This window comes from Chiloscyllium punctatum, chromosome 3 (assembly GCF_047496795.1).
Source record: "Chiloscyllium punctatum isolate Juve2018m chromosome 3, sChiPun1.3, whole genome shotgun sequence".
NCBI classification, from domain to species: domain Eukaryota; kingdom Metazoa; phylum Chordata; class Chondrichthyes; order Orectolobiformes; family Hemiscylliidae; genus Chiloscyllium; species Chiloscyllium punctatum.
Window position 1 is genome coordinate 99,362,895 of NC_092741.1, and position 72,089 is coordinate 99,434,983.

Consider the following 72,089-nt stretch of genomic DNA (forward strand, 5'->3'; position numbering starts at 1 on the left):
CTATATCATAAATTTTGAATAACTTCAAGGAAAATAAACTATAAATTTCATAAATTTGAATTGGAGTTTATACAGTTAGATTAAAATTTGCTAATGTAGTAGTGTGATATGGAAGTGACAACATGTGTGAGCATTAAGAATAACCAAACACAGCAAAAGCATGGTTATGTGCATGTTCCAGTGCTGTGGTTCTAACCATTGTTAATTAAATGATGTATCATTTCATGTGGTTCATGTCTCTAACAAATACAAATACTGGAGAAACTCAGCAGATTGTGAAGAGATAATACTGGATTTGAAACTTTAACTTTGTTTCTTTTACAACAGATGTTGACAGATCTGCTAAGCTTCTCCAGCATTTTCTGTGTTTGTTTCAGATTTACAGTACTGTGTTGCTTTTACTAAAGTGTTTGACTATCTACTTGATAGATATGAACTAACATTGTGGTTTACAAAAAATTTCAAAATATCTCATGGAAATATTCTCACTGAGGTGTGTGTGTGTATATGTATTTTCATAGATAAGATACATCTTCCCACTGGGAATACAGGATAAATAAAATTGCCTCAAGATCTGTTACAACATTGCTTATTTAAATAGGCTAGGAGAAAGTGAGGACTGTAAATGCTGGAGATCAAAGTCAAAACATGTGGTGCTGGAACAGCACAGCTGGTCAGGCGGCATCCGAGGAGCAGGAAAATCAATGTTTCGAACTGAGCTTATGCTCGAAACGTCAATTCTCCTGCTCCTCGGATGCTGCCTGACCACTGTGCTTTTCCAGCATGACATTTTTTGACTTCTTTAAATATACAAACAGTTTCTTCAGAGAATCAGTGATTCAATGATTCAGCTTTTTAAATAATAAAGTGTGGAATAGAAGTTTGAAGTTTTCTTTCAAAATAAAGTCATTTACTCCTCAATTTTTCTGAATGCTGTATTCTTAGTGAGATGTTTTATAATATTCATAATCTTGCATACAGCCCATGTAATTTGGTTCAATTTTTAACCACTACTTCATTGATTGAAAAGGAAATCAATGTGTTCTAAAGGATGGTAGGTGTGTGAAAATATTACAAAATATTGATGTTCTAATACGTTGATTAGCACTATAAAACTATAAATCAGTAAACCAAATACGGTGAATGAACTCAATGCATACATAGAAAATAGTGTGGCTAATTAAATCTTTGTTCAATGTATTTTTGATTTGAAATATATGAGTAAGAGAAAGAAAATGTTTCAGTGCAAAATTATTTGCTAATTTTTAAAATAAGTTTGGAGAAATTCTATCATGCTAAAATGCTTCGAATTTAGAAGGGCCTATGATGTGAATGTGTTTTTGTACATATTTAAATATGAAATGAAATATCCTGTAAAGTCTGAAAGAAATTTGTTTTGTAGATAGTTTCCTTAAATTAGATTATGTCCATTGAGTTGTATTAAAAAGAAAGTAGCATATGTCCAAGTATATATGCAATACTTTTGCTGCACAATAAATAACATTGTGATAATATTTGACATTGCTTCATACTAGTAAAATCTCAATCCACATTATCCAAGGAAGCCTTTAATCTCCTAAGCCAAAGCTATCTGGGAATCTCTGCACCAGAATACACCTGAGCTGCATAAGGAAGTCATAAGAGTCACCCTATTCCAGAAGTTTGCATGCTCGTTCCTCATGCAAAGGCCTGATTAGGCACACAAGGGTTAAAAGAAAGCTAGGTGTTGGAGGCTGTAAATTGGCTTATTGAATCTCACCATATGGCTTTGGCCAGAGTATTTTGGCCTATCCGTTTATGGCAGACAGCTGTTATGGATTTAACATTATAAAAACCTGTTATATAATTCTGCGGCTCATGTGATTGTAAGCAATTAATCAGGTATATTCAGGTAAAGAAAAACTCCAGTTTTTTTTTCCCATGCTGCAAGTTATAAAATTGATAAATTTTCTGCAACTATTTAAATTAAAAAAGCACTCTGTAAATTACAAAACCAAACAGCAATATTTCAGTTAAAAAAGAAAAACTATATGTCAAAGATCTGATGCGCTGTACTTGACATATGGTTGCACCTTAAATGGTAATAACAGATTGTTATTACTTGAATAAAAAGCTCACGTACACAAAGAAACATATAGTATTTACTTAGAAACATGACTTTTTTGCCAAGGATGGGATTGTGGAACTGAAAAAACCCCACAAGCTCACAAAACCCTGAAAGGGATTTAAAATTGCACCACTTATAAATTTTCTTATTAATTGATGTTGTATGATTTGCTTTTTCAGTCCCACCTACCGTCAGTCCTTAAATGTTCTGCATACAGGTAAATGGAGTGTATGTAAATGTATTACTTATGCTGTATCTGTGTCTGTACGTGTGCATGTATGCACTGGTATTTGTGACTTTTTAAGTAACTGTTGGAAATTCCTAATGAAGACTTTTATCATTAAATATACAGTATAAATACTGTATTTTTGCCACGTAAAAAGATTTTTTTCACTTTTTTTGTTACTTACAAAACATATATAATATCTTTATATACAGACAGCTACCAGGAAAAGGAAAACATATCTGTGAGCTTTGTGTTTTGGGAGTTGTATGAGAGTGTCTGAGTGCCTGACGTAAACATAATTACTTCTTTGTCAGTATCAATGGGTGAAGCTTTAAAGTGAAGATTCATACTGTAGCAGCTCATATACAAGTGGCCCATCTCTATACCTAATACCTACAGATGTGGGAGTTACATACTGTAATATATTAACTGTTCTCCTCAGCCTTCTGTCTACAAAGTGGGCATCCCAGGCAGGATATCTTTTCCTTGGCATGTCAATCTTGATGATTGGTCCCTCCGGTAGGTAGGGTCGGCCTGATGGTGTAAGTGGCACTGTGGGTCGCACTTGGAATACAGGCAGGCAGGTCTCTGCTGCATCCTCCTCCTCTTGATCACCTGCCACTCTGGTTGGTGTAGTCTGGGATCCTCTAGGTGCTGCTGGCGTTGTTGCCATGGCCTCCAGCTCTGGAGGCAGAGGGATTCCCCAGAGGAGTTCAGCACAGCAAGAACTGGTAAGGATCCTTGTCCGTGGTCCCATGGGATGAAGTAAACCATAATACAGGAACATGAATGCTGCCCCGGCAACAAAACTAATAAAAACTGTACACAGTGCAGTTATGGCATAAAAGTCAGTGGTTGTGGGATCTCTGTAAAGATACCAAAGAAAAGTCAAGGCAGCATTTTCTGTCAAGATTACAGTATAATAGGCAAACATTCGATATCGTGTCCGGCCTTCTTTGACATTAAACCAGCAGAATATGTATACGATTCCTATCACCATATTGAACAGAATTTCCTCCCACTTGGACATGCAGAAATCTGTTCCTCCATGAATGATCCAGAATGCCATTGCACACCAGTGCACAACTACAAATATTCCAAAATATAACTGAAAAATAGAAGCAAACAATGCAAAAGAAATGACTCTGGATGATATGGTAAACAAACGCCAAAAGATGTGGATTAGGGCACCTCTGTAGCTCATGCTTTTTTTGTCATCCCTGGAGTCCCGCAGCAATTTGTGGTATGAAGCTAGCACCCAGGCAAGGGACATCAGGGAGGCCATAGAGGACAAACCTGGCATGACAGAGAGAAAACATGGTTATAATTACAGCACTAAATTCTCTGGTTCCAGTATATCTAGTGAAAAAAGTGGAATCAGGATGAAAATTTGTGCACAATTTACATAAATAACCGTAATGTGCCTGATATAACTGATACACTGTTTCAATTTTCTCAATCTAAATGAAGAATTAAAATCATTATTAATAGAAACATAGATTCTTTCACAACTTTTTTCAATTTTATCTTCTAGGTTTTGTGAACAAATCCAGTAATGTGGTAATTTGCGATGATGCAACTAAAACCAAGTGACAGTGTAACTGGATTGTGCAGATCTTTATGAGCAAACAACAAAATTTAAGTCTTCTATTACATAGACTGCAAAATCAGAATTTGTAAAATATTTGAATTAACTTTTTATTAATTATTAACTTTACTGGAGTTTCAATAAAACAAACTCAAACTTGTAAAATAAACCTTTGAAGTTGTATTTTAAATGTTAAAGTTGCATTCTAAAGTACAGGGGAAATTTGATTATTCGAACGAGATGGGTGGGCACTATTTCGGTCGGATAATCGATTATTCGGTTAATTTATTAAATGTCTTTCCTCTGGTGCTCGGAATTTTTAAAGTCTGCTCCTGTTCAGGGGACAGCAGCAGCTTACAGCGTGCGAGCCCCTGCCCCCCAGCACTGCTCTCCGTCCAACCTCTCCATCCAACACTGCCCCCCACTCCCCAATCCGGGCCAAAATCGCCCCACCCCGCTCCCCAATCCTGTCCAACACTGCCCCGCCTCCAAACCCCGTCTACAAGTCTCTAAATAGCGTGCTCACAAACACACACCCTTTTACTGCAACTTTTCGAGAGGTTCCATGTTTGGCCTGTACAAGACAATGTTAGAGAGATTATCTGGGGAAGGAGGGTTTAGGGTACACCCCTCTGTAGAACACCAGGGAAAGTGTGGGGAGAGAGAGGGCGGGAGGTCAGTTATTTAGAGACTATGCCTATTTAATCACTATAAACAAAAGATGCAATCACTGTTGGAAACACATCTTTGATGTAATGTTTCTATCGGGACCTCGAGATCTCCTTCGCATATTGGTATTCGGATAATCGAGGTTCCTCTGCATTGAAAAAGTCTGGTACTCCCAGCATAGTTATTTTGACTTGAAGAAATCAAAACACAACCTCTGGAGAATGCTGTAAAATATGATATTTATACTATACATCGAAATTACAGGTTATTTATCAAGAAATAATCCCATTAAGCTAAAGTATGAAGATCACAAACATTATGGATATAGTATTGTATTATAAATAACAAACTTGATAACTTGTGCTGTATTAAAACAAACTAATACAAATTAACTAAAAATATGAAGTAGTTTGTCTCATTAGCATACAAGAAAGTAATTTGAAGACAAAATGCAAAATCTAAACAACATAGCTGAACCATACAGGTGCAATCGTTTAATTCAGGATTTCATTTGAATCTTTAGAGTAGATTAAAATACCTAATTCCATTCAATGACACTTATTCTTTATATATTTAGTTCTCAGAAAAGGAACCTGTCTCGGTTGAAGTTGGAAGGCCCAGAGCTTCCTAGCAGAACTGATGGTGGTCAGATTGCTGCAACACTCAATAACTCCCAACTTGATTAAAAATCACAACACCAGGTTATAGGCCAACAGGTTTATTTGGAAGCACGAGCTTTTTGAGCGCTGGTCCTTCATCAGGTGGTTGTGGAGTATAAGATGATAAGACACAGGCTTTACGGCAAAAGTTTACAGTGTGATGTAACTGAAATTATATATTGAGAAAGACCTGGATTGTTTGTTAAATTTCTCATCTTTTAGAATGAATATGTTGGTTTCAGTTCTTTCACATGTAAATCATAGAACTTTTGTGCGTTATTGTGCGTGAATGTATGGGTCTGTAAGTGTGTGTCTGTGTGTGTGTAGTGCAGTGGGGTCACCTGTAGTGTGGCATGAACCCAAGGTCCCGGTTGAGGCCATCCCCAAGGGCACTGAATTCATGGGTCCCCATGGGGATGGCCTCAACTGGGGCCTTGGGTTCATGTCACACTACAGGTGACCCCACTGCACTACACACACACACAGACACATACACACACACACTCCGACAGACCTATACACCTCTGCAGATCCTCTCTAATACACAAGCTTTCTCTCATTTGCTCACACATACACTCCCACACTTGAATGCACACACACACCTTCTCACAGACTTATTCTCCTTTACACTCACACTCATGCACATACACACACTCTCTCACAGACGCTCATAACCTCCGCACCACCCCCCCCCCCCCCCCCCCCAACATGCGCACACACATATAAGTTTGAGGGGTGAATTTGTACTTGCAGAATTACATTTTATTTTGTTCAAAAAATGCACAAATCCATGTAAGATTCTATAAATCCCTCTTGTAGATTTACAGACCCATACACTCATGCAGACCCTCTCTCATACACAAGCTCTCTCTCATACGCTCACACATATACTCCCATACTCACATGTACCCTCTCAGACTTATACCCTTTTACACTCACACACATTCACATGCTCTCTCACAGACACTCATAAAACCACTCCCCCAGATACACCCACATGCACACACACATATAAGTTTATGGCGTGAATTTGTACTTGCAGAATTACATTTTATTTTACTCAAAAACTGCATAAATCCATGTAAGGATCTGTAAATCCAATTTTTTTAAAGATTAGAATCAGTCTGAACATTGTGGCACAGTCTCACACAAACACCTCACACCCTCAGTGCATCAACTGGGCCGACATGACACCAATTGTTAAAGTTCACTTGAGAATGTAACTTTAAAAAAGTTCTGTGATTTACATATGAAAGAACTGAAACCAACATGTCATTCTAAAAGATGAAAGACTTAACAAACAATCCGGGTCTTTTTCAATATATAATATCAACTTTGGCTATAAAGCCTGTATCTTATGATCTTATACTCCCCTGATGAAGGAGCAGTGCTCCCAAAGCTAGTACTTCCAAATAAACCTGTTGGCCTATAACCTGGTGTTGTGTGATTTTTAACTTTGTACACCCCAGTCCAACACCAGCACCTCCAAATCATCCCAATTTAAATGTTATTGTGCATTTATTTTGGGATCTTCTGCCTCAATTTGTCACAGGTAAGCACTATACAGGGTCCTTTGGAGAACTTTGTTGGAGCAAAGTAAAGTTGAGAGAAAGAACACATTCGCTAGTTATGGCAAGAAGTCTAAAAGTTCAGTTGCAATACTAATGAATGGATCATTGAGTCAGTGAATTGGTTGAGTAAGTGAGTAGGTAAGATGGCTAAGTGGGTGAAGTAGTATGTAGGGAAGTTTCAAAGAGGGGTACAAAATAATAGGGTAAGTGGTTATGTGGGTGAAGTGGTTAGTAAGTGAGTTGGATATGTGGATTAGTAGATAGGTTAGGGTGGATGAGGTGGTTGGTGGGTGAGATAGTTCAGGGTATAGACATGTCAGATTGAGTAAAGGATTAATCAGATATTTAAGAGGTAGCTGGGTTGAGTCAGGTTAGCAGTGTGGTGTTTGGGAGGATTTGGGATTGTTCGTGATTGAGCAGTGTGGCCAGGGTGTTGTCCGGTCAGGTTGTTGATGCAGGGATCAGTTCTTGGTTACACAGGTGTTATATGAGGTTTAGATCAGTCTAATATTTCCTGATGACTGGATAGCTAAATCCTGAGGATTATTCCCAAAACAAATTCTAAATTAAAGTCAGGAACATTCACGGAGGTTGCTAGGTGGCAGGGAAATTGTCCATAGGAAATTGAACTTGACGATCACAGGGTACCAATACTCATCTTCAGATTTGTCTTTAGGGATTTGGAGACCAGATGATCTGGCTGCATAACATTTTCAAATTAATGTCGCTTCATTATATTAATACAAAATTATGCTTTGGTAACTATATAGGTTTTACCTTTGATCCACTAAAATTAAAATTGCATGGGATATTATCAAATAGACATTTTTCTAAGATTTGTCTTTTTTAACGAATATATATATTTGAATTTATAAAATAATAATGATGAGGATGAATGTCAACAGTGGTTGTAAAATAAAATGGCACGTTAAATTCTTCACTTCAATGCACCAAATTCTAAAATTTGTGTGATTTTAACAGATTAGTTTGGAAAATATTAAAACCGCAAAGCATATACTAAATGTGTTCCTTGCATCTAATCCAGATTAACACTTAATTTGTAATCATTAAAAATAATCTGAGAAATGACCGAAGTGAAAACCACAATCAACAAATCTCAAACATACAAAACCATTTATGATGATCCAGAAAATGTTGCAGATTTTTACGTTTCTTTAGATTAGTTTCCAACATGTATTTCTAAAGGTAGATTTCTATGAGTTCCCCAGTGGCATTGAGATCACAGAACAGTAAACATCCATTCATTCTTTTTTTTCCCCCGGGACCTAACATCACAATGCTTAAACATTTTAGAACATAGAACAATAGCACAGGAATAGGTCCTGTGGCCCTGATGCTGTGCCGAACATTATGCCTTCTGCCTGCCATATCATTCCATAGAGACAGTGAGTACTGCAGATGCTGGAGAGCTAGAGTGGATAAAGAATTGAGTTGGGAAAAGCACAGCAGGTCAAGCAGCATCAAAGGAGATGGAGAATCAACATTTCTGGTCAGAAACTTTTATCAGCTGTCCCGATTAAAGGTTCCGACCTGAAGAGTAGAGGCCCCTTCTCTTCTGATGCTGCTTTGACCTTCTTTATCCTCTCCCATATTCCTCCATTCCTTGCATATTCATCTATCTCTGTATCTCATAATCTATCAAGAGAAAACAACCTCAGTTTTTCTAGCCTCTTCTTATAGATCATAACCTTTAACCCAGGCAGCATCCTGGTAAATCATTTCTGCATCCTATCCAAAGCCTCTATATCCTTCCTGTGATGTGGCAACCAGAAAAGAACGCAATACTCTAAATGTGGCCTAACCAATGTCTTCTAAGGCTGCAACTGACATCCTGACTCTTGTACTCAATTCCCTGACCAATAAAAACAGGCATCCTATCGAAGCTACTTGCATGGTCACTTTCAGGGAGCTATGGACTTGAACCCCAAGATCCCTCTGTACATCAATGCTGTTCAGGGTTCTGCCATTAAATGCATACTATTCTTTAACATTTGATCTCCCAAAGTGCAGCGCCTCACACTTATACAGATTAAACTCCATGTGCCATTTCTGTAACTGATCTATATCCCCCTGAATGCACTGTCAATCTTCTATACTATCCATAATTCCACTGATCTCTGTATCATCTATAAACTTACTAACCCATCCATCTACATTTTCATTCAAGTCAATTATCATAAACAGCAGAGATCTCAGTTCCGATCCCTGTGGAACACCACTTGTCACAATTTCCAGCCTGAAAAACACCCTTCCACCAAATACTCTCTGCGATCTATGGGCAAGCCAATTTTGAATCCACGCGGCCAAGTCACCATGGATCCCACGTATCTCAATCATCTGGATGAGCCTACTATGAGGGACCTTGTCGTAAGCCTGACTAAAATCTATGTAGACAACATCCACTACTCTATCCTCATCAATCACTTTTGTCACCTTCTCGAAAAATTCAATCAAGTTAGTAAGATATGACCCAACCTGCACACAGCCATGCTAACTGTCCCTAATTAGGCCATACTTTTTCAGATACATCCCAGAGAATTCTCTGTAATAGCTTCCCAGCCATCGATGTGAGATCCACCGGTCCAGTTTTCTGGATCATCCTTATTCCCTTCTTGAACAGAGTCACAACATTAGCTACTCACATGTCCTATAGGACCTCACCAGTGGCTAGTGAAGATACAAAGATCTTGGTCATGGCCCCGGCAATCTCCTCTCTTGCCTCTCTGAATAACCTGGGGCAGATACCATTGGGCCCTAAGGACTTATCCATCTTGTAATGGCTAAGTCCATTACAGTACAGCAAGAATGACCGACAACAACCCCAAGAAACTTTGCATTACATGTTTAACAGAAATTACAAAATGTGAGCAGCATTGTCCTCAGCAGAGGACAATGTTTCCTCAGTAAGATTGAATGTGCAACATTTTTTGCTACCCTAACAATAAGAACATTTCATAAGTTATTTCATTTAAGGTTTTTCTAATCAATCAGTTATAATACCACAAGTAGACTTTAATTAAGATTCTTCAAGAAAATCACAGATATAGTTTCCTAATAAATGATAAACTTAATACATACATAAATATTTATATATATATAAATCACTAAACAAAATATTAGAAAGAAAGGTTTAAGAACTAATTACAAGTAACAGATAATAGAGAAAGGACTTTCTATCGCTTATCAAGGAGAGAGGTTGAGAGAGTTGGAATGATGGGAAATCTCATAGAAGACTCTGTTACAGTCCTGAACAAAACAACTGACACAGACGTCATAGTTGAGAGATAAAAATTCATAAGTGACCATTAGTTTCCCGCATATCAAAAGCTGCCCATTCAGATAACAGCAACAAGTCTACTATTAGAGTGTTATAGTCGAAACCCATAGGTGAACAACCCAGCACTAACTAACCAATAGTGTACAGGGGGAGGGAGTATGTGCTGCCATGTTAATGTTACAAGAAAACTGTATGAAGACATTTTACTTATATTTGAAATTAAAGTGTCATTGACTTATCTTCCAAACTGATTAAGAGGGTAATTGAATCCTCATGTCAAGGCCAGATTTGAGGGACGTCTTTGGCCTCTTCCTATATTGTATCAGTAGAATGCATGAATTAATTACTATGTGCCTTGAGCTCTGCTGTCTCTTGCAAATTTATGATCTTCATAAAATTCATTCCAGCAGTCTTGAAACACTCTACTGCAAATAGGGTGTTCTGCCCGACACCTACGTGCTAGGAACAGCAGAGTTGGTGAGTATTTTAATTTACCACTCTCTAGACAGATGGCACTCAGTGTGTAAATGTGCTTATAAGTCAGAACACAGTTGGAGCAAATACAGAGAGAGCAGTGTTAAAGGGTGTGGTAATTTAAGGGGCGCATGTAAAAATACTGGGGTGACAAAACCACTGGAGCGCTAAGGGCTACACAAAAAAAAAGAAATATCGGGGTGAAGAAACCATCGAGGTGTGAAAGAATACACAAAAAAAATCGAGGAGTTGGGCGGCACTGTGGCACAGTGGTTAGCACAGCGCCGGAGATCCGGGTTCAATTCCCGCCTCAGGCGACTGACTGTGTGGAGTTTGCACGTTCTCCCCATGTCTGCGTGGGTTTCCTCCAGGTGCTCCGGTTTCCTCCCACAGTCCAAAGATGTGCAGGTCAGGTGAATTGGCCATGCTAAATTGCCCGTGGTTAGGTAAGGGGTAAACGTAGGGGTATGGGTGGGTTGCGCTTCGGCGGGTCGGTATGGACTTGTTGGGCCGAAGGGCCTGTTTCCACACTGTAATGTAATCTAATCTAGTTAGTCTTGAGAGACAAACAGTATAGAGCTGTTGGAAAAACTGTGAGCAAAAGGAAGAGTGACTGGTTTCTGAGTACACTGTTAACTCTTTGTGGTCTGGTTTGAATGCACCTTTGGTTGTTAGTTGCTTTACATTGTCTTGTATAACTCATATTGTTTTGTTGTCTGGAGCTCAAAATCTGGAGATACTTTGTATTTTGGGAATGTATGATGATTTGAAATTGCAGTGCGTATATCTATATTAAGTTTGGAACATGCATGATTAAAATGACATCACTTTAAGGGAACGAGTCACGGTTGTGAAAAAAAAACTAGTATAAATTGTTGATTTGGAATTTGTGTCTTAAAGCATGGTAAAAATTTCTTAGAATTGGTCACAGTTGATTGAAAAGGAATTGAAAATCAAAAAAGACATAACTTATCTCCTACTCCTTAAATGTCTCAAAAGCAAAAACCTGCACCAATAAATACACACAGGACAGACAACAGAACTGTCTCAAACATAAACAGGAGGAAAGAAGCTTGGGTAAATTTTAATCTCAGAAATCTAGTGTTTAGATTATCATGTTTGGAATTTCATTTTCAGGCCAGAATGAACTTCAAAACATTGTTTTAACACACAGTTCTGGATTATAAGATTTACTCATTGCAAATGTACTTTGGTGTAAAAATATCCAAATTGAAAATTCCAATTCTCTCTGGGCAATGTGTTTTTAAAATGGGGAGAATTTAACAAAGGAGGTGGGCTTTTCCATTGCTAGAAATATAACATATTCATTTCCTTGCAGGTGGAGGAGAGAGGGATGATGTAATTATATGCAGGAATTTATGCCCCATCTCCTTTTTAATCTGTATTGGATCAATACTAATTCATCCATTCTGCTTGATGTGGAATGGATGGATACTATTTATTTTTCAGAAGTTTTTAGTCCATGTATGATGTTATTTTACTGCTACTGACTGAAGTAATCTGTAGAAATAGAACTGGAGGATAAAAAACAAACACATATTAAGGAACCTGAACCTGAAAAATATTGAATCTTAAAGCAAATTATGTAAATAGATTAACTAAAGAAGAAATGCATATACATGATATTCAGGTCGCCTCAGTTTGGTTACCTTACTGGGTGTGGACAGATGCAGAGTAATCTCCAGCCGGTCACCAATGGCAACAGGAATGAACAGGCTGACAATTAACTGCAGACGAATTTCAGAACCTAATCAGGGACCAATGACTATTAGCGTCCCTCACAGAAAGGGAATGGGATAACCTGATATATATTGATGCACTATTAGGGGGCTGGTAGTGCAGCATGTTAATAGATACCAGAGCCTATATCTCTACTGCAGATCCGCATTTATCTTTAACAAATAAAACTGTGAAAGTACAGGGTGTAAGTGGTGGGACTCAAATGGCCACTCTGAGCCAACTGATTGATATGAGAATTGATGATTATATAATTAATGCTCAAATTTATATGTGCAAAAATAATGAAGGTAGTATTGGGGATAGATTTATTGAAACAATTTGGAGCCATAATGTGCAAGAAGCAGAAATTAAATGGACTCACCAGTTTGGATTTCGGAAGTTAAGGATTGCATGCCTCCTTAACAATATCAGTGCTACCTGGGCACTAAAAATATCCTCTCTCTTGACACAACTGGGGAAGGTGATATTACATTCCCCACACAGTATAGTCTAGCTATTGGAAGCTGGCAGACTGAGAGGTGTTACAGACAGGTTGGTGAGCCAAATGGGAAGCTGCACCATTGCCAGGAGATAAGCATGTTGAGGTGGCTAAAAACAATAGAGAGAACCCAGCAAGCTATGTGCATCAGGAAGGAGAGACACATGATTGTATCCCTCTCAAGGAGCAGGAAGAAGAGAGACAGGGTCGAGTTAAGGAAGAGCCATGAGAGGGGCCGAACGTGAAATACATGCTTGTAGATGGGGCACAGAAGTATAATGACTGTGAGGTCTGGATGGTGCGGGCTGTGGTTAGTTTAAAAGGGAACCTTTGCAGGAGAAAGGATAGATGGATGTCACTTCACACAGGTAGCTGAACTAAAAGCATTTAATGCTGTCCTCCATCTAGGAAAAGAGTAAAGGGTTAACATCCACACAGATATAGATACCTCTTTCGTGTGGTCCACGACCACATGATGGCATCAGCAGGGTGAGGCTATATTACCTCAAGTGGAAGTACAATTCAATATGAGACTCTAGTGGAAGCAGCTATTGAATCAAAAGAGGCACAGTAATTAAAATTAAAGCACTCAGAAAGATCCAAAGGCCAGAACAGATAGGAAACAAATACGCAGACAGTGCAGCAAAAGCAATGTTAGAACAGGAATTGATAACAGTAGCAAATGCGAAAAAAACAAGAAACTAAAGATGACGAATAGAGTATTTTAAGTTTGCAAGGAGCAGCTAGTTTACAAGGGAAAAACAGAATGGATTAAAGATGGGGCAGTGTTAGCACCAGTTGATGTTTGGAAGAAGGAAGGTAAGTTCCGCATTCTGTCAACGGACCCTAGGCAATGTTTATCATGGACTAGCGCACATAGGGAGGAATAAAATGATACAACTAACACCCAATTGCTTGTGATGGAAAGGAATGGGAAAGCATGTTGCTAAATTTTGTCAGTGATATACTGCATGTGCACAAGCAGGACCAGGACAATCAATTAAAATTAAAAAGAGCCACCAGCCCCATCCAGAGGAACCATGGAAACACATCCAAATGGACTTTATAGGTCATTCCCACAAAGTTAGAATAAAAAATTCTGCATGGTTGACCAGGTCATAGATGGGTTGAAGCCTTCCTCACAAGGGATTTTATAGCAACCACAGTAGCAAGAATACTTGTCACGGAAACAATACGAAGATGGGGAGTTCCCCTACAATTGGATTCAGACCAAGGCACCCACTTTACAGACAAATGTCTGAAAGAAGCATCCAAATTCTTAGGAATAACACAGAATTATCATAGCCCCTACCACCCAAATGCTCAAGTATGGTAAAGGGAATGAATAGAACTCTGAGAAATGCCCTGACTGAGGCAAAGGTAGGAGAACGGGTTAAATGGACCCCATCCTGACCAGCCATTTTAATGGCCCAGAGAGCAATACCCTTGAGAGCCACTGGACTAACACCCTTTGAACCCATAGCAGGAATGGCAAAAAACACTCCCCTAGGACCTGATTACTGGGGGACCAGAACTCACTAACAGGAAGGAACAAGTAAGAAGCATGAAATCCCTCTGTCAGCATTTACACATACTTATGGACAAGCACAAGATCTGCAGCTTGTCCAAGACTGGGAATCTCAAGAGACACCCAGAACAAACAGGAATTCCAGCCCTAGGAGCAAAGATCCTGGTAAAAATAATCTCAAGCAAGAGAGCCATTTGCCCCTGATGCGATGGACCTTATGAAGTAATGTATGGTGCTTGTTAATGAAAATGGAATTGGTAAATAGAAACATCCTGTACAGTTAAAGGCATATAGAAACTAATAGCCATCAGCAAATCTGGTATTTTCTTTTTCTTTCTCTCTGTCAAATCACAGCATGCCCTTTAGCAACATCATTTCAGAACTTCACGAACAATCAATATTACCCCGAAGATCTCGAAAAACAGATTGTGACATGGTTGCACTGTGGTAATTGTATTAAAGAATAATACTAATTAGCATGAAAATGCTACTCTTCTGTAAGGCTTCTCTTGACTTTGATCCCACTGAGAACAGGTGGGCACGTGGTAAAGAAAGAATGTTAATATATACCTCTATATGACATATGCTTATGCGAATCGTACTAATGTCTCCAGTTGTTGGGTTTGTTCAGACATTCCCATACATTCAAAGGGCAGTATCTTTCTGAGACCAATTCCTTTCCTCGCATCTGAAGTGGCAGAATGGATCATTCACCAAAATGAATCCCCAATGGCTGGGGTTTGCATGGCTGACAAATCTTCTGCAGAGATCAGGGTGGACATTAATAGTACATGAGAAGAATGGTTATCAGCAGTTTGCAGCTTTCCTGCTTTTGAAGGCTGGTATCTCCCATACCTCAACAGTTGTCACCATTACGGACACAACAAGGGTAGAAAAACTGGTTGCTTCTATTTGCCTTATTAGATTCAAGCTGGAGATGGCCTGCAGGTCAGAGTAGTCGTATTCAATATTTTAATGTTACTTTGCCGACATCTAAATTTACTTTTACCAACCTCATGTCAGCAGGAACCTTAAAACATGACTGATTTTTTGAATATATAACTCATTTTATCACGTACAATGGCACTTATTTTGTGTGTGAATGCAAATTATATGCATGGCTACCGCCATCTTGGGCAATGTCGTTTACCTCGGTTACATTGTGCCATTTGTACGGCAGGAGAGATCACTGAGGCAGCCATTAGAGAAACAAAAATGTTCTTTGCCTTTGTGTTTGCCTGGTATGGGTATGGCAAAGCTAGCTAGAGAATCTATCAATATGGCAGCTATCTTAGAACAGATAGCAAATTACACGTCTCAGGACCTCGATTCGGTTAATGCTGAAATGGTTGCCATCCAAACCACAGTACCAAGAACAGGATAGACCTTGATTCGTTACTAACAGAAAAAGGGGTGCTAACAAACCCCAGTCTCAAGCCAATGAAGTTGGCCCATGGGATAGCTAAAATCCCTGGGGACACCTTTGGTCCAGGGAATCATAATCATCATTATTATAATTGTTATTTCTGTTTATAATATTATAAATTTGTCCAAGTATTGTTTACAGACGCTCAAAACCATCTCCACATCCTTATATTTAATGAAGGATGAGTAACAATGTTATGGATCAAGCCAGACCCCCTCAAAATCAAGGCCATTGGCCTTGATTTTTGTGTCCTCTTTGTCTACAGGAGTAGTGCCAGAGGACTGGAGGCTAGCAAACGTGGTTCCCTTGTTCAAGAAGGGGAGTAGGGATAATCCTAGTAACTATAGGCCAGTGAGTCTCACTTCTGTTGTGGGCAAAGTCTTAGAGAGAATTGTAAGGGATAGGATTTATGCACATCTGGATAAGAATAATGTGATCAAGGATAGTCAGCATGGTTTTGTGAAGGGCAGGTCGTGCCTCACAAACCTTATTGAATTCTTTGAGAAGGTGACTAAGGAGGTAGATGAGGGGAAAGCGGTAGATGTGGTATATATGGATTTTAGTAAGGCGTTTGATAAGGTCCCCCATGGTAGGCTACTGCAGAAAATACAGAGATATGGCATTGAGGGTGAGTTGGAGGTTTGGATTAGGAATTGGCTGGCTGGAAGAAGACAGAGGGTAGTAGTTGATGGCAAAGGTTCATCTTGGAGTGCCGTCACTCGCGGTGTTCCGCAAGGATCTGTTTTGGGACCATTGCTGTTTGTCATTTTTATAAATGACCTGGAGGAAGGGTTAGAAGGTTGGGTGAGCAAGTTTGCGGATGATACGAAAGTCGGAGGAGTTGTAGACAGTGAGGAAGGATGTGGCAGGTTACAGCGAGATATAGAGAAGCTGCAGAGCTGGACAGAAAGGTGGCAAATGGAGTTCAATGTAGCTAAGTGTGAGGTGATTCAATTTGGTAAGAGTAACAAAAAGATGGGGTACTGGGCTAATGGTCGGATACTTGGTAGTGTGGAAGAGCAGAGGGATCTTGGTGTCCATGTACACAGATCTCTGAAAGTTGCCACCCAGATAAATAGTGCAGTGAAGAAGGCATATGGCGTACTGACTTTTATTGGTAGAGGAATTGAGTTCCGGAGTCCTGAGGTCATGCTGCAGTTGTATAAGACTCTGGTGCGGTCGCATCTGGAATATTGTGTGCAGTTTTGGTCGCCATACTATAGGAAGGATGTGGAGGCACTGGAACGGATGCAGAGGAAGTTTACCAGGATGTTGCCTGGTATGGTAGGAAGATCCTATGAGGAAAGGCTGAGGCACTTGGGGTTGTTTTCATTGGAGAAAAGAAGGTTTAGGGGTGACTTGATAGAGGTGTACAAGATGATTAGGGGTTTAGATAGGGTTGACAGTGAGAACCTTTTTCCACGTATGGAGTCAGCTATTACAAGGGGGCATAGCTTTAAATTAAGGGTGGGGTAGATATAGGACTGATGTTAGGGGTAGGTTCTTCACTCAGTGAGTCGTAAGTTCATGGAATGCCCTGCCAGTAGCAGTGGTGGACTCTCCCTCTTTATGGGTATTTAAGCGGGCATTGGATAGGTATATGGAGGATAGTGGGTTAGTGTAGGTTAGGTGGGCTTTGGTCGGCGCAACATTGAGGGCTGAAGGGCCTGTACTGCGCTGTATTCTTCTATGTTCTATGTTCTATGTTCTAAAACATTTTAAGAAGGTAGCCCAGACCCTAACTTTTCTAGTTGTTTTAGGCAGATGTAAGGTGGATATCCCAGGAGTGATGCAGTTGGTCAAACCATTTGGTTTCAAGTAAAACAGAAATTATTTACATACCACCGAACGAAATGCAAACCAAATAATACAAAATTTAGAACAACAACAATTTGAAAACCTGATCAAAACAATATCCCCCACAACTTAAAAAGGAGCTGTTCCGATTTCCTGCAACATCTCTATAAACAGACCCATTGACAAAAAGTAAATTCAAACACGGGTTCTCACGAGAGAGAGAGAGATAGCAGACAGGATCAGCTCGAGATCATTTGCTGAAGCATGCAACCTCTTTTCACTCCAGCAGCTTCTCTGGGTCCCCAGCTAAAACTAAACAAAATGAGAAGAATCCCTGAACTGGGAGAAGTGGCCACTTCCCTTTCATTGTACAAGTGTTTAAACAAAACCTAAAAGCCCTTTTCCCTGATTGTTGCCTTAGGCACTATCTGTTAGCCATAATCAAAATGGCCTAAACCCAGACAAACTGGAACCTCTTTCTTTTACGACCCCTAATAGAGTGTTGTACTAGAAATCCAATAATAGTTGAATAACCTAGCACTAATTAACCAGTAGTATACAGGGGGAGGGAGTATGTGCCATCATGTTAATGTAACAAGGTAAATGTATAGACAACACTTTATTTGTTTTTGAAATTAGAGCGTCATTGACATTTCTTCTGATCTGTGCTGATTAATAGGGTAATTGAACCCTTGCGGTGAGACCAGATTTGAGGGCCTCCTTATATTGTACCAGAATGGATAAATAAATTACCACGTGCCAAGAGCTCTGCTGTCTCCTGAAACTTTATTATCTCCGTAAAAGTCATTCCAACACACCTTAATGCTCTTTAAGAGACACAACACTACTTCAAAATGCTGTAGCATATTAGCATCCTCCACACAAATGTCACTATCTTCCGTATCCTTCTGCTGGGTGAATACCAACACAAAGTACTCATTTAGGATTTCACCCACATCCTCTGTTTCCAAGCAGAAGTTCAGTCCTTTATCCTTGAGTGGTCCTACCTTCTTCATAGTTATCCTGTTGTTATTGATGTATGTATAGAATGCCTTGGGATTCTGTTTAGCTCCCACCTATTGGAAGGATGTTGTGAAACTTGAAAGGGTTCAGAAAAGATTTACAAAGATGTTGCCAGTGTTGGAGGATTTGAGCTATAGGGAGAGGTTGAATAGGCTGGGGCTGTTTGCCCTGGAGCATCGGAGGCTGCGGGGTGACCTTACAGAGGTTTATAAAATCATAGGGGCATGGATAGGATAAATAGACAAGGTCTTATTTCTAAGGTGGGGGAATCCAGAACTAAAGGGCATAGGTTTAAGGTGAGAGGGGAAAAATTTAAAAGAGACCTAAGGGGCAACTTTTTCACATACAGGTGGTGCGTGTATAGAATGAGCTGCCAGAGGAAGTGGTGGAGGCTGATACAATTACAATATTTTAAAGGAATCTGGATGGGTATATGAATAGGAAGATTTTAGAAGGATATGGGCCAAGTTGCTGGCTAATGGGACGAGATTATGTTAGGATATCTGGTCGGCATGGACGAGTTGGACTGAATGGTCTGTTTTCCATGCTGTACATCTCTATGACTATAACTTGCCAAGGTCATTTCATGATCCCTTCTTGCTCTCCTAATTCCCTGCTTGAGTTCCTTTCTGCTTTCTTTATATTCCTCATGGGCCCTGTCTGATTTTAGAATCATAAACTTTACATATGCTTCTTTTTTCTTTTTGGTTAAATTCACAACCTCCCTAATTATGCAAGGGTCCCTTACCTTGTCATTTTTGTCCCTTCTCCTTACTGGGACATGCTGGTCCTGAACTCTCCTCAGCAGGTCTTTAAATAATTCTAACATGTCAAGTGCAGACTTGCTTGATAACAGTTTCTCCCAATTAACACTCCCTAGCTCCTGTCTAGATCAGAGTGGTGCTGGAAAAGCACAGCAGGTCAGGCAGCATCTGAGGAGCAGGAAAATCGACGTTTCGGGCAAAAGCCCTTCACTCCCTAGCTCCTACCTAAAACTGATGTAATTTGCCCTTCTCCAATTTTGTATCTTGCTGCAATGTCCTGACTTATCCTTATTCATAGCTATCTCAAAACTTAAGGAGTTGTGATCACTGTTTCCAAAATACTTTCCCACTGAAAGATCAGTCACCTGGCTAGGTGACGTTATTTTCTTGTTGAATTATTTTCTTGTTGAATAGCACATCATGAATTTGTCTGTGATGTGCCTATTTTTTAACACTACTTCTTGCAAGTCCACAAATGATCAGGAATCTATACTTTAGTCTTTAAAATAAATGGAGACTGTAGGCTGTTTGCCAATCCTAGAGCTTCTTCGAGAAATTGGATCAGAATTTAAATGGATCAACGGAGAAAATGGCAAAGCCTAGAGGGAATATTTTTTAAGTATACATTTTGGATTCCTTTGAAGTCTTGGAGAGACTCAACTGTAATTTTAACTGGTATCTTGGTAGGAAGCTAAATTGAGTTTGCCATCAGGCCAATCTAGTAGGTAGTAAGAATCAGGCAGAAAAGAAGTATCTTTCTCGGCTTACATGAAACTGTTAGCATTCCTCACTCTCTGCTGCTGTTTTCAATCATTTCAGTCCTTAGGATGATCCTAGCAGTGAATCCCATCACTTAACAAGATGTGGTGAGAAATCTCAGAATTGTGAAGGGTTCTTGCCGTGAAGTCAGGCTGGGAAATTTAAAATATACAGTCATTATTTCTCTAACTATTGGGGAGTAAACTGAGTGAAACAGTGTGTTTGCAGACAGCAGTCTGAAATTGTTTGTGTATCAACCCACCAGGAAGACAATGATTAAAAACTTGCTACGTTTGGAAGTAGTTGAGGCAAATCATATATATGCACTTAAGGGAAGGCCATGTTAGCATGTGAAGGTGAAGTGATCGGGGTGATGCTAACTGAGTTGGATAAGCAGGGAGGGGAGGAGACTTAATTGGATTTTAAATGCTGACAATAGGATGCTTGACCATTTTTTGTGGTTTTTAATATAACAAAATGTTACCTTTTGTAATAGGTAAACAAAAGATAAACTAAAAATAGTCCGAGCACAAGACAAGACAGGAGATCCATGGAGTGAAGATTTTGAGTACAAACTAATCATTCACAATGCAAATTTTAAAGGTTTTAAAAATCATTCTGATAGCCTTACTAGTGAGCTAATATTCAACTTCTTATTTTGCTAATGCTTCAAATTTGATACTATTATATGCCTTCTTAGTGGAGGAAACTTTTTCTATTTTGATTAGTTTTATCCTTATTTATATATAATTTTTCCCAAAATGTTTCTGTACTCTTTTCTTTACAAAAGTAACATTATAACAGTAACCTTCTCTTTTATCCAATGTCAGATAGTTCCAAGTGTCTATTTAAGAGATGGTCTCTAATTTTCTGAACACTGTCTCTGCAATTTTCTAACATTAAACTGAAATTAGACAAGTTCTCTTGTGTATTGTATCAGCAACCAATATTCAACAACATTAGATAATTTATGTAATATGCAACAGAGTTTAGGCAACTTCCTGTAAATTAGAAACATATATTTTGTTATGCATTTTATCTTAAGAAATTGAATGATGTAAGAATACCATGAAACTAGAAGTAACTATGTCAGAATTTAATCTTTTGTAACATTGACTCTGGTATTTGTTAAGAATGCAAAGAGATGGAAAAAAATTATCTCAGAATTATGAAAAAGTTAATATCAATATGCAACAGCAACAAGAAGTAACCCTTTTTCACAGATAAAGAATTCCAAAAATCTCAAAATGATCTGACTAAATGTTTTATTGAAGCACAATTCTTTTGAAGGGATTTGTTTAGTAACTTATACACAAACTACTTCATTGTGTGAAATCTTCTAGGCTGACAGAAGTTGAGGAAGAAGGCAAGAGGCCTTGAAAATGAGGGAGTTGTCATTAATACCGATTCCAGTCACTGCCTCCATGCAATTCAGTTCCAGGCAAGAATACCCATGAGCAACTTTCTCATCTAATGTCCATTTAAGACTCTGGTCAATTAGCAACCACTTACTAACCTCTTCTTGCCTCAGCTGCCACTTTTATGTCATGCAGACCTACAAGACTAGTGAAACTGTACTGCTGCATATCGACTGGACAATATGGATTTACTTGTGCCTAAGTGAGACATGAACATGAGGATAGAGACTTGCCACTAAGAGACAACATCTTGCCTGCTCTTGCTTCCAAATTCCAGGGCCTCACACTTCCTCTCAACTTCACATAATCTCTGCTCCCCAACAATACTTACTTTTGCTCTGAGATTCCAGGTATACTTTGTCAACATAGCAACAGCCACAGCCTTTTGCATTGTGCTAAAGTTGCCAGCTTCTGAGTGATTAGAAGCTCTAAGTAGATGCAGTATCCTCAATCAGGAGGAATGCCCAGTATCAGTGTCCTGCAGGGACAAAATCTGGCATGCTTTCCTTCTAAGTGTGAGCCTTTGTGTTCCATTGCTTTTTTATGCAAAGCATCTGCCAAATATATAATATTTGTCCAATAAAACAATTACAGATACTGTGCAAGCTTTTCTGGTACGAATACTTTTCTTTCCAGATTTTTGATATTAATTCAAGTTCCCTGGCTTATTCTTATGTTTCAGTTGCTTTTGGGTTTTCTTGCTCAAAAATGTTAGTTTCCTTTATTTTGAACTTCTAAATGCTCCTTTCTCTATTTCTCACATGGGCTGATGGTTGGCAAATAACATTCAAAGCATACAAGTGCCAGGTAATGACCATCTCCAACAAGAGGGAATCTAACCATCACCCCTTGACATTCATCGGCATTACCATCACTGAATTCCAACAGAATCAACTTCCTGGGGTTTACCATTGATCAGAAACTGAATGGACTAGCCATATAAACACCACAGCAACAAGAGTAGGCTAGGGATCCTGCAGCGAGTAACTAACTTCCTGACTCCCAAGTGCTTGTTCACCATCCATATGGCTCAAGTCAGGAGAGTGATGGAATACTTCCCACTTACCTGGACAAAGCTTCCAGGACAAAACTTCCTTTATTTCTGACATTACAACAATGTTTTCACCTTATGTTATATATTCATTTTAAAATTAATTTATTACTACTCAATCTCTCATAATACTTCGACTTTTCAAATTCAGATGTTCTGAAGGTTTCATTCTTCTTTAATATGTTCACTTTAGGCTTGAAAGAATGGTAGCATGGTGTATAGAAGATAGTTGTCTTGGACTGTCTTCCTAATGGTTTGAGTTCTGGGGCTCTCTACGGGAGGGCCTTTAGTGTCTTGATTTTTTTCATGAAGCATGTGGGCTCTACTACAGTCGGCACTTTTTCCTTGTGCAATGGACGTTCAAAAGCAAGTGCTAAAAGTGAGGGGATGGCTGGGGCAACAGAACAGACTCTCACTGGAAAAAAAGGGCATCATTTGAGTAAGTTGGGCTGACATGCAGGCAGGCAAGTGGGAGGCTGGAAGAACACAGCAAGCCAGACAGCAGCAGGAGGTGGAGAAGTCAACATTTCAGTTGCAACCCTTCTTCAGGACATGCAATCAGAACAGACAAAAGAATTCACAGAACATAGAATATTACAGCACACTACAGGTTCAGCCCTCGATGTTGCGCCGACCTGTGAAACCAATCTGAAGCCTTTCTCTCCTACACTATTCCATTTTCATCCATAAACTTGGTGAGTCTACTACTGTTACAGGCAGTGTATTCCATGCCCCTTCTACTGTGAGTAAAGAAACTATCTCTGGCATCTGCCCTATATCACCTCTCAATTTAAAGCTATGTTCCCTCATGCTAGCCATCACCATCCAAGGAAAGAGGCTCTCTTTGTTCACTCTATCTAACCTTCTGATTATCTTATATGTCTCAATTGAGTCACCTCTAACCTTTCTTCTCTTTAATGAAAACAGCCTCAAGTCCCTCAGCCTTTCCTCATAAGACCTTCCCTCCATACCAGATAACATCTGAGTAAATCGCCTCTGAAGCCTTTCCAAAGCTTCCACATCCTTTTTATAATGCGGTGACCAGAACTGTATGCAATACCCGAAGTGCTGCCGCACCAGAGTTTTGTACAGCTGCAGCATGACCTATGGCTCCAAAACTCAGTCCCACTACTAATAAAAGCTAACACATTGTGTTCTTTCTTAACAACTCTATCAACCTGGGTGGCAACTTTCAGGGATCTATGTACATGGACACTGAGATCTCTCTGCTCCATTTGCTACCTCTCAGCCCAGCTCTGCAGCTTATCTATGTCTCTCTGTAACCTGCAACATCCTTTAGCACGATCCACAACTCCACCAACCTTAGTGTCATCCACAAATTTACTAATCCATCTTTCTACACCATCATCCAGGTCATTTATAAAAATGACAAACAACAGTGGAACAAAACAGATCCTTGCAGTACACTAGTAACTGAACTCCAGGATGAACATTCCCCATCAACCACCACCTTCTTTCAACTAGCCAATTTCTGATCCAAACTGCCAAATCACTCTCAATTCCATGCCGATGTATTTTGTGCAATAAGCTACCATGGGGAACCTTATCAAACACCTTACTGAAATCCATTCACACCACATCAACTACTATACCCTCATCGACCTGTTTGGTCATCATCTAAAAGAACTCAACAAGTTTTGTGAGGCATGACCTACCATTCACAAGACTGTGTTGACTATCCCTAATCAACTTATTCCTCGCTAGATGATTATAAATCCTATTTCTGAGAATCTTTTCCACCGCTTTACCCACAACCAAAGTAAGGCTCACTGGTTTATAATTACCAGGGTTGCTTCTACTCCCCTTCTTGAACAAAGTTAAAAATCACACAATGCCAAGTTATAGTCCAAAAGGTTTAATAGGAAGCACTAGCTTTCGGAGCACCGTTCCTTCAGGTGGTTGTGAGTTGTACACCCCAGTCCAACACCGGCATTTACAAACCATGCCTTCTTGAACAAGGGGATAACATTTGCTACCCCCGTCTTCTAGCACTAATCCTGTAGAAAATGAATAAATAAAGATCAAAGCTAAAGGCTCTGCAATCTCCTTCCTGGCTTCCCAGATAATTTACGATAAATCCAATTTTCACACTTTCCAGAACTGCTAACACCTCCACCTTGTGAAACTCAATCCCATCTAGTCGAGTAGCCTGCATCTCAATATTCTCCTCGACATTGTCTTTTTCCAGTGTGAATACTGATGAAAAATATTGACTTTGTGTTTCACTTACCTCCTCAGACTCCATGCATAACTTCCTACTACTATCCTTGATTGGCCCCTAATCTTTCTCTAGTCATTCTTTTATTCCTGATATACCTATAGAAAGCTTTAGGGTTTTCCTTGATCCTATACACCAATGATTTCTCATGTCCCCTCCTGGCTCTTCTTAGCTCTCTTTCAGTCTTTCCTGGCTAACATGTAACTCTCAAGCACCCTAACTGAGCCTTCATACCTCATCCTAATATCAGCCTTCTTCTTCCTCTTGACAAGAGATTTAACTTCTTTAGAAAACCATGGCTCCCTCGCTTGACCACTTCCTCCCTGCCTGGTAGGTACATACTTATGAAGGACAATGTAGTAGCTGTTCCTTGAATAAGCTCCACATCTCAATTATGCCCATCTCGTGCAGTTTCCCTCCCCATCCTATGCATCCTAAATCTTGCCTAATCACATTATAATTACCTTTCCCCCAGCAATAACTCTTGTCCTGTGTTATATACCTATGCCTTTGCATCTCTGCAGTAAACATAACCGAATTGTATTCACTATCACCAAAGTGCTCATCTACCTCCAAATCTAACATCCAGTACCAAATCCACTGTGGCCTTGCCTCTTGTTGGCTTGCCTACATACTGAGTTAGGAAACTATCTTGCACACTTTGGACAAAAATTGACCCATCTAAAGTACTTGAACTATAGTATTTCCAGTCCATATTTGGAAAATTAAAGTCCCCCATAACAACTACCTTTTACTCTTGCTCCTATTGAGAATTAACTTTGCTATCCTTTCCTTTACATGTCTGGAACTATTGGAGGTCTATTGAAAATTCCCTCTCCTTTCCTGTTTCTAACCTCAGTGCATACTACCTCAGTAGACAAGTCCTCAAATGTCCTTTCTGCCACCATAATACTGTTCTTGACTAACAATGCCACACCACCCCCTCTTTTACCATCTTCTTTGTTCTTACTGAAACATCTGAATTCCAGAACCTGCAACAATCCAATCTTGCTCTATTCATGTCTTGGAAATGGCCACAACATCAAAGTCCCGGGTCAAAACTGATGCTGCAAGTTAACCACCTTATTCCGGATGCTCCTCACGTTGAAGTAGACACACGTCAAATCACCTTTCCTGCTTGCCGATGAACTCTTGCAACCTTGAAACCTCATTTCAGTGTGAAGTAGACACACTTCAAATCTCACTACTCTCAACCTCCTGAACACTAGAACTACAATTTAGGTCCCCATCCCCTTGCTGAACCTTCCCAAAGTTAAAACTTTCCCAAAGAGCATTAGCGAATTTCCCCACCAGGATATTGATATCCCTCTGGTTCAGCTGTAGCCCATCCTGTTTGCAGAGGCCCCATCTAGTCCAGAATGAGCCCCAATTATCCAGATATCCAAACCCCTCCCTCCTGCACCATCCCTGTAGCCACGTGTTCAACTCCTCTCTCTCTCTCTATTCCTCACTTTGCCAGCACATGACACAGGCAACAAACCAGAGATAACAACTCTGTTTGTTCTAGGTCTAATCTTCCACCATAGCTCCCTGAATTTCTGCCTTAAATCCACATCCCTTTTCCTACCTATGTCAGTAGTACCTATGTGGACCATAACTTGGGGCTGCTACCCTTCCCCAATTCCTCAGCCCAATGTAACTAATGTAAATATTGTAACTAGTTGCTCATTTATCCTTAATTTATCTTCATGTTTGTGAAGGCCTAATGTCACTGAAATAAAAAAACCTTTGTTTTACCACCATTGGGCTGGTCATGTGTTCAAATCTCATTTTAGATCTGCAATATCTTGAATCTTTAGACATTACTTATGGAGCAATAGCATGGGAAAGTGTGTGGAAACACTAACTGCACCTTCTAGTTTTCCATATTTAACTGCTCGCTGCAGATGTTGCTGTCTGTTTCATATCAGCAATGACAGCAAACTCTGTCAGTTAATACAGTCTTAACAACTGTAAAATCCAGGTTGTTGTAAGATAAAGGTCTGAGACACTCTCTATACAGGATTAAACAAGGCTGCATTTATTGTTTCAAAATCCTTTAATCATTAAGGTTTGCATCATCAATCAGGGTTCAGTTATCAATCCAAAAGGATAACTTAGCTATTTGCTCAAAGTACTATGTCAGTCACAATACTCTCACATTCTATGTCATTTCAGATGGGCAGGTGTAAAAAGACACTTGTCAACAGATTCATACCAGTAAGTTAGCAAATTATACAAATGCACAAGCATGTTCTCATGGTTCCTTGATCAGCTTTGTGCTTTCAATGCGAGTATAGTATGTATCTTACTTCCAAGTTTGCATATTTTTCATTGTTTTCATCATTGATACCCAACCCAAGTATAAACTGGCACGTTAGTAAAAGTTTCATTTCTATTTCATGGATCTTACCAAATAGGTGGCCCAACATTATGATCTATTTCAATTTTTTTACAGTTTTTTAAATGCTGCATCTGCAAAGCACTCAGAACAAGATGGACACCGTTTTGTATATTATTCAGATAATATGCTCAACAGACCTACAAGAAATCATATGTCTAAAACATCTCTCTACATGCTGGTTGGCAGATTTCATAGGCTGCTGTCATTTCATGTAACTTCCAGAGTTCTTTTTAAAATTAGTTTGTTGTGTCAATAACAAACCTTGTGCATTTAAGATATGTCTCTTCACTCATGTTAAAATATAACATATTTTAGACAATGGGTACTTTTAGCTGAGTTGTCTTTTTTTTAACAAAAAATCATAAATTCATGAAGAGAAGTCTCTAGGAAAAGTGCCTTCAATGAAACCAGGTTCCAAGTTCTTTCCAGTACTAACCTCCCTTCCAGAGTAAGAAGAGAAACTGGACGTCCAGATAAAAAACTGAAACCTTTGTAACTATTTCATATCATGATAGACGAGTTTACTGGAGGTCATGTGCTTGTCAATGGCACCCTTATTCCGTTTATTAAAACTCTACAACTGAAATTACTCATGCATGATAATAATCTTATATCTCAGATGGCACAGAAAGCTAGTAAATATCAGGATTAAAGTTCAGAATTGATTTCATACCTTCTTCAAAGACTAAATTCTAATTTATTCTTCCCAGTTTTAACATTTGCACAGCTCAATTGGATCTAGCAGAAACTTGACCTCACAGTAAAAGAATGGTGTTTTTATTCCTTCAAAGGTCGGCCATCTGTTTGCAAACCCAAGGATAGTGTCTGAAAATTTAACCTCAGTAGGAGGTACCTCTCACATGTTATAATAAAAGATAAATTGAACTTTTAGCATTTTTTCTGTTCACCTGTAGAGACAGGAGAAGACAATTTAACTTATTGAACCTGTTCAGCCATTCAATAAGATCATGGTTGATCTGTGACCCAACTCTACTGATTCTGCCTTTGTTCCACATCCCCCAATAGTTTAGAATTCTATATTATCTAATTGTGCATTCACTCAGTGCAACAATGCTACTTCAAACTCTTTAGGATGGATCAGCAACCATATTTGTGTAGGGGCATACAAAATATGTGTGTGTGTGTGCGTGTATGTGTGTGCGCTTAACTCATGGTCTTGCAGCCCAACCTGGCCTGATCTCAATAGTACAGGGCGGTGGGTAAGGTGCCTATTGAGCTGCTCAACCTTAGGCCTATAACTGGCCAATTATTGCTCACTAATGCTAATAATCTGGAGACAAAGGAATGAATTTTATGCTCAACTGTGGGGCAAGTTCAATGGGAAGATAAATGCAGAGCCCACTCGCTCTGTCCTCTGCAGTTAGATTACATTTAATCAAGCAGTGGCCAACCAATGGGCGTTGTACAGAAGGGATTATGGTAAATCAAATCATTAGGATTGGAATTTGGATTTAAAGAGATTAAGCTGTGAACCAGAAGTCAGTCCCATACACCAAGTCAAAGGCATGCTGCCCACTGGCTCTCTCTCCTTGTTTGGTATGTTATCCCATAAGACCAGAACAAATCAATTATACGAACAGCTAAACATTGTCATCTTCAGTGGTAGACATCTATACTAATCCCTTAAGGTATTGGGACAAATCGATTGAGTGGTAAGGAACGTATATGGTATACTTGCCTTTATTAGTCAAGGCATGAATTTTATGATCAGGAATATTATGCTGAAACTGTATAAAATATTGGGTAGGCCACAGCTATGAATATTGTGTGCATTTCTGGAGAATCCACATTATCAGAGGAATGTGATAGCACTGAAGAAGGTGCAGAGGAGATTTACCAGGATATTGCCTGGGCTGGAGAATTTCAATCATGAAGAGAATCATAGAGATTGGATCAAAGACAGAAATTTTTGCAGAAACTCAGTAGGTTTGGCAGCATCTGTGGAAAGAAAGTAGAGTTAACATTTCAGATCCAGTGACCCTTCTTCAGAACTTGACAGACTGGGTTTGTTTTCCTTGGAGCAGAGGAGATTGAGAGAGGCCATCATTCTGATTTATAGAATGATGAGGGGCACTGAGAAAGTAGACAGGAAGATACTTTTTACATTGATGGAGAACTCAATGACCAGATGGCATAGAACATAGAACATAACAGTGCAGTACAGGCCCTTCAGCCCTCAATGTTTCGCTGAGTTGTAAAACCAATCTGAAGCCCATCTGAAACACTACACTATTCCATTTTAATCCATATGTTTACCAAATGTCCATTTAAATGCTTTTAAAGTTGTCAAGTCCACTACTGTTGCAGGCAGGGCATTCCGTGCCCCTACTGCTCTCTGAGTAAAGAAACTACCTCTGACATCTGTCCTATATCTATCACCCCTCAATTTAAAACTATGTCCCCTCATGCTAGCCATCACCATCTGAGGAAAAAGGCTCTCACTGTCCACCCTTTCTAACCATCTTATATGTCTCAACTAAGTCACCTCCCAACCTTCTCTTTAATGAAAACAGTCTCAAGTCCCTCAGCCTTTTCTCATAAGACTAAATGTGGAATAAAATACTACTGCCATTATTAATAAAATTGTCATAAAGAACTAACATCCTTCAGAGAGGAAATGTTCAGTCTCTATGTGACTGCATATTCATGGTTATATAGTTGTCGTTTGAAATAGCTAAGCTAGCCATTCAATTGAAACAAACTCACAAACAAACAAACCAGGATATGTACTAAATGCAGGGTTTGTATTAATGCTCATGTCCCAAAACAAAATCCAATAAAAGTCTAAAAGATGATATAACTTCAAGGCTGGTAATCTGAACAGATAACGATGTGGAGGTACCGGTGTTGGACAAAGTTAAAAATTACATGAGATACCAGATTATAGTCTAACAGGTTTATTTGAAAGTACAGCTTTGGGAGCACTGCTCCCTCATCAGGTAGCTAGTGGGATAGGGTACATAGGACTCAGAATTTATAGTAAAAGATACAAGTGTGAGATGTGATGTATTAGACAAATCTAAGTCTTTAAACATTTAGAATGGGAATGCTGGATTCGATTGATTAATATGTAAATCCCAGAATTTCTTTCAAGTCACAGTCCTGAGATAAATTAAGATTCTATCAGCACATTAAAAAAAGACGACATCTCAGCTCAGACAATGCATTAAAAGTGTAAGGTTAGAGTCTGTCTGTATTCCAACCTCGAGTCAGATTGGTTTTATTTCTAAAGTAAGAATTTATAAAATGTCACATGGACTGACTGCCTACAGATTGTGTGCTTTTTGAACAAAATAGAATGCATCTGCAAATACAAATCTGCAAACGCAAATTCACCCCATAGACGTATCTGTATGTGCGCGTTAATGGATAATGAACTACAGTACTAAAAATGTTTGCTGCAATACAAAAGGAATCCACAATGTCATTTTTTTTGTACAAATACTGAGATTTTTTTAACTAGATTGGAAAGGAATGGATTATATACAGTTCTATCAGAACCCCAGGACACTCCAAATCACTTCACAGCTAATAAAGTACTTTTGAAGTATTGTCATTGTTAGGAAATGAGTCAGCCAATTTACACAAAGCAAACAATCTTAAACAGCACTAATATTAGTTAGATAATCTGGCTCTTTTACCCAAAACTACAAATTGGTTAGGTTTATGATTTTCTCTGAAAACTTTCTTTCCATCAATGTCCAACAGATTCTGGACATTCATTTTCTGCTATAGTATACTTTTATTACTCAGTTTGCTTTGTTTTACACATTGTTAATTTATACAATTCAGGGACTACAGATAATTAAATCCTTGTCCAATCCCATGAAACACATCATTTTAGAGGAAATCCAATCAGAGTTCAATGAATTGGGATAAGTATGTCATTTGTTAGCCCTCGGGTACCTTGAGGACATAACTGAATCCAAAGAAGAAAGGGTAAAGTTCATCGTAGAGGAACAATAGGAACCATGATGGAGAACCAGGAAAGTACTTAAATTCCAGAATTGTAACATGCTTCATGTGGCAAAGTTCCTTTCATGGAAAACTGCTATTGTGTCTGCTGCAAGGGTAGTGAGCTTTCTGACTTAGTCACTGAATATCCCTACCTCATCTGTTATGAGGACAGAGCAGTGCTTAGTCCACATCCAAACATTTGTGCCCAGAGTTCTGTCTGAATTCCAAGTGATGCATGAAATCACCATTCCATCTTCCCTTCTCGACATACGTCTGAAATGGAATGCAGTTTGAAATCATGTGGATATGAGGACAGTTCTCTGTTACTATGTAGAAAAAGCTGAAATTGTCAGAATATCTACAGCTACTTTCTGTGAAGGTAAACCTGTCACTAAACAAAGAACTGCTCTATTAGTAGTAGAATGTATTCCATATCATACCCAGAGAGTGCTCCATCTGGCTGGACTAAGCCATTCTGAAGATAACGTGTCAGTATGTTAATAATTTTCAGCATATTTCTTAAAAAAGGCAACCAAGTGAATAATATTCCCACTATAACCAAATATCATTGTTAGAATTGGCCTGAAATAATGCATGTGAAATTTGTTGGAGCTGAATTATCTTGGCTTTAACCCCTTAACCAAACAAGCCACATCTCTGAAAGTGATATGGCATTGGGAGAATTGATGATTTCACCTTGAGAAATATTAATAAAGAGACACAAATTACACACCTTCACAGTATTCCTAACTGCCATCTTCAATTACCAAATTTACTAACTTTAATCTATAAATTTATTCTAAGCTTTGATATCTATATTGTGCTAAATAGTTAAGTGTTTGAAATTAGGAATTCTCCTTCTCAGCCTCTCCCCTCTCCTGCGGTGTGCTGACCCTCAGATTAAGTCACTGTCAGTCATCTCTCAGTTCATGGTCTGATAAGGTTGTGGTGAGTTTACCTTGTACTGTAGCCATGATGTGGAAGTATTGGTGTTGGATTTAGTGGACAAAGTTAAAAATCACACAACACCAGGTTATAGTTTCACAGGTTTGGGGCAACACGGTGGCTCAGTGGTTAGCACTGTTGCCTTACAGCACCAGGGACTTGGATTTGATTCCAACTTTGGGCAACTGTCTATGTGGAGTTTGCACATTCTCCCTGTGTCTGATGCTCCAGTTTCCTCCCACAATCCAAAGATGTGCTGTTTAGGTGAATTGGCCACGCTAAATTGCCCAGTGTGTTTGGGGATGTGTAGGTTAGGTGCATTCATCGGGGGTAGATGTAGAGTTATGGGGTGGGGGAGTGGGTCTGGTTGGGTTACTCTTCAGAGGATCGGTGTGGAATTGTTGGGCTGAAGGGTCTAGGCCCACACTTTAGGGGTTCTAACGGTTTATTTCCTGTTGGACTATAACCTGTTGTTGTGTGATTTTTAACTTTAGAAGTTAACTTAAGCATTTAAGAATTCTTTTTTTCTACAGACAAAAGTTGATAACGTCCGTTACTGAGCTACATTATACATTTGTAAACCAATTAAAATAGGAAAAGTAAAGGGTACCAGTGTCAAGTTTATAATATTAATTCAGATGGTATGTTGTGTACTTACTGCGGGTGGACGTAAGGAAATTGCATCCCTGTTTTCCACAAAATTATTCTGTATATAATTAAAACTTGATTTGCCTAATCTTTGGCATGTTGAAAGTTTGAATATCGGTTAAAAATCTACATGGAATCCCTACAGTGTGGAAGCAGGCCATTCAGCCCATACAGTCCACACTGACTGTCTGAAGAGCAGCCCACCCAGATCCAACCCTCTACTCTATAACTCTGTATTTCCTATGCGTAATCCACCTAACTTGCACACTATGGGCAATTTGGTATGGCAATCCATCTAACCATCTTTATTGTGGAGGAAACCAGAGCACCCAGAGGAAACCCATGCAGACATAGGGAGAATGTGCAACTCCATACAGATGGTGCAATTGAACCTGGGTACCTGATGCTTGAGACAGCAGTACTAACCACTGAACCACTTGCACAGTATATTTTTATGTCCATAAAATAGCATAATGTGACATACTATATATATTGTGCAGATAATATGTTCAAAAAAGTTTCTCTAAAAATTAGCATTGACACAATGTAATAATCTAATTTCTCTGGCAAGATTAGTAGTTTAAAGATTTTACAATAAAACTAGATACTCCACAGTATACATTCAAAAGGGAATATGCACAAAATAAAATGTGCCATGCATTTTTAATAAAATGTTATCAAATGGCTAAGGCAACTTTCACCAAGCTAAATTATTGCAGAAGTTACATGAAATTTTGAGGCAGGTGCGATACTTTATGTATAGTTTGCTTGCTTTGTAACACTGTAGCATGAAGAATTCCATTATCCCCAAATATTTTCAACATGCCAACTTGTGGATCAGGAAAATTAATGCTGAAGTAACCAGAACCACTGCATATCACTTCTCTGTTCTGTACATATCTCTTACAAAATTAATTATGTCTATAATATTAGACATAAACAATCACTGTGCAAATGAATATAAAACTAGTTAAAATAAATATTGTGGCAGTCAGGATTTAATTTATAGATATATTTATATCTACTATCTTTAGTTACTTCACATGTAAATCATTGTATGTCATATGTAACTTGTTTGGTGATGTAGCAAAGAGATACTTCCATATAAGTGATTTGATTTGTGCTGTATTTAATCTTAACAAACCTATGGTAGGGAAAAGAGCTTTGTTTTCTTTGTTGTGGAACAGATTAACTGTTGACACGATGTGTTTTGTCAAAATAAGTTTTATATTGGACTTCTGCTAGAAAGAACTAAATTTCAACATGGCTGAGATTTTCAGAGGAAGTACTTGAGAAGAGAAATGAAAATCTCTTAGATCTCAGATACATTTTAATTTGACCCATCAGATTACATAATTTTATCCAGGATTGGCAAAGGATAATCCAATCCAAACAGTAAAGGGGACTACTTCTGAAGGAGTAATTAACATTGGATTAATTTAATCATGAATTTATGAAAAGTAATTTGAATGTATTTCAATCAGCACACACAAACATCAAAACCATCTCCCAAACAAGATTTAATAAATGATATGGGCTTTAAGAGTTTTGTACCTCACAACAAATATTTAAGCTTCCACAGTCCACACCAGCTACAAGATCTTGCATTTTTATCTGTTTTTAAATGGCAGGAACAGAGGCATCAGGTTAATAATAACAAAGCACTAAATACTCCAACCTAGAATGAAAATAAAGGTGGAGGAGGATCAAAACCTTAATGTGGAGATTGAAATGCATTCATCATGGAAAGAAGAGCGAGTTTTGAGAAGATTTGTAGCTCAGGTTGAGGTTCTGGATGTTGGCTTGCTCACTGAGCTAGAAGGTTCATTTTTCAGACGTTTCTTTACCATAATAGGTAACATCTGCTGATGTTTCCTGCTTTCTATCTATATGTTTGGTTTTCTTTGGGTTGCTGATGCTGTTTCCTGTGATGATGTAATTTCCTACGGTGATGTCATTTCCTGTTCATTTTCTCAGGGGGTGGTAAATGGGATCCAAGTCAATGTGTTTGTTGATAGACTTTAGGTTGGAATGCCATGCTTCTAGGAGTTCTCGTGCTCTGTTTGGCTTGTCCTAGGATAGATGTGTTGTCCCAGTCGAAGTGGTGTCCTTTGTTATCTGTATGTAAGGATACTAGTGAGACAGGGACATATTGTTTTGTGGCTAGTTGGTGTTCATGTATCCCGGTGGCTAGTTTTCTGCCTGTTTGTCCAAAACAGTGTTTATTACAGTTCTTGCACAATATTTTGTAAATGAAATTAGTTTTGCTTGTTATCTGTATAAGGTCTTTCAAGTTCATTAGCTGCTGTTTTAGTGTGTTGGTGGGTTTATGGGCTACCATGATGCCAAGGGGTCTGAGTAGTCTGGCGGTCATTTTTGAGATATCTTTGATGTAGGGGAGAGTGGCTAGGGTTTCTGGACATGTTTTGTCTGCTTGTTTGGGCTTATTGCTGAGAAATCAATGGACTGTTCATTGGGTACCCATTCTTTTTGAATACACTGTATAGTTGATTTTCCTCTGCTCAGTGTAGTTCCTCTGTGCTGCAGTGTGTGTTGGCTCATTGAAATAATGTTCTGATGCAGCTTCATTTGTGGATGTTGTGACGATTGCTTCTGTAGTTCAATATTTGGTCTGTATGTGTTGTTTTCCTGTAGATGCTGGTTTGAAGTGTTCGCTCTACTGTGACATTTAGGAATGGCAGTTTGTTGATGTTTTTTCTCCTCTTTAGTGAATTTTATGGCAGTAAGGGTATAATTGATGGTCTTGAAGGTTTCCTCAAATTTGTTTTGTTTGGCAATGACAAAGGTGTCATCCACATAGCAGACCCAAAGTTTGGGTTGGATGGTTGGCAGAGCTGTTTGTTCGAGTCTCTGTATTATTGTCTCTGCTAAGAACCCTGATATCAGAGATCCTGTGCAAGATACAAAATACCATGCAAGAAACACTATATTGGACAAACAGGCAGGAAACTAGCCACCAGGATACATGAACACCAACTAGCCACAAAACAATATGTCCCTGTCTCACTAGTATCCTTACATACAGATAACGAAGGACACCACTTCGACTGGGACAACACATCCATCCTAGGACAAGTCAAACAGAGACATGCAAGAGAATTCCTAGAAGCATGGCATTCCAACCGGAACTCTATCAACAAACACATTGACATGGACCCCATTTACCACTCCCTGAGAAAAAGAACAGGAAATTACATCACCACAGGAAATAACATCACGGATCCAAATAAACCCAAGCATATAAATAGAAAGCAGGAAATATCAGCAGTGCTTCGTCTGGAGGCTCATTGAAGATGTTACCTAGTATGGTGACAAAACGTCTGAAAATGAACCTTCGAGCTTAGCAAGCAAACCTACGTCCAGTGGAAGGAAGAATTTATTTCAGTATAAATAAAGGACATTCACGCATTGGACATCAACGTGAAAGTGAACTACACAATTTAACAAGATAGCAATCAAGATGTCATATTTCTAATAATGTAACACATAAAAGTTGCTAGAGTGCTTGTTGTCATATCATATCAAGTATCCTTTTGAGAAATGAAGCATGTGGTGTCAGGTAATATTTTAGCAACACAATTTCCTGAAAAAAATATAAATTGGAAGCAACTTTAGGGTAAAACTATGGATATCATATTTGTTTCCAAGTGGCCTATGGAGCATCAACCTCTGGAGTTTGAAGTTCATTTTCTGTGTGAGCAATAGAAATAAACATAATAGCTTTCAAAGACAGAAATTCATAATTACACAAACCACAAATTCAACTGAATTAATTAATTCCTTAAGTGTTTTCCATAAACAGAGCACACGCACCAAAGTCTACCTTATACTGCCTAATTCCTCAGTAAATGTGGCAAGACCCAAGGTTAAACAAATAGTTCTTGTCACTGTATTCTGACTTAATAAAATATATTTAGAAAAAGACTGAAGATGCTTGGGCTCCTTTCAGCTTCAAAAAAATGGTCTCACATACTCAGACAGTGGAGGTAATTTCCTGCGTTCATACAAGGAAGGTAGCCCAAGATTTCCTCTCAATTGAAGAATGTCAGGGCTGGGGAAGACCAAAGCCTTCTTACGTAGCTCAGTGGAGTAGTCCTGTTCACGAAGAGATCTAAGACAGAGATGTTTTGACAGTCACTTGGACCTCTTCTGTTATGTTTGCTTGTTGCTGCTGCCAGGCAGTTGAAAGCATGGACTTCCCCCAAGTGAAAGGTAAAATTAGTTCCTTGTACTGCTGAGCTCAAAAACCTGTGATTTTATATTTCAAACAGACCTCCTCCATTCAATGAGAGCTTTGTCCAAGGTGGTTAGTGGTTTGTTGAGGCAACCTTAATTTTTAGGATTATAGTTCTGAATCCAACACTTCCAAAACTATTGAGGGGTGGTTTTAAAATTGCACCCATAATATTAAATTCATATCCCGTTTTATGTACTGACTTTTCCCCATTATAAATGATTTGGATGTGAACATAAGAGGTATAGTTAGTAAGTTTGCAAATGACACCAAAATTGGAGGTGTAGTGGACAGCGAAGAAGGTTACCTCAGATTAAAACTGGATGGGCCAAATGGCTGAGGAGTGGCAGATGGAGTTTAATTTAGATAAATGTGAGGTGCTGCATTTTGGGAAAGCAAATCTTAGCAGGACTTATACACTTAATGGTAAGGTCCTAAGGACCTTGGAGTGCAGATTCATAGCTCCTTGAAAGTAGAGTCGCAGGTAGATAGGATAGTAAAGAAGGCATTTGGTATGCTTTCCTTTATTGTTCAGAGTTTTGAGTACAGGAGTTGGGAGGTTATGTTGCAGCTGTACAGTACATTGGTAAGGCCACTTTTGGAATATTGCATGCAATTCTGGTCTCCTTCATATCGGAAAGATGTTGTGAAACTTAAAGGGGTTCAGAAAAGATTTACAAGGATGTTGCCAGGGTTGGAGGATTTGAGCTATAGGGAGAGGTTGAACAGGCTGGGGCTGTTTTCCATGAAATGTCAGAGGCTGAGGGGTGACCTTATAGAGGTTTAAAAAATCATGAGGGGCCTGGATAGGATAAATAGACAAAGTCTTTTCCCTGTAGTGGGTGAGTCCAGAACTAGAGGGCATAGGCTTAGGGTGAGAGGGGAACGATATAAAAAAGAGACCTAAGGAGCAACGTTTTCTCACAGAGGGTGGTACGTGTATGGAATGAGCTGCCAGAGGAAGTGGTGGAGGCTAGTACAATTGCAACATTTAAAAGGTATCTTGATGGGTATATGAATAGGAAGGGTTTGGAGGGATATGGGCTGGGTTTTGGCAGTTGGGACTAGATTGGGTTGGGATATCTGGTCAGCATGGACAAATTGGACTGAAGGATCTGTTTCTGTGCAGTATATCTGTGTGATTCTAAGTGATGCTCGGAGTATTGCAGATCAGTAATGATGATGTAGTAAGATCATATACGCTCATCTTAACAAGGCTGGGTGTAAAGAACAATGTCTGAAATTGCTAATAAGGAAAATAAATCTTGCAAATAAAATACATTTATTTTGAAGGGCAGTTACTGTAAAAGATATAGCAGATAATTTGCATGCTACAAGGTCCCACAAACAGTAATATAGAAATGTTAAACAATAATATGGATAAATTTTTTTTAAGTGGCAAGAGGAGGGATGAAGCCAAATTAGGATCAAAAAGGGATTTCAGTATTGAAGCAGAGGGTATGTCTGAAGTATTAAATGAATACTTTCTAACAGGCTTTAACAAAGAAGACAATGTTGTCAAAGTCATAGTGAAGTAGTAGGTATTAAGCCACTGGATACGCTAAACATTTACTAAGAAGAGACACTGGAAAAGTTTCTTGTACTTAAAGTTGACAAGCCACAAGCACTGGGGAGCTGTATCCACAGACATTCAAGAGATAAGGGTGATCATTGACGAGGTATTGTCCATAATCATCCAATTCTCCTTCAGCAATGAAGTAGTGCCAGAGGATTGGAGAATTGCATATGTTACACCCCTGTTCAAACGATAAGCCCAGTAGTACAAGTAAATCAGTTTAACACTGATGGTGGGAAAGATAATAGAGATGATAATCAGGATAAAATACACAATAATTTAACAAATGTGGGTTAATAAATGGAAGCCAGCACATATGTAATAAAAGCAAATAATGTTTGACTAAGGTCATGAATTTATAGGGTTAATAAGTATGATATGATTGTTAAGGTGCACTTGGACATCTAAAAACACTTGATCATAGACATGTCATTAAAGTTAAAGGTCCCAATAACGGTGACAGTGATAGCATGGACATGAAATTAGCTGAAGGCCATGAAAAATAGTGTAATGAACAGTTGTTTCTCAGACTAGAAGAAAGGGTTAGGAAGTAGGTCTGGCAGCATTGTTTTACTTGATATGGTGTATATTAATGACATACCCTTGGGTATACTTGCTACAATTTCAAAATTTGCAGATGATACAAAATTTTGAATTACTGCAAACTGAGGAGTATAGTCATAAACTTCAAAAGTACAAAGACAAGCTGGCGGAATGAGACGGTACATGATATATAAAATTTAATAATGAAATATGCACAGTCATATATTTTATGGGAAGAATGAATGGAGAAATAATAAGGTAAAATTCTAAAAAGTGGGCTGAATCTTGAGGGATTTTATGTGCAAATCTTAAAGTTGACAGGCCAAATTGAAAAGGTTTTAAAAGACATACTGGATCCTCAGTTTCATAAAAAGAGGTATAGATTATAATATTATCATGAAAATTTAGAAAGTGCTTGTTTGGCCTCAACTGGAGCAGTACAGATGCCAGATTTTGGAAAGGATCTTATAGTTTGAGAGAGGGCACAGAAAAGATTTACAAGGTGTGTCCAGTTATCTGATTGGCAAGGCTGAGTTATTTTCTTTCGAGAAAAGGCTGAGCCACTGTAATAGAGCAGTCCAAGCTCAAGAGAGAAACTGTTCCCACTGGCATAAAGGCAGAGAACCAGACAACATTGATTTATGATGATTGACAAAAGAATCAGGGGTCACATGGTTATTTTTATGCAGCTAGTGACTTGCAAGAGAAAGTGTTTGTGGGACTCAGAGAAGGTAGTTACGTGGAGTTGCTCTTGCAGGGAGCCATAAAGGACAAGAAGACCTGAAGACCTGTACCCGTCATCTAATGAAATAAATCTGTTTTTATGAATTGATTGATTGAAGGATAAATTTTAACCAAGACACCAGGAGAAGATCCTGTTCTTTTCAAATAATTCAATGGGATCTTTTACATCTATGGGGATGTAAAAGGGAGCTTTGGTTTTATGTCTTATTCAAAGACAATACCTGTAACAGCAGGTCGAGAGCAAGAAATCATGGGTCCTTCTGTTCTCTTGTTTCCAAGGCTCTTACCGCTCCCACCAAGTGCCTTCAGAATATGTTTAGAGTTCAATAAAATGTAACAGTGCAACACAAAAGGAGGTCATAAGGTTAATTGAGTCCATGCCAGTTCTTTTGAAGAGTAACGCAGTCAGTTCTACCACTTACAGCATTCCACCCCTAGCCCCCAACAATTTTTCCTTTAGTTTTTCTCCAAGTATGTATGTAATGTTTCTTTTGAACACTAATTTGAATACTATCTGCTTCAATTTAAAAAAAAGCATTAAAAATCCTAGGCATTCTTTGGGTGGGGGGGAAGGCCTGGATTCTGACTCAATAACCCCCACAACTGAGCCTATCCGGAGTAAGTATGGGAGAGAAACAGCCTGCTATTGAAGAGACATGAGAGACAGATTCTCTGATTGAAGTAACTGTTTCTTACAGGTAAAATACTATTGATGCTGGAAATTGGAAATAAAAACAATGCGCTGGAGAAATTCAGGCATGTCTGGCAGCATTTTTATCTGCAGGTCCCCTTACAGCCACCCCCCGACCTGAAGAAGGGTTACACCCAAAACATTGACATCTCCTCCTCCTGATGCTGCCTGGCTTGTTGTGTTCTTCCAGCCTCCTGCTTGTCTACTTTGGATTCCAGCATCTATTTTTTTTTTGTCTTCAGCATCTGTTGAGACAGCAACAGAGGTAAAGCTTCAAGTCCAGTATGAATCTCCTTCAGAACTCTTCTTCTGTCTCTCCCATGTATGGGGAAAACCTTGTTTGGTTGGTTAAAGGGGCAGTGCTGACAATGTCTAGTCCCCTCTGATTAGCAGCATCAGCTTTCCTGGTCCCAGCTCAGTACTCACATATACCTACATTAGCATATCAACCTGGATTATTTCTCAAGGTTCCAGAACAGATCTTGAACATGCAACAATTTGATGAAAAAGCTGGAGCCCTTCTACTGAAGCAAAGCTGACAATCACCCCAAATCAACAAAGCTAGTCAAGTGAATAATTGCTGCATGTCTGAGACAAATGCAGGAACATTTTATATTTGTGAATGTTAATCTCTTCCATTTTTAGGATTCACAGGTGTTAGAATATACTGCAAAAGCAACCATCATCCTGTTCACTCAGAGCAGTGCATTCCCCGGTGGTAAAGCCACTGAAAAGATTTAAATTTGCTTGACCCCAGAAAACTTGCTGTTTGGGTAGGGTAGTACTCTCCACCACCACACATCTGGCAGTTTTGCTTTTTGAGTGAAAAAAGAAACTAATGAGGCATCTCGAATAGAAAGCATGAGAGTGTGAGCTAGTGACAGGATTCAAATAGCATTTGCTCCGACACAGATGCAGGCATCAAAAACATGTCTTGTAAATATGTCCTGTGATGCTTGGATTTGATGATATGGCTTGACTTATTGATCTGTTTCAAACATTTTGAATCATCTGTTTGACTGAACTCTACCCAGGAAAAGTAGCAGCAATCAACTCACACAGAATGTTGTAGACACCCTTAATGGTGCTGCAACAAACTATAACTCTCTTAGCAACATGTATAGTTGTCCAATAAATTTAAATTTGCACAGTTCCTATGCCCTTTACTTCTTTCATTATCTGTTCAAGTCAGATATCCCAGTCAAACTCTCACTCCAAATTCTCCTGTAAGTCTTCAAATCTACATAATTTTACCTTTCACATAATGCTTAATGCATCATCTTTGTGTTATTTATATGGGATTTAAACGTTCCTGCCTATTTGTTCAGGATAAACAAAAAATGGGCAATCTTTTAAATCTAGATTTGCAGTTTTATTTACCTTCCTCCCAGAATCCCATGAACTGACATAGCTAGTAGGTCAAAGATCAGAAGACAAGTCCTATAAATGAAGTTGTCATCACCTTTCAATGTTGTGCTAAGTTACTATTAATGAAGAAGGAAAAGAAAATGAGGTAGGACATAAAATAAGCTTCCCTTTTACTCATGTCTAAGACTAATTTAATGCCACTGCTTTCAGTGACAGTATCATGACACTGATACTAGCTTAGACTAACACTCAATGGGAGGACAGCTGAGTTTCCAATGGATGAATATCTATTGGTGGGAATGGATTGATATAAAGAAGAACATAGCCAGGGATTTTTAGTAAGAACAATTAAGTTTAACATTTTACGCATCTCAATCTGTCCAATATCCTGCTCATATTATAGGTAACTGAATAATGTCACTTTTTCTCCAATAATATACCATGTGGCCAGGAATATTTAGCATTCAAATGTAAGATGGAATGTTGTAGTAATAACACAAATTAGACCAGAATTCAGATATTTTTGATTAACCTGTTCAGGCATGGTATAAGACACCTCTGGATCATATGGGATATGAATCCAGGCTTTCTAGTCCACAGCAAGGGACACTTCAACTATGCCACACAGGCTCTTAGCTCAGAACTTATATGTTGGTCTTACTGTTGCTGAGAAGTGAACTTTGGCCTTGCCTCAATCAAGGTTATTAATATGATTGGCCAAATTCCATGACTTCCAATGGTGGGAGATTCTCTGATCTGGTCTGGTGAACACTGGTAAAGAATTAACAGCTGAGAGGAAGAGGCATAATGATCTCAGCAATTACAGTGATACCACTGACAATGATATCCATGTGCATATAACTGTCTCGATTCAGGAAGAGAAGGATTTTTACATTTTTTTTCCCCTTCAGCATGTCTTTGCAAAGAAGCTGCCAGGGATACAGACAATCCCTGGCAGCTTGTGGGCGGCACGGTGGCACAGTGGTTAGCACTGCTGCCTCACAGCGCCTGAGACCCGGGTTCAATTCCCACCTCAGGCGACTGACTGTGTGGAGTTTGCACGTTCTCCCCGTGTCTGCGTGGGTTTCCTCCGGGTGCTCCGGTTTCCTCCCACAGTCCAAAGATGTGCAGGCCAGGTGAATTGGCCATGCTAAATTGCCCATAGTGTTAGGTAAGGGGTAAATGTAGATGTAGGGGTATGGGTGGGTTACGCTTCGGCGGGGCGGTGTGGACTTGTTGGGCCGAAGGGCCTGTTTCCACACTGTAAATAATCTAATCTAATCTAATCTTTTTGGGGTGTTTTTGGATTAAGACCATCTTGTGACCTGGCCAGTAATGATTCATTTTGGGTACAACAACGGAGGTAATCAGTGTTATTCTTTCTCTTAATTTTCAGATTTCAGGCTTTTACAGCATGCTACTTTTGAAAGCTTCAAATTAATTATTGAGAGCAGATATTTGTATCAACTTGAGAGTGAATGTTTCTAAGGAAAGACTGACAGCAGGATGCCTAAGTGGTAACTTTAGAACTTAACAAAATTTAGGAGAATGAAAAAAGGCCAAAATCCCAAAGCAACCTCTGACAATATTCACAGTCTCCTCACTCCCCAGAAACATCTTCTGGACCTCCTGAATTGCTTCAATTGCATCCCATAGAAACTAATTCTAGAACTATCTTCCTCTTTATGTAAAATATTCTCATGATATTCTTTTGATTCGAACTTCCCATTTCAATTTTTGTTCATGGATATTTAATCCCTTTAGTATAGTAAACTATTTGTCATCAATTTTGTTAATTCTGTTGACATTATTAAAGCTTAAGCTATACAGTCTATTTACTTGTGAATATAGATGCACTTGATAAAAACTCTCCATGTATTCAATAAAATTGTATCCTACTTGCTAGGATTTCGCAAAAAAACAGAGAATAGTTCAACTTTAATTTTTTTAGTTAAAACTATCTGATGCAGTGACTCCCCCATATCAATTCACAATAATTTGCAAGGTCTGTATAATATGTAAATTGCTTTTCAGTTTTGCACTCAGTTCTTAACTTTGAACAATTCCATCTAAAGTGTTAACTAAATTCTGTTGTCACAAAAGAGCAACATGGATATATATAATATATATTTAGCAAAACCTTTGAGGTATTGACGCTGAAAAGACGTGTTATTATTTCAATGCCCTAATCCACATAATTACATATTGTAATGTGCTATATAACATTACATTGTGTTTTGAAAGCAGATCAGGACACAAATGCCAAATATTTTTAATATAGATAATGTACTTTTAATCTCTGAAAATGGACACCATAAAATGAATGTTGACTTCATAAATCATACACTTAGCAGTTATAAATAAACAAAGATATGGAAGATAGAGACTCACATGGTAAGGTTTCTGCCCGGTTTTTCTGGATCATTATGCAGAGTTGTAGCACCAGTTGTGGCGCACTCTCCAGGAAAGTCTCCAGAAGGCGCAACATGTTCACATCTGCATACTCGTACATCATGGCCCAGTAAAATCGGCGCTGGTGTTCGTTCTTCCTTCTGCTCTGAATGCCCAAGTACATTGTACGGATATACCTAGAAAAGCAAGATTTAAACTAGAGCACATCGCACATCAAGAATGCCATGACAGAAATTGGAATGACTGAAGCATCTTCTGAAATCAATGATTTTAAACAATCTTCAAACAAAAAATGATTCAGTTATTACCTTTGAACTGAAAAATACAAAAGAGGATTTTCAAATGTAAGCCATCCATCTTTCATGTGAAAAATTGACTCCTGACATTAGTGATTGTTGTGGACACTCATTTTTTCACCAGCTTTAATTTTCAAGCCTGCAATTAAATAAATGCTCAGCATCCCTCCCCAAATTAAGCCAGAGGTAGTTTCAGTCTGAAAGTCTGATGTCAGTTGTAGGAGTTTTAATGAACAAACAAGCAGAGTGTGTACCATGCATCAGGTTTCAGTTGTCGAAATCTTTGAACACCTTAACCAGCAATGTTTATACGGATTACATAAGAAAGATACATTTTAGCTGCTTTCTTTTTCTAGAACAAGTTTATGTCATCTCCTGATACATTGCAAGCTTGTTTTCAACATTTCACCCACCAAACAAGAGCTTCTCTGCTGAGCACCTCCATGCAGATACATTTCCACTGTTAATTTGAGGCCCATTTGATACTCATGTGTGTCCTGAAAGTGGTTGAAATGCTGTCCATACACTGTCAATTCTTGGCTGCTAGTGAAAGTCTTCTTCCCCCACCTGATTTACTCTTCTAATTGTACAAAAGCAGTGGTAGCAGTTCAATTGTCCCATTATAAAACTCAATTTCCTGTTCATTGATTTCAATTGAACAGGTTTTTTTTAATGAGGGAGAATCAATCTTCAGCATTGCTGTAAGTGAAAATACAACAGATAATAAGTTATACACTGCAACACTTAAATGACCCACAGTGATAGTGAACCTCTCATAACCATTCTTGATCAGGTTAGGTGTCAATTACCTGGCTATTTTGGAAAATTCAGTCCACTTTCACAGTATGTGTCAATGCAATTATCTTAATCATTTTCTATACTTACCACTTTAAACATGTTGATGATATCAGGGAAATAGAACAGTTTTTTTTACACTTCCACCGTTATTAATTTGAAACATAAGGAATTTATGTGGTCATCCAGCCCTCCGAGTTCCATCAGTCGCTTAGTTCATGGTTAATCTTCTCCTCAGTTTCCTTTAACTCTTTTTGCTCCATATTCCTTGATGTACTTAACTAACAAAAATCATTTTCAGTGTTGAAACCTCCAACGCCCAGGGAAATAGGACAACAGTTTCAACAATTGTTGAAGTTCAAAAGTCCTTCTTGGTTTCACTTCTAAATGATCAAATTCTAATTTTAAGCTTATGTCTCTTTGGCCTCGGTTCTCCCAAAGAAAATAATTCCTTTGTATATACCTCGCCCCCCTCCCCCCAGCCAAGTTCATGCAACACCAATGGCTGGTGTGTAGGAGCTGATTTCCCAGTTGTACAGAGTACTCAGACTTCACTATTTTTTGTATTGGGTGGATGTGAAATAACATCTGAGTGGTGAAGCTGTTGATTAGAAAATAAGTGCATGTATTTACTTTAGGGGTATCTTTTTTTTTGTCTTAGCACTCCAAACAAAAGTGAAAAAGAGCTGGCAAATGATGTCCTAATTCATTTTTTGATAAATCTGAGAGTGGTTATGACAGTATATCTAAGTTTTGTTCAATATACAGGTGATGAGTGAGATGTGATTAAAAATATTGAGAATACATTTTGGTGTAAGCAATGCAAATGGCATTTGTTTATTTCACTAACGTTCATTCAATTTAATAACACAATCTAAAGTTAATTTGGGATATTAGCATCACAGAACACATTTAAATACAATAATCCAGAGTATTTAACTTTTCAATGATGGATAAAATATTCAATATTGGAATGAGTGGTCTATTGAATTCAGTTTTCTTAAAAAAACAGAAAAATAAATGTATACCGTAGATGCTTTTAGTGTTCAGATTTTAGCAATTTACGCGTGATAGGTAAGTAAACATATTTAACTGGAAAATTGTGTCTTGCATGAGAGAGCTTTGTAAGAGAGTTTCACTGCTTGAGAAGAGATAGGAAGAGTGTAGGTGGGAAAGCTAAAATTGTAGTAACCCTAACCCACCTCAAAACCACCCCTAGTCCAGCCACCTACAGTTCTCAGAGGGGAAGGGTCAGACAACAGGTGACCAATTCACTATCAGAAGGTTGATTCATCAATGAAATCTTTTATTAAGGAGACTGTGAATCTTTATTTTAACTGGATTTTTAATTTTCATGGAGGCTAGGAATCACAGCACTCTAGAACCTGGGAGAAAAAAGGAATTGATAATGGTCAGGTTAACGAAGAAAAGGCCTTTATTGCATTTCTGTACGCCCAACAAGCATGCCTCCTCGTAAGGGGATCAGTCTGATCATTTGATCCCCAAATCCTAACAATATTTGATCTGCCTCAATTATATCCAATCCATTTTGACAGAGCAGCAAGGAGAGAAGGTGGAGTGAAGCAAGGGCTGCCGGGAAGGGTAAGTTTTCCCATTTTTTCCTGTCTGGGAGCAGTGGGAGACACAGTGGAGGTGGAGACCAGGAGAGTGCCGGGAAGGTAAGGACTTAATATATATTTGGGCAGCAGCTAAACCCGAGATACTACACGTATAGTATCTCCCTCCCGTCTCCCCTCCTCTAACCAGAAGAAAAAGACTCTGTAAGGTAAGGCTTTTATTTTTTCTTTATCTTTCTTTTTCATATATTTAAGTGCATTGTTTGGATTTAGTTAGTTGATATAAAGCTAAGCTTACAATGGCAGGGGACCTCAGACCCGTGGCATGTGCCTCTTGCTTGATGTGGAAGCTCAGGAACGTGGCTGACGTTCCTGACTCTTAGACTTGCAAGAAGTGTGTCCAGCTGCAGCTCTTGTTTGACGGCATGACGACTCTGCAGCTGCGGACTGACTCATTGTGGAGCATGCGCAATGCTGAGGAGGTCGTGAATAGCACTGTTGGGGGAGATGGCTCACCAGGAGAGGGCAGCAATTGCCAAGATCATGGCACTGTGGCAGGCACTGCTGTTCAGAAGGGCGGGAAAAAGACTCATAGGGCCATCGTCATAGGGGATTCTATTATAAGGGGAGTAGGTAGGCGGTTCTGTGGCCGAAAACGGGACTCCAGGATGGTATGTTGCCTCCCAGGTGCTCAGGTCAGGGATGTCACCAATCGGCTGCAGAGCATTCTAAAAGGGGAGAGTGAACAGCCAGTTGTCTTTTGTGCATAGGCACCTACAGTATAAGTAAAAATAAATGAGATGAGGTCCTGAAAGAAGAATTCAGGGAGCTAGGAGAGCAGTTAAAGAGGAGGACCTCAAAGGTAGTGATCTCAGGATTACTACCAGTGCCATGTGTAGCCAGCGTAGAAATGATAAAAAAAATAGGCAGGATGAACACGTGGCTTGATGGATGTGTAGGAGGGAGGGGTTCAGATTTATTGGACATTGGGACCAGTTCTGGGGAAGGTGAGACTACTACAAAATGGACGGTCTACATCTGAACCAGACTGGAACCAATGTCCTTGGAGGAGGTTTTGCTACTGCTGTTGGGGAGGTTTTAAACTAATGTGGCAGGGGGCTGGGAACCAGAAGAGAAAACAAGTAGGCAATGAGCTGGAGACTGGGGACAGTAAGAATCATGAAGATAGCATTAATAAGGGGAAGAGTAGGTAGAGAGCAGATGAACACAAAAGAATTGGTGGCCTGAAATGCATCTATTTTAACGCAATGAGTATAGTGTGTAAGGTAGATGAACTTAAGGCTTGGATTGGTGCTGGGAGTATGATGTTATTGTAATCACAGAGACTTGGTTGAAGGAAAGGCATGATTGGCAATTAAATGTTCCAGGATATAGATGCTTCAGACAGATTAGGGAGGGAAGTAAAAGGGGGGCAGAGTTGCATTGCTGGTCAGGGATGATATCACAGCTGTGCTAAAGGAGGACACTATGGAGGGCTGGGTAATGAGGCATTATGGGTGGAGTTAAGAAATAAGAAATGTGCAGTTATACTGTTGGGGCTGTATTACAGGCCTCCCAATGGCGAGGGTGAGGTAGAAAAACAAATAGGTAAACAGATTATAGAAAGGTATAGAGGCAATAGGGTAGTGGTTATGGGAGATTTTAATTTTCCCAACATTGACTGGGATACACTTAGCGTCAGAGGTCTGGATGGGGTAGAATTTGTAAGAAGCATCCAGGAGAGTTTTCTAGAGCAGTATGTCAATAGTCCGAAGAGGGAAGGGGCCATATTGGACCTGGTATTGGGGAATGAGCCAGGCCAGGTGGTAGAAGTTGCGGTGGGAGGTTTCTTTGGGAACAGTGACCACAATTCTGGAAATTTTAGAATACTCGTAGACAAAGATGAGAGTGGTCCGAAGGGAAGAGTTCTAAACTGGGCCAAGGCCGATTATATCAAAATTAGGCAGGAGTTGGGAGATGTGGATTGGACACAGCTATTTGAAGGAAAGCCTACATTTGATAATTGGGAAGCTTTCAAAAATAGATTAATGATAGTGCAAAATAGACATGTCCCATTGAAGGCAAAGGATAGAAAAGGCAAGATTCATGAACCGTGCATGAGAGGAGAAATTGTATGACTGGCCAAGAGGGAAAAGGAAGTGTATATAAGGTCTAGGCAGCTAAGAACAGAATGGGCCCTGGAGGAATATGGGAAGAGTAGGACCAGTCTTAAGCGAGGAATCAAATGGGCTAAAAGGGGTCATGAAATAGCTTTAGTGAGCAGAATTAAGGATAATCCCAAAGCTTTTTATTCTTATATAAGAAGCATATATAAGGAGGTATAGGATAAGGATAACTAGAGAAAGGATTGGTCCACTAAAGGATAATGAAGGAAGGCTGTGTGTTGAACCTGAGACAATGGGTGAGATTCTGAATGATTACTTTGCATCGGTGTTCACTGAGGAGAGGAACATGATGAATGTTGAGATTAGAGGTAGAAATTTAATTAGTCTGGATCAAGTTGACATAAGTAGGGAAGATGTGTTGGGTAGGTTAGAGGTTATTAAGGTGGACAAATCCCCAAGACCGGATGGGATCTATCCCAGGTTGCTGAGGAAGGCAAGAGAGGAAATAGCTGGGGCCCTGACAGATATCTTTGTGGCATCCTTAAACACAGGTGAGGTGCCGGAGGACTGGAAAGTAGCTCATGTTGTCCCCCTGCACAAGAAGGGTAGAAGGGATATTCCGGGTAACTACAGACCAGTGAGCCCGACGTCAGTGGTGGGAAAGTTGCTGGAGAAGGTACTGAGGGATAGGATCTATTTATATTTAGAAAATAATGAGCTTATTAGTGATAGGCAACATGGTTTTATGTGGGGGAGATCGTGCCTTACCAACTTAATAGAGTTCTTTGAGGAAGTGACCAGATTGATAGATGAAGGAAGGGCTGTTGATGTCATGTACATGGACTTTAGTAAGGTATTTGATAAGGTTCCCCATGGTAAATTAATAGAAAAAGTGAAGTCACATGGTGTGCAGGGTGTTTTAGCTAGGTGAATAAAGAACTGGTTGAGTAACAGGAGACAGAGAGTAGTAGTTGAAGGGAGTTTCTCGAAATGGAGAAAGGTGACCAGTGGTGTTCCACAGGGATCAGTGCTGGGGCCACTGTTGTTTGTGACATACATAAATGATCTGGAAGAGGGCACTTTTGGTGTGATCAGCAAGTTTGCAGATGACATGGATTGGTGGAGTAGCAGAAAGGATAAGGGACTGTCAAAGAGTACAGGAGGCTATAGATAGACTGGGGAGTTGGGTGGAAAAGTAGCAGATGGAGTTCAATCCAGATAAATGTGAGGTGATGCATTCAGGCAAGTCTAATTATAGAGTGAATTATACAATGAATGGAAGAGCCTTGGGAAAAGTTGATGGGCAGAAAGATCTGGGAGTGCAGGTCCATTGTACCCTGAAGGTTACTGCACAGGTGGATAGAGTGGTCAAAAAGGCATATGGTATGCTTGCTTTCATTGAACGGTGTATTGAGAATAAGTGCTGGCAAATCATGTTAAAATTATACAAGATATTGGTTCAGCTGCAGTTAGAATACTGTGTACAGTTCTGGTCGCCACATTACCAAAAGGATGTGGGTGCTTTGGGGAAGGTGCAGGGAAGGTTTACGAGGATATTGCCTGGTATGGAAGGAGCTAGCTATTTGGAGGTAATGAATAGGTTAGGTTTGTTTTCATTAGAAAAAAGGAGATTGAGGGGGGACCTGGTTGAGATTTACAAGATCATGAAGAGTATAGACTGGGTGGATAGAGATAAGCTTTTTCCCAGGGTGAAGGATTCAATAACGAGAGGTCACGCTTTCAAGGTGAGAGGTGAAAAGCTTAAGGGGGCAAGTACTTCACACAGAGGGCGGTGGGTATCTGGAACGTGTTACCAGCAGAGGTGGTAGAGGCAGGAACGATAGATTCATTTAAGATGCGTCTGAACAAATGCATGAGTAGGTGGGGAGCAGAGGGATACAGATGCTTTGGAATTGGGCTACAGGTTTAGACAGTACATTTGGATCAGTTCAGGCTTGGAGGGCCGAAGGGTCTGTTCCTGGGCTGTAAATTTTCTTTTTTCTTTGTTCTTTGTATATCTCATGTCCCCACAATATCCAATTCGTTCAATACCACCCCACCCAAATGATGAATTTGCTGGATGTCAGACAGGAAACCTCTTTGAAAATTTAAACACCCTGCAGTTAACTCTTCGGAACATCTAGGGAGCCTATACGTCTGGACTTGTTACCTGAAAATCCTCCCCACGGATCTGCTCACCAGCTGTGCACAGGCCTTGAAGCCTGACAATGTCTAACTTCTTTCATTATTAACAACTATTAAGTACTTGCTCTGAATTCCTCTCTGCAACATTAAAAATGGAAATTAACTACACTAGTGTCCCACAGTGACTCAATATAAATACTCAAGATTACAAATGCAAACTAGCTTTAAGACTGCAATGGAGACATACAACTTATGTGAATCAAGTTAAGGAAATGTGGCAAAAAGTAGAAAATGTGGAATAAAGCTAGATATCTAGATCTAGATCTTAGGTTCCTAATCTCACAAAGTCTTTTAAGTAACACAAAATGTGCAATTCAGTTTTTGCAAAGGATATCAATCCACACTACCAGCTATCTCAAGCAGGCAGTCAGCATGTAGACGACTGCCAAACAGTTTTTGATCTCAATGCTACATATTTCGTTATTCTTTTCAAAGAGGCTATATTCAGTCAGCTACTTTACCGTAAATGATATTCTCTATTTGGTAACTTGGCAGATAGCGCAAGGGGTATATTACATGTGACTGCCAGCTCCTTCTCAATAAATAACTCTTTCACAGCAGGTTGCACTATTACCATTTCATCCTATCAGAAAGATAGAGTTTCACAACTGGCAACTTGATTATAGAGAACAGGGAGAATCCGAGAAACAGAAGAATAGTATTCTGTTTCTGTAAACCTGAAGTAGAACATTAAAAAGTATATTTAGTATGTATTAACAATGTCTTGAGAAAAATATGTATTTTCAATAATTTATTTCAACATTGCAATGGTAATGAAAGTAGTCTTGTCAAACACAGATGACAATAATTAAGAGGCTTAAGTTTTATCAGGCAGTAGAGGGTGAAGTTGAGTCAGGCAGCCTGAAATTGTGACAATTTTTGGCTGCAAACCAAATATCCTCTGTTTTCCAAAAGCCATGCTATTCTTGTCTGGGCTATTCATAAATTGGGAAGATCTTGTGTGCAAAATTCACTTTTCTGAAGGCAAGGTTACCGTTATGATGACCACAAGAAATTTGAGTATTAGTCCTGATGCTACAGCAGATTTTAGAAGCCAAATTAAAAACCCTTAATGAATTCAAGGTCACTGGGGGATGTCTGCTGAGGAGCCAGGGACATTTTGGCAGATAATTGAAGTGTTTTGACACCTTCAAATGTCACTACAAAATGATATAGTTCAATGTCGATATGATTTTAATGCAATGATTGATCATAATGTTCTTTCTTGAAAGACATGTTAATCATACTTAGAATACCATTCTATAATAACATGCATTAACATCCTTGTCCAATCGGGAGATGATACCCAGTGGCATTGTCAATGAACAAGTAATCCAGAAATGCAAGTAATATTCCGGGTTCAAATCCCACTAAGGCAGATGGTGTAATTTGAATTCAATAAAAATATGGAATTAAAAGACTAATGGGGGCCATGAAACCATTGTTGACTGTTGCAAACACCCATCTAGTTCATTAATGCCATTTAGAGAACTGTCATCTTTCATGGGTGTCCTGACCCATATAAATATGGTTGACTTGTAACTGCCTTCTGAAATAGCATAGCAAGCCATTTAGTTGTGTCAATCGCTACAATAATAAAAAAGGAATGAAACAAATCGGACTATAAGGCATTGACTAGAGTACTGGAAGTGAAGACAGCAAACACAGCCCTATTCAGCCTGAAAAAGTCCCATTCTTCACAATGAGACATACCCTCCATTGTGTTCTATGCAACTATCGGCATGTTTAATGCGACAGACTTCAAAGACTTCTAGTAAATCAAGACTGGGCATCCAAGAAGCACTGTAAATTATCAGCAGTTGCCAAATTGCACTAAAACACAATCTTTAGCTTCATAGTATGGCATATTCCCCACAAGCCAAAGTATCAACATGGTTCAATGAAAAGCATAGCAGGACATGCCAGGAGCAGCATCAGGCATAACTAAAAATGAGGTTAAGCTACAAAACAGGACTATTTGCATGACAAACAGCAGAAGCAGTGAGTGACAGATAGAGCTAAACAATACCACTACTAATGGATCAGACCTAAGTTCTGCAATCCTGTCTCATTCAGTCATGAATGGTGTTGGACAACTGAACATCTCACTGGAGGATGAAGTTCCACAATTATTCCCGTCCTCAACAATGGGGGAGACCAGCAATTAGTGCAAAAGACATGGCTGAAGGATTCACAACAATTTTCATCCAGAAATGTCAAGTGGGTGATCATGGCCTCCTCCAGAGATTCCAGTATCACAGACGGTAGTTTTCAAATGATTCTAATCAGTCCGTGTGATATAAAGAAATGGTTGGAGCACTGGATATTGCCAAAGCTATGGGCTCTGACAACATTCCAATCAAAGCGCTGAAGACGCAATTCAGAACTTGCCACAAGCCTTGGTTGCCCTTGATATCAAGGCTGCATTTGACCAAATATGGCAACGAGCTCTAGAAAACATGAGTCAATGAGAGTTGGGAGCAATTATGACTCTATATGGGGTGGATTAATACCCAGCACAAAGGAAAATGGTGGTGGTGGTGGTTGGAGGTCATTCATCTCAGCTCCAGATCATCTCTGCAGCAGTTCCTCAGGGCAGGAGTCTTGGACTAACTAGCTGCAGCTGCTTCATCAATGTACCTCTCTTCATTATAAGGTTAGAAATGGAGATGTTCATTGATAATTAAATAATGTTCAGCACCATTCATGACTTCTCAGACACTGAAGTAGTCCATGTCTAATTGCAGCAAAACCTGGATAATATCCAGGCTTTGGCAAATATGTGGCAAATACCATTCACATCACACAAGTGCCAGGTAATAGTCATCCCTCCAACAAGATAAATCTATCATCCCCTGACCTTTAATGACATTACCATCACTGATTCCCCACTATCAACAGCCTGAGGATTACTATTAACCAGAAACTGAACAGGACTAGCCATACAAGTACTGTAGAGTAATTCAGACACTGGGAATACAAATGTCTCACCTCCTGACTCCCCAGAACCTACCATCTACAAAGTACACATAAAGATTGTGATGGAGTACTCTCCACTCGTCTGGATTAGTGCAGCTCTGACAATACAAGAAGCTTTACACCATCTACGACAAAGCAGTCCATTTGATTGGCACCATACCCACAAATATTCATTTCTCCTATTCGGTTTCCTTCCACAATCCAAAGATGTGCAGTTTAGGTGAATTAACCATGCTAAATTGCCCAGAGTGTTCAGGGATGTGTAGGTTATGTGCATTAGTTAGGGCAAGTGTAAAGTATTAGGGTAGGTGAATGGGTCTGGGTGGGTTACTCTCTGAAGGGTCAGTGTGGACTTGTTGGGCTGAAGGGCCTGTTTCCACACTGTAGGGATTCTATGAAAACTTACACCTAGTAACATCTAGAAAAACAAGAGTAGCAGAAACATAGGAACACCACAACCCGTAAGTTCCTCTCCAAGACATTCACCATCCTGACTTGGAAATATATCACTGTTCCTTCAGTGACACCGCATCAAAATCCTGGAACTCAATCCTTCATGGCATCTCTACAGCAAATGGTGCAGTGAGGGAACTCACCACCCTTTCAAGGGCAACTAGGGACTAGCAATAAATCCCAGCCAGAGATGCCCACATCCCATTAATAAATTTTTAAAAGTGCCATAATGTATTCAAAACAGTGGAAATATTTTTGGGCAAGCTGTCAAGTCATGTTTTGGACTGTGACTTAGTCAGAGTCACAAAGATGTACAGCATGGAAACAGATCTTTTGGTCCAACTCTTCCATGCCAACCAAATATCCTAAATTAATCTAGTCTCATTTGCCAGCATTTGACCTATATCCCTTTAAACCCTTCCTATTCCTATAACCATCCAGATGCCTTTTAAATGTTGTAATTTTACGAGCATTCACCACCTTCTCTGACAGCCCATTCCATTCACACACCACTCTCTGTGTGAAAAAGTTGCCTCTTAAGTCCCTTTTAAATTGTTTCCTTCTCAGCTTATACCTATGCCCTCTCATTTAGGATTGCCTTATCCTGGGGAAAGGATTTTGGCTATTCACATTATCCATGCTCCACGTGATTTTATTATCTTCTATAAGGTCACTCTTCAGCCTCCAATACTGCAGGGAAAATAAACTGAGCCTATTCAGTCTCTTTCTAGAGCTCAAACGCTCCAACCCTGGCAACGTCCTTGTAAATCTTTTCTGAATCCTTCCAAGTTCCACAACATCTTTCATAGCAGGGAGACAAGAATTAAATGCAGTATTCAAAAAGTGACCTAACCAATGTCCTGTACAGCTACAACATGACCTCCCAATTCCAATACCCAGTAAAAGCAAATATACCAAATACCTTCTTCACTGTCCTATCTACCTGTGGCTCCACTTTCAAGGAATTAGGAAACTGCACTCTTTGTTTGGCAACAACCATTACCATAAAGTGTATAAGTCCTGCCATGATCTGCAAACTGACTAACCATCCCTCCTATATTCATATCTAAATTATTTATATAAATGACAAAAAACATTAGACCCAGTATCGAACCTTGTGACACACCACAGGTCATAGACTTCCAGTCCGAAAAGCAACTGTCCACCATCACCCTCTGTCTCCTATTTTCAAGTCAATTTTGCACCCAAATGGCTAGGTCTCCCTGTATTCCGTATGATCAACCTTGCTAACCAGTCTACTATGTATGCTTGTTGAATGCCTTAGAGATATCCATATAGACAACATTCACCACTCTACCTTCATTAATCTTCTTCATCACTTCTTTAAAGAAGTGACACGTGATTTCTCATTCACAAAGCCATGTTGACTATCCTAAATGAGTCCTCACCTTTCCAAATATTCCAGAAATATTTTATAAAAGTGTCAAACTATTAAATATTAAGAAAAACCTAACCACTTGCTCCATTTCATTGATCGACAACTAATCTGCTTTGAAATAGAAACATCATTATGGATGAATTGATTTTTTGAGTCAAAGAGTGGCATCAGTCTAAAGGTTGGAGATATATCTGTTTAGTGCATGGCAGCTGTCTCATATGATTTTAACTTCCTCATTTCACATACACACATGAGGATGCAAATCTTATGAATAGGAAGTTCTGAAGCTGGCTGGGACATCTCATATTCCAACTTCTCGATTATCATATTTAAAAAAGTATCCAGTCAGGTCTTTACATCCAGTAAACCAGAAACATCTCTTTTGTTGGTATCTTCTACCCACCTCTGGAGATGTTTGATACCATCCACATCTCTCTTGAAGTTCTTCTGCATGCCCACAAAATAATATGCAAATACTGTTTCTGTGGGATACAAAATGAGCCTATCCTGACTGATTAAGTTCACCATGGACGTCAGTGCTCATGGTTGGCTGAAAAGAAGCTGAATTCAGGACCGATTATGCAGTGCCACTCACTGCTTCACACATCGATGAGTACAAACTACGAGAGAAAGTTTGCTTTGCAGAAGAGCCTCATACACAAGACTCGGTGTCAAGCAACTCCTTCAGGTGCCAAATATACACTGATTGTGTCTCAGTTAACTAGAGCTACTGATGCTGCTGCTCCTTACACAACAGTCAGAAGTCACATAACACCAGGTCGTCACCCAGCAGGTTTATGTGAAATCACAAGCTTTTGGAGTGCTGCTCCTTTGTCAGGTGAAGTGACTGGTGTCATGTTATTTCTGATTTTGTTCACCCCAGTCCAATACCAGCATGTCCATATCATGGTTACCCAACAGTGGTACTGCCTCTCACACATCTGTTAAAGTTCACAGATAAAACATACTTGCTCCAACATTCAGAAGCTAAGGTACATCAGTTCACTGACTTCTTATCTCAACTGGAAAAATTAACACTTCCAGTAACTTCTCACGAAAGATTTGCTTGGTACAAGGACACAATCATAAAATGTGGCTTTGGCCAAAACTCCTCAGAAGTATCTCATGCATACACAGCACATATTGTGGAATTGACCTAATCTATTCTATGAATTCTTGCTTATTCATCCTGAGAACCTCAGTGGTCCTTCTTACCAACCTGTTGTACACACACAGTCTTCCAACTCTGTCCTGAGCATCCCAAGCGGCTCACAGAACCCATTTCTTGTTTAAATAGTTGGAAATCCTAGGCCGTGCGAAACTGCAAAAGGTCTTGACTCATATTTTGCTCATCCAACAGGAACATCTGGACTCTAGTCACCAGCATTTCTAACTGTTTAATGAATGATTGGTAGAATTCACAGAACAATCCTGATTTTATGCTAAACTATGTCTATAACTGGAACAGAGTGTAAAATATACAGACACTTAAGTGAAATCCTAGAAACTATACATGTTTTATATGTACAATATAAATTTTTCATGTGTGAACAACTTGGATTTATAGCAAGTATAATATAATAATAACTTAAGGTACTTCACATGAAAGTTGGCAAATACGAACGCCTGAATTTTTGTTCCTGAGGTGAGTGTGCTCTGCATGTCTGCTTCAGATGGCCAGACGTACTTTCTGCAGGTATTGGGCAGATGCTGGAGTCAGTCTACCTCCCTCAGAAACAAATAGTCACAGGATCTGTGGGGTGCTGATGTGCACAGTTTAAAAGACCAACTTTGGACCTCTAAGCCTACCGCTCCACACCATGTCACTCTTCCACTCACTTCTCATGCTCCAATCATATCAACCATGTCCCCACCCATTCTCTCATGGCTCCTTACTCCCTCCATGCCAAACTATTCCCTGTACCCAGGGAAACTACTCATTTCCACAAACTTTAATAGCCCCTATGCCAACTTAGTGCCAGCTCATCCTAACAAAACTAACAACATTTATGAGTACAGAAGGAATAAGTTTATGAATGTTCTGCAAATCAGTGATCACCACTGCAAGTCTCAGCCAGGTTTGCAGGTAGCTGTCACAACACATTTTTCTTCCAACATTCAACCATTTCTCTACTAATCAGCCTCTCGAAAAATTAAAAGATGGTAGCTCAAAAACAAAATCTATCTCCTTCACTCATGGCTGATGTCACCTTTCTGCGAAGGCAGCAATTCTAACAAGTAGAGCCATTTGAGCAGGACAATAATCACCAAGCACACAAATGTCCTCCTCAAACAATGGTTTAGATTCACAGATAGGTTAGAGAACTCTATTCTGTGTAGCCACAGTTTCCTTTTGATAACTTATACTACCTTGAGAAAATGAGAGTAAGATTCCTCAGGAGATTGCCAATATTTGGGTAACAGTTCACAGAAAAGAATCACTCCATTTGTTGGCTTTTTACTTTTAAAGTCTATCTATTTCTCTTCAATTTTCATGGTTTGCAGTCGATGTATTTATGAATTTCTGTACTTTGTAGGGACAGCTAAGAAAATTGACCTTTTCTTCAACAATTGTGTCAGCATGTTTAAAATAACACTGGGGTGGCATGGTGGCTCATTGATTAGCACTGCTGCCTCACAGCACTAGGGTCCCAGGTTCGATTCCAGGGCGACTCTCTGTGTGGAGTTTGCACATTCTCCCCGTGCCTGCGTGGGTTTCCTCCAGGTGCTCCGGTTTCCTCCCACAGTGCAAAGATGTGCAAGCCAGGTGAATTGACCATGCAAAATTGCCCATAATGTTAGGTGCATTAGTCAGAGAGAAGTGGGCCTGGGTGGGTTGCTCTTCAGAGGGTTGGTGTGGGCTGAAGGGCCTATTTCCACACTGTAGGAATCTAATCATAAACCCCACGTGTTTGAATATTTTCTACTCTGGATTTTTTTTTTGTTATGTTATCTCATTTCTGAGCATACTCTCACTTGTTCAAATCAGATGGGGTCAAGACAACAAAGCCTGTGATTAAAATCGTGGTGTCGATCTGCTCTAAGTAGGAATCCAACTGAAAACTCATGTTGGTTTAAATCCTTCTCATAAATATTTATGATTAAATCACCTTTCTTTTTAGATTTGAAATTCATGGATAAATATTTCTGTATCAGACACTTTATACCATCATATTCTTCAATGGGCTGTTTAAAAATATTGACGATTCCAAGATCACAAAGAGCATAAAAACAAAACAAAGAACTGCAGATGCTGGAGATCTAAAATAAAAACAGAAAATGCTGTTGAAACTCAGTACGCCTGGCAGCATCTATGGGAAGAAAACAGACTTAATGTTTTGAGTCTAATGACTCTTCATCAGAACTGGTGTTCTGTTTTGTTTCAAAAAGAGCACTCACAGGCAGAAATAACTAATAAGACCATTTTATTAGTAAGAGCATGACAGCAATTTAAACACTCACTTATCTGACTCGTTCATGTGAGACTTAGCAATAAACAAAAGGCAAATCAGAAAATGGTGATGGTGTTCCTGGGATAGTAGTTAATTGAGAGCAAATGCAGGAGACTGTTGACTCAATGTACTGATGTGGCTTGTTCAGTTCCCATGTGGTTTACTGGGACAGAAAATGTGCAAAACCTTACTGTAGTGTTCTGCCTACTCTAAATCTTGGGTAATTTATTGGAAAATTTTGTGGCTCTGATATAACCAGTATATCTCCCATGAGCAGTCCAGGTTCTGAATAGCTGATTCTAATGTTAACTTGAGTCTTAAAGCAGTTTATGTATTTTATGACCTACCTGCTATTACAGACCTCTGGAGCAGGTGAGACTTGAACTCAGGCTTTTGATTCAGAGGTAGGGACACTACCACTGTGCCACAAGAAGCACATCAAAGCAGCCTACATTTGACACTTCTGTAATACAGAGGTGAAGCAAAAGCTCACATGACTAACACAAACAGAAATGTTCAACTGTCCAAAGATGTGCAAACTAGGTGGGTTAGCTATGGTAAATGTGGGATTAGAAATTTAGGGTGGGGGCCTGGGTCTGAGTGGAATGCCCTTTGGAAGATCAGTGTGGATTTGATGAGCCAAAAAGGCCTCTTCCCATGCTGTAGGATTCTATGATTCTTCGGAAAAGTGGATGAGAATAGTGGGCATTTTAAAGCAACTGGCAGCGTTAACAATGTGGCTTTAAAATGGCAATAGCAACAGACAGGACCAACAGCTAAAGTTTACACTGCAATTTTTCAGAAAACCACATCCTGTTTCCGTTAATTAAAATGTGTGTTAATCACAGCTTTCTTGGCCACAGCTTAACAAATTTACACCAGCTGGTGGATATTCCCAGTCTACATATAGGAACATTGCCTTCTCTCAACTCTTCCTGAACAAAATCAATGAGAATACATTTAATGAATTATATGGTTATGAAATATAAACGTTAATTGATTAGAGAAAGAAATATCCCAAGTGAAGGGGATTTTTTTTATAGTGTAATGAAACACACTATGCTTCCAGTGTTTTCTATGATTCTGAAAGTAATATTTTAAGGCATTTTTTACATTCACTGAAAGCTTATCTGTTAATTATACGATATTAGATTAGATTAGATTACTTACAGTGTGGAAACAGGCCCTTCGGCCCAACAAGTCCACACCGCCCCGCCGAAGCGTAACCCACCCATACCCCTACATCTACATTTACCCCTTACCTAACACTATGGGCAATTTAGCATGGCCAATTCAACTGGCCTGCACATCTTTGGACTGTGGGAGGAAACCGGAGCACCCGGAGGAAACCCACGCAGACACGGGGAGAACGTGCAAACTCCACACAGTCAGTCGCCTGAGGCGGGAATTGAACCCAGGTCTCAGGCGCTGTGAGGCAGCAGTGCTAACCACTGTGCCACCGTGCCGCCCACGATATGTATCACATGTCAGATCCAAAGAGAGGAACATGTAGAACAAACCACAATAGCGGCAGAAGATGGCCTATGAATAGATTACTCCCTATTTTCACGACTTCATTCCTGATTGAGATTTAGTCCTTCATGTTTATGATAAAGTGAGAAGGGTAATTATGAGACAGGGACATTTTGGGAGAGCATGGTAGTATAGGGTTAACTCAGCAAGGCAGAGGTCCTGCCAAATTTAACAACAGGATTCAGTGCAGCATAATTTGTTTCGTAATTCCACCCCTGACTTCCTCTGGCAAATGTCCAAATTGAGCATCTGGCTGGCTGCCAAGCAGGATAACCAACAGCTGACTGTTTCAGTCAAGGACCATTGGAGGACAGCATTCAAAATCTAGGGGCCGACTGTAGGTCCGACTTGAGAGAAGAATGAAATCAATGGAAATCTGGGAGAAAACTCTCCATTGCTTGGAGTCATAGTTAGCACAAAGAAAGGTGAATATCATTGTTGCAGTTCATCTCAGCTCCAGGACATCACTACAGGAGCTCTTTCAACTGCTTCACCAACAACCTTCCCTCATCATAAAGTCAGAAGTGAGGATGTTTGCCAATGTTTGCACAATGTTCAATGACTCACCAGATTCATGACTCCTCAGATACTGAAGCAGTCTATGTCCAAGTGTAGCAAAGTGGGCAACCCCACTGTGCAGTTGTGCTGTTGCCGTGGCTCTTCTTTCCAGACCATTCCATAGGAAGATGGTTAAACTGAAAATTGAATAGAAAGGGATATCTAGAAGGACATGCAGCCTCCAAAGCAACAACCCATGGGCTATATTTGTAGAGAATGTCATACTGAAAATGAAATTAAAGCAAGAGATCCAATCGAATGCCGAGAATGTAATTACAGGATAATGTACAAAAAGAGAACAAAGAGATTGGTTGTTTTTGATGCCCAATGAAATTCAACTTCTTTTAAACTTCCACCAAAAAGAATTGCTGGTGTTCGTTGTCTCACATGTAAATTTCACCAGACAGGAAGAATCTTGTATTTTTGTTACTATTTCAGTTAGAATATTTCTTTCATTCTTCAAAACAGAGTATTTACAAGACCAGTTCTGTTTTATTTGATGGCAATAAATTCCATCTCATGGGTGCAGCATGGTGGCTCAGTGGTTAGCACAGCTGCCTCACAGTACCAGGGTCCCAGGTTCGATTCCAGCCTCGGGTGACTGTCTGTGTGGAGTTTGCACATTCTCCCTGTGTCCACATGGGTTGCTCTGGTTTCCTCCCACAGTCACAAAGATGTGCAGGTCAGGTGAATTGCCCATGCTAAATTGCCTATAGTGTTAGGTGCATTAGTTAGAGGGAAATGGGTCTGGGTGGGTTACTCTTCGGAGGGCCAGTGTGGACTGGTTGGGCCGAAGGGGCTGTTTCCACACTGTAGGGAATCAAATCTAACCTAAATTGCTTCAGATAATTAGAAACGATAACATGGGCTGATAAGTGGCAAACAACATTTATGCCACACAAGTGTAATGATCATAGCTGATGTTACTACTGGACAAGTCATGCCCCAGACTGAAATCTGGCTTGATAGATCAGATTTTGTTTTGCTTTCATTTAATGAGATGATCTGTCACTGAAATACTAGCCTACAGAGCTGCAGATTCAATTTTAGTTCATTATGAAAAACAAAAGAAAATAAAATCAATCAAGATTTTTTTACATAGAGTACAATTTGGAAGATTTCATAAAAAACTATATTCAATCTATCCCTGTATAGTACTCAAACACCAAAAAACAAATTCCCTTCTGTATCGCATCCAGAGGTTTGACTTAATTAGATTAGATTCCCTCCAGTGTGGAAACAGGCCCTTTGACCCAACCAGTCCACACCAGCCCTCCGAAGAGTAACCCAACCAGACCCACTTTCCCTCTGACTAATGCACCTAACACCATGGGCAATTTAGAATGGCCAATTCACTTAACATGCACATCTTTGGACTGTGGGAGGAAACCGGAGCACCTGGAGGAAACCCACGCAGACACAGGGAGAATGTGCAAACTCCACACAGACAGTTGCCCAAGGCTGGAATCGAACCTGGGACCATGAGGCAGCAGTGCTAACCCCTGAGCCACCGTGCTACAGTTGCTTTAATTCCTGATCTTAAGAATCTGAAATCCCCTTCTTAGACTTTCTCAGCTTTGAATAACCTCATCAAGATGCTAAACAAACATTTCTTGTCTGGAACTTTCAAACTAAAACCCCTACACTGAGGTACACTTCCTGAAACAGTCAGGGAGAAACTGTTTCATATATCCAGATTTGATAATCTTTTCTACAAATTACCACCAAAAGGCTTCCAGGTTATGCATTTTTGCCAAAGCAAAAAAACAAAAGAGTCCCGGATCTTTCAAACCAAAAGCAGGTTAACAGTTTCAATTCTGAAGAAGAGTCACTGGACACAAAATGTTAACTCTGCTTTCTGTCTGACGTGGCCAGACCTGCTGAGTTTTTTCCACAATTTCTGTTTTCATTTCTGATTTCTAACATCCACAGTTCTTTAAGTTTAATGCTCTTCAATGTTTAATCCATCCACTCATAAGCAAATTTCCATCAGCATTCCAGAAACTCTCTGATGCTAGTTTCAAAAACCAACAGTTCCAGAAACACAAGCTATATCTTAAACCATCTCATACACACTAAGCAAAACCCACATGCCACTATCACACACAAGTCACAGGCAATGATCAATTCCAAAAGGAGAATCTCACTGTCTCTTGTTGATGCTGAATGGCATTATCATTGGTGAATCCTTCACCAGTTATATCTTAAGGGAAGGTTAACATTAACTGGAAATGTGACTGGACTAGTTATATAAATACTGTGACTTTGAAACATCAGAGGCTGGGAACTTTGTAGCAAGTAATTCACCCCCTGATTCCCCAAAGCTTTTCCAGCATTCACAAGGCAGAAGTCAGGAGTGTGATGGAATGCTGCCTGAACGAATGCAGCTCGGACAACAGTAACGAAGCTTGACACCATCAAAATAAAGCAGCTCTTTATTCAAAGATCAAGTTACCATATAAACCATTCACTTGCTCCATCACTTCCTGAAAAGCTTAATATCTACAAGACTGGGCAACTCTTGCCATTAGATTTTCCATGTCAGACACTGTGGGATGAAAATTCAATTTTATTTGTGAGACAAAGTCAGCAGTGCCGGATCAGCTGCTTGTCAGTGGAATGAAGTTTCTGTAGAGTGTTTAAAGAGCAAGCAACCTGTCATTACCCATTTCCATGAAGTAATTGATCTCAACCAAAATGACCACTGGAAGAAGTCTCCACAAATATTAATCTTGCAGTGTAAAACACTCAACGTTATATTAGATACACTAATACAAAAACAAATAATTGCAAATGCTGGAAATCTGATCTAAAACAATTATTCAAAATAGTCAGCAAATCAGGTAGCATTTGTACAGAGAAAAACAGAAATTATGATTGAATCTTAGGGGCCAACGGTGATTGAGGAAACAACTTGGTGGATCTACAAATTTGGGTGCTGTACCATCAGCAGCATGCCCACTGCTAACCTGCTCCTGCTGAAATTTTTTTTTTCTTTTTTTTTCTTTTTTTGTAGTGCTTATATTTGTCCCAGCACCCATGGTGTGTGTGTGCACCTGCTGAAATTTTACACATAGTCAATCAAGCATTTGGTAGGCTGGTTTTTGGTAGCCCAATTAAGCGTCTTAAGTGGAAAATTAGGAACCTCTTCCCTCCACTTCTTCAATTTGCTAGGCAGCAGGAGAGACTTATGTCCAAAGTGAAGCTTGGCAGGTTTAACCCTGTGGCTGATCAGTAAAAGGGATAGACAGGTAGTGCTTCCTTCCCAGTTATCCTGGATCAACTGGAAGCCCACCCAGAACCACCACAGTTTTGTATTCCTGAATGCAGCCTGCCCTGTACAAGATCCTGATGAGACACAGAGCTGCTGGTCTCCCAGTGGCTTGCAGTAGGCCAGCAGATCTATGATACGAGACATTTTGGAGATGGACAAAAGTTCCATTTGAAACAAATTAAAGGGCCATCATCCAAAGAATTAAAACCATGTGAGACAGTCAACAGAGGCAGGTTGAACCCAATAATTTAATTGTGTGCAGGGAGCCAAGTCTCAATATGTAACTCAATAATTTAAGTTGACAGCCTTTCTTCAGAATGGAGAAAGTTAAAATCATCTTGAATTATATAAAGCATTTTAAAGGGCATCTTAATGTGCTTTACAGTCATTTTGTGCATTGCAAGTTCTCACAAACAGCCATTCCATAATAACAACTGTGTTTTCTTATGATGTGGATTGGGGAGTATTGATCAAGACACTTTCCCTTAAGGTATTTCCCTTGCTCAAAGTGTGTGAGAAGATTTGTAGCTCGGGTGCTCGTTGTTGTGGTTCTGTTCGCCGAGCTGGGAATTTGTGTTGCAGACGTTTCGTCCCCTGTCTAAGTGACATCCTCAGTGCTTGGGAGCCTCCTGTGAAGCGCTTCTGTGATCTTTCCTCCGCCATTTGTAGTGGTTCGAATCTGCCGCTTCCGGTTGTCAGTTCCAGCTGTCCATTGCAGTGGTCGGTATATTGGGTCCAGGTCGATGTGCTTATTGATTGAATCTGTGGATGAGTGCCATGCCTCTAGGAATTCCCTGGCTGTTCTCTGTTTGGCTTGTCCTATAATAGTAGTGTTATAGACAATAGACAATATTAGTTTTGTCTAATAATAGACAACATTACTATTATAGGACAAGCCAAACAGAGAACAGCCAGGGAATTCCTAGAGGCATGGCACTCATCCACAGATTCAATCAATAAGCACTTCGACCTGGACCCAATATACCGACCACTGCAACAGACAGCTGGAACTGACAACTGGGAGCGGCAGATTCGAACCACTACAAATGGCGGAGGAAAGATCACAGAAGCGCTTCACAGGAGGCTCCCAAGCACTGTGGATGTCACCTAGACAGGGGACGAAACGTCTGCAACACAAATTTCCAGCTCGGCGAACACAACCACAACAATTACCTTGCTCTTCCTCAATATGTTGTCATGCTTTTAAGCCCACCCGAGAGCTTAAAGGTCCCCAATTTAACAACTTATATGCAAGACCACACCTCTGGTATTGCAGCACTCCCTCAATATGCATTGCAGTATCAACCAGGAACGGGACTTGAACCCAGAATCCTTAAGAGTTACAGGTGACTGTGTCAGAGAAGTAAAAGATTTAAAGCAAACACAGAGGTAGGGAAAAGTGAGGAACAAATTATGAAGAGAGGGAAGGAAGAAGAGATCAATTGTCAAAGTGGGCGTAACACAAAAGGAGATGGTCAAGTAAAAAATAAATAAGATTTGAATCCAGAGGGAGTGTAAGTGGGAAAAGCAACCCTAAAATCGTGAACAGCTGCTGTCCAAATATAATAGTGGAAGCAGGGACAGAGGTTATACCTGAAGTTGCTGTATTCAGTGTTCAGTTTGCAGTATTGTAAAGTGGCTAATCAAAAAATTCTCTGCCCCATATTGACTCTGACATCTCAGTCCTCAGCTTCCCACACACTTCTAACTAAGAGAAAGCCTTGGATTTATATGATGACTTTCACAATATCAAGCACTTTAGAGCCAATTAATTATTTTTTTAAGTGAAGTTACTTGTTCTAAGTTAGAGAATGCAAACATTGAGTTGAAGTATGGCACTGGAAAAGTACAGCAAGTCAGGCAGCATCTGAAGAGCAGGAGAATTGACGTTTTAGGCATAAGACCTTCATCAGGAATAAGGGGGACAGGAAAAAGGGATGAGAGATAAATAGGAGAGTGGGGGTGGGGCTGGGTTAAGGTACCTGGGAAGGTGATAACTAGATACAGATGATAGGTCAGAATGGAGGGTGGAGCGGATGGGTAGAAAAGAAGATGGACACTTCAAGAGGGCAGTGCCGAGTTGGAGGCTTGGATGTGGGATGAGGTGGTGGTGGTAGGGGATATGAGGAAACTGGTGAAATTGACGTGATGCCATGTGGTTGGAGGGCCCAAGGCAGAAGATGAAGCGTTCTTCCTCCAGGTGTCGAATGGGTTGGATTTGGCGGTGGAGGAGGCCCAGGACTTGCATGTCCTTGGTGGAGTGGGAGGAGGAGTTGAAGTGGTCAGCCACAGGTTGGTGGGATTGTTTAATGAGCACAACACAACAAATAGAAAAGTGATAATCATAGAATGTTGGCAGTACAGAAGGTCATCTGGTCCATTGTGTCCATAGTGGCTTTCTGTAAGAACAATGCACATAATCCCCTTTCTTTTCCATGTAGTCTTGCAAACTTTTCTTCTTCAGACAGTTATCCAAATCCTTTACATCTCCCTCTATTATGTTCTCAGGCAGTGCATTCCAGATCCTAATTACTCACTGCATTAAAAAATAACTTTCTTAATGTCACCATTGCTCCTTTTTGACTTTAGTTTGATGTGCTCATATTCTCAACTGTTACTTAAACTGCTTCTCTCTATCAACTGTGTCCAGCCTCCTTGTAAAGATATCTTCTTTCTTCTCTAACCCTTTCATCTCTAACAGCTCCAGCTTCAACCATCTACCTGAGCAATTGAAGTCCCTCATCCCTGGAATTATCATTTTAATTATTGTCTGGATATTTTCTAATGACTTCACATCCTATCTAAAGTACGTTGCCCTGAACTGAAATCAAAATCCCAGATGAGGCCGAATGAAGATTTTATAATAATTCACCACAACTTTCTTGTTTTTGTACTTGACACCCTGAAATATAAAACCCAGGATCCTCTATGCTTTTACAAACCACCTTCTCAACCTATCCAGATACCTTCACAAATTGTGCATATACAGTACATTGCCAGGGTCCTCTTCTCCTGAATCCCATATAGGATGATTTCCTTCATTTTATATTACCTTACTTTATTCTTCCTACTAAAACTTCATATTTCTCTGCATTACATTTAACCTTTCATGTGCCTGGCCAATTCCATTTAGGCTGTGTCATCTTGAAGTCTACCATTATCATTCTTACAGCTCTTGATACTTTTCAGTTTTGTGTCAACAAAAAGTTTTGAAATTGTATCATGTACACTCAAGCCTGTGTTATTAATATTAATCACAAAAAGCAGTAATACTAGCAATGAGCTGTGAGAAATCCCCAAAATATTTGTTCCTCAAGTCCATGTGAAATAATTCATCAACACATTTTGTTTCCTTTCACTCAGGTGGCTTTTGAAAGTTCATGCACACCATATCAACCATATTATTGTCATCAAGTTTCTCGCTATTTTTTCAAACAACTCAATCAAATAGTTGAGAACAATTTGCCCTCAACAAATCCTTGCTGCTACTCCCTAACAAATTCACAATTGCCAAAGTGTCATATTTTTTTTTCCCCAATTAACAACTCTAAAAGCTAATCTGCCACTGAGATTAAAATGACTGGCATGTAGTTGGTGGGTAAAGCCTTACTTCCTTTTTATTGATCAAACAGTATCTTTGCATAAGCAGTGACAAACATTTAAGCAGACATTTCATAACGCTTAACGAAGATGTATTCCAGTCAAAAAGAAGGACTCAACATGAAGGACGAATGATTCATGATTAAAAAAGGTAGTCAAAGAGAATATCCACATGAAAAGAAAACTAAGGTGTACATAATGTAAAAAACTAGTTGTAGGCCAAAGGATTGGAAATTTTGCAGAAACTTACAACAAATAAATGAAAACTTAATAAGAGTTGGGGGGAGGGGTGTGAAATTGATTATGAAAGTAAATTGGCAAGAAATATAAAAACAAAGAGCAAAAGCTTCTACTGACATTTGAAAAGAGTGGCTAAAGTAAGTAGAGGACCATTGTCAGAATAGGCTAACAAATTGATATTTGGAACAGGGAAGAGGCAGATAATTTTTATGAATATTTTACATTAATAAACAACACTATGAACATGTCATAAATATTAAATGAGCAAGGTGTGAATGGAAGGAAAGGTCTTGTAACAGTATATAAAATAAAGGACAAAGTATTTAATAAATTAATGGGACTGAAGACAGAGAAAATCACCAAGACCTGATGGTCTGCATCTCAGGGTCTTAGAGGAAGTGGTTGCAGAGATAGTTGAGGCATTGGTTGAAAAATTCCAGCCACTAGATTCCAGGAGTATTCCAATAATCTGGAAAACTGCAAATGTGATATCCCTGTTCAGGAAAAAGACAGAAAGCAGGAAACCACAGTCCAGCTAGGGTTAACATCTGTCGTTGGAAAAATTCTAGAGTCCATTATTAAGAAAGAAATAGCAGGATACTTAGACAGGTTTTACACAGGTTAACAGAGTCAACATGGTTTTGTGAAGGGGAAATCATGTTTGATAAATTTTCTAGAGTTCTCTGATGACATAACAATCTGAATTGATAAAGAGGAACCAGTAGATGTAGTGCATTTGAATTGAATTGAATTGAATTTATTGTCACATGTATCAAGGCACAAGGCATTTGGTAAGGTGCCACATTAAAGAATATTGCATGAGATAGGAGCTAATGGTACTGGAAATAATGTACTAGCATGAATTAAGGGATGATTAACACACAAAGACAGTGGGCTAGGATTAATGGATCTTTTCAGATTGGAAATAACTAAGTAGTGGAGTGCCGCAAGAATCAGTATTAGGGCCTCAATTATTTGCTTTCTGTATCTTAGAGGAGGAGGCAGATCATAATGTATCCACATTTGCTGATGATAGAAAAATAAGTGGGACAGCACATTGTGATGATGATATAAAGAATTTCCAAAGGAATATAAATAGGTTAAATGAATGGGGAGAAACTTGGCAAATGGCATTTAATGTAGGAAAGAATGAGATCATTTGTTTTGTTAGGAAAAGCACAGAGGGATCTGGGTGTCTTGTACATGAAATGCAAATGTTAGTCAACGGAACAATTAATTACACAAAAACCTAGAAGACCAGAGCAAGAATAGGCTATTTGATCCCTTGAGCATGCTCCATAATTTAATATGATCATGACTGATCATCAAACTCGATGTTCTAATTCCACTCTCCCTCATATGCCTTGATGCCTTTAGCTACAACAGCTATGTCTACCTCCTTCTTGAAAACTCTGTGTTAGTGAATTTCACAGGCGCATCAGCTTTGAGGTGAACAAAACTTTTCTTAACTAAATCCTAAAAGCTTTACCCCTTATCTTTAAATTATGGCCCCTGCTTCTGCACTCCCCCGCTATCTGGAATATCCTTCCTGCATCTAACCTAACTAGTCCCATTAGATTTTTATGGGCTTACATAGATTCATGAATATGAACATCTGCATGATTTTGCTCTTCATGATTTTGTAAACCTCTTTTAATGTCACCCCTCAGCCTTCAATGCTCCAGGAAAACAGCCCCAGCTTATTCAGCCTGTCCCTTTAGCTCAAATGCTCCAATCATGGTAACATTCTTGTAAATCTTTTCTGAACCCTTTCAAGTTTTACAACAACTTTCTTGAAGCAGGGAGATCAAAACTGGATGCAGAATTCCAAAAGTGGCCTAACCAATGCCCTGTACAGCTGCAACATAATGTTGCAATTCCTATACACAATCTACTGAGCAACAAAGGCAAGTGTACCAAATGCCTTCTTCATTATCCTGTCTACCTGCGACTTCGTTTTCAAGGAATTATGAACGTGTACCCCAAGGTCTCTTTGATCAGCAACTTTGATCACCCAGGACTTTACCAATAAATGAATAAATCCTGCCCTGATTTGCTTTACCAAAATGCAGCATCTCACATCTATCTAAAATAAATTTCATCTGCCACTCCTCAGTCCATCTGCCCATCTGAGCAAAGATGTCTTGCTGCAAATTTATGAGATCGACCCTCATCTTCTCAGCTCCAGTGAAAACAAACCTAACTGACTCAATATTGTCTCATATGTCAGTCCTGCCTTTCCACGAATTAATTTGGTAAACCTTCCTTGCACTCCCTCTATAGCAAGATCATCTGTCCTCAGATAAGGAGATCAAAACTTTATTCTTTATTCATACAGGAGGTGAAAGCATCACTGGCTTGGCAGCATTTCTTGCCCAACCCTAATTGCCCAGAGGGTAGTTAAGAGTGAACCACATTGGTGTGGTTCTAGAGTCACATGTAGGCCAGACCAGGTAAGGATGGCAGTTTCCTTCCCTAAAGGCCATTCGTGAACTGCACACAATATTCCAGGTGTGGCCTCACCAATATTCTGTGTAATTGCAGTAAGAAATACTTATCCCTGTACTCAAATCCTCTTGCTATAAAAAGAGGTGCGCATACCATTTTCCCTTTTACTATCTGTTGCACCTGTGTACTTAAAGTGACTGATGCATGAGGACACCGAGGTCTCCTTGATCATAGCCCTCTCTCAATTTCCTATTTTCCTACCAAAGTGAATACCCTCATACTCATCCACAATATGCTGCATCTGCCATACATTTGCCACATTGTCAGCCTGTCTGAATCACACTGCAACATTTATGCATACTCCTCACAGCTCAACCTTACATTCAGCTTTGTGTCATCTGCAAATTTTGAAATATTACATTTAGTTCACTCATCATTAGCATATATTGTGGACAGCTGAGATCCGAGAGACAATCACCGCAGAACCCCACTAGACACTGCCTGCCATTCAGAAAATAGACCCATTTATTCATATATTGTGGACAGCTGAGATCCGAGAGACAATCACCGCAGAACCCCACTAGACACTGCCTGCCATTCAGAAAATAGACCCATTTATTCATATATTGTGGACAGCTGAGATCCGAGAGACAATCACCGCAGAACCCCACTAGACACTGCCTACCATTCAGAAAATAGACCCATTTATTCATATATTGTGGACAGCTGAGATCCGAGAGACAATCACCGCAGA

General features: G+C 39.5%; 1 protein-coding gene across 1 annotated transcript; it reads right to left on the reverse strand.

Moving 5' to 3' along the window:
* Positions 1 to 1,949: 1,949 nt before the first annotated feature.
* On the reverse strand, positions 1,950 to 59,298 carry LOC140453706 (XK-related protein 6-like). Its single transcript, XM_072548666.1, has 3 exons — positions 59,207 to 59,298; positions 44,380 to 44,576; positions 1,950 to 3,629 (listed from the first exon to the last, which is right to left on the reverse strand). The coding sequence occupies exons 1-3, from the start codon at positions 59,296 to 59,298 to the stop codon at positions 2,665 to 2,667; spliced, it is 1,254 nt and encodes a 417-aa protein (XP_072404767.1). The 3' UTR covers positions 1,950 to 2,664.
* Between the last annotated feature and the right edge of the window lie 12,791 nt (positions 59,299 to 72,089).

What these genes read in the sequence shown, in the direction of transcription:
- LOC140453706 (XM_072548666.1), bottom strand. Translation starts at nt 59,298, where the DNA reads ATGAGTTTTCAGTTGGATTCCTACTTAGAGCAGATCGACACCACGATT. An exon ending in ACCCCATCTGATTTGAACAA is followed by an intron (nt 44,577 to 59,206) that starts GTGAGAGTATGC and finishes TTGCTTTTCTAG; the next exon opens with GTATATCCGTACAATGTACT. An exon ending in CCGGGCAGAAACCTTACCAT is followed by an intron (nt 3,630 to 44,379) that starts GTGAGTCTCTAT and finishes CTGTCATGCCAG; the next exon opens with GTTTGTCCTCTATGGCCTCC.